This window comes from Psittacula echo (assembly GCF_963264785.1).
Source record: "Psittacula echo genome assembly, chromosome: 5".
Classification (NCBI taxonomy): domain Eukaryota; kingdom Metazoa; phylum Chordata; class Aves; order Psittaciformes; family Psittacidae; genus Psittacula; species Psittacula echo.
In genome coordinates, this window is record NC_137739.1 from 13,605,612 (window position 1) to 13,677,700 (window position 72,089).

The following is a 72,089-nucleotide window of genomic DNA, read 5'->3' on the forward strand; positions in this document are numbered from 1 at the left end:
TAGAAAGCATTAAAAAAAAAAAAATAATTTGGGGGTTCCCCCCCCCTTTTTATTCATTGTTTTGCAGACATATTTTCTTACTTTCACAAATAAATGTCTTGCTTGGGAAAGATTTCCCAGGCCATTTCTGTCAGGGAATTAAGTTCTTTTGTCAGCAGAAGAGGTTCTGTGTGAGACACTGATTCTGTGCTGTAACCAGCACCCAGAAGCTGGTCGTATCTGATAAAAAAAAATGTACTGCCCACTCTGAAGATGTCAGACGGGATTCCACTGCACACTGTAATCTCAGCAAAACACTGGAGCAGGTTACTGAGGTCCAGAGAAGATAAGCTTACATCTCCAAATGGCTATTCTGGAGCCACAGGAGTGAAGTGCTGTGGAGACACTCATGTTGTTTGTCATGCAGCCTTTGCACAGGAGCTGTATTTTTTAGGCTGTCAACTCAAGCATTTTATGCCAACACTAAATTTTAACTGAAAGTCTCCTTCCAGCAATGTATGGCAGATATGCACAGCTGTACAGTCTGGTGTTACTACAAATCCATCTGCAGTGCATGCTGCAGACCAGTTGTTTGTTCAGAGGAGAGCATGAAGGGTAGCTGTAGTTTCTTGCTACTCCCGTGGTGAGGGACGGAAGCACTACTTCCCTCCAAACTAGGGCTGAGACATAGAGCATTCACGGAATGCGGGTCACCGACGATTTATTGCGCAGTTAGAATTCCTTATATTTGCTGCCTAAGCACCTCCCCAGGGTCAGCTGGTTCCTGTCCCTCCTAGTAGCTTTCCGTTACATCGCGTGATCTTCTGTGCGCCAATCCCTACATCTCCCCCGCCTCAAGACTAGAAAACTTTGGGTTTCTAGATAACAACTTATTTTTCTAATTAACCAATTAAGAAAGGTTCGTGTAACTAAGTATTCACACATGGTGCGTAACTCCAACTAAGAAAGGTTCGCGCAACTAGGTATCCACACACAGTGCCTAACTCTAATTAACCAAGTAAGAAAGGTTTGTGCAACTAAGTATCCACACACAGTGCGCATTATATAAACAAGAAGAAACAAACTTAAACAGAAAGCCTCAGCCTAAAGGGGCCTAGACGCGGGTGTTTCTGGCTTGAGTGTTGTCATATTCAACAGCCGGCTACACAGTTCATAAGGCACATTGTGACTGGATCCGTGAGTGAAGTCATCTGGACGCACACGGGTCATGTATGTCATTTCGCACCACAGGTCTGTTGTATCTCTCTCTCCCGGACATAGTCAAGTGTCGATCATCTGTAAAACGGAGCTCAAATACAAACTTAGAGACACAGCTACAAATACGGTAATAGCCATTTTGCCGGTACCCAGCGTAGCCCAGTCTCCCCCTCCACACAGGCATAACCTCGCCCATGAGCACGTAGGGCAAATGGACCTATCTTACCCTTTTCCGGATCTTTCACCCGTACCTGTGGATACGGGGGTTTGTCTAGAGGTGGGGCAAAGTGCGAGCTCATCGGGGATTGTTCACTTGATCCATGCGAGAATTGATTTAAACTAGTCACAGCAGAAAGTAAAAGTCAGCGCACACGGACTGCGGGAGTTTCTCCAGGTACGGACTCCCCCGCCTCAAGACACATGAGGCGAGCTTTCAGAGTCCAGTGTGCGTGTTCGACGATAGCTTGGCCAGTGCTGTTATAAGGACAACTGGTCTTATGTTCAGTGCCCCACTGTCGTAAAAACGAAGCCACCAGTTGACTTGAATATGCTGGACCATTGTCTTGATCTTGATCTGGCTAGGGACTCCCAAAATCGCCATGACCTCGCGCCAATGCAAAATGGCCACCTTAGCGTCTTGCTTGCATTGTGCCGTAGCCAAGATGACACTGCTACAGGTATCAACCGTGACATGTAAATAGTGCATAAAAACTGGAGCGCAACAGTCAGGGACTGGCAGACCTTGTGCAACACGGTCTGCCCTATTGTTACCTTCACTTAGGAGTCCAGGATGTGTGAATGACTGTTACAGTGATTTGGGCAAATTTCAGCAGCTCGCTCAAACAAAGCCTGAAAAAGGACTTGCGCACACTCCATCGTAGCCTCAATGGCCAATGGGGTCCGCAGATCACTGTCATAGCACAGTAGCTACAGTATATGCTTCCAGAAATTGAACTGCTATTGGCTAGACGTAACCAATATAGATTCTGATTGGCTTAGAAGTGCAGTCCACACATTTTGAAGCAGGTAACAAGCTAGCTAAAATTATCCATTCGTTACCTTTCTCACATAACTTGCAGTTTCACCATCCCGCTCCCACATCTTGTTAGCCTTGAGCAAATGCCAAGTTCCTTATTCTACTGCACAGAACTGTCCTTTAGTAACCTAAGGCTAGGCCTTGCAGCCTGGGTAACTTGAGTTCAGACCTTGCAACTTAACTCAGAATTTGGCTAAGACCAAACAGCTGGGATTGCTCACATGTCGATTGTTCAGCTGTATTCTTCATAACCACCATCTCCTAAGGCTAAGACCTCTGGGTTGGTCACGAAACGTCCACCGTCCCTCAGCCACTCCACAATTCCATCTTTTTGTTTTTGAGCAAACCAGATGGATGTTACATTTTTCTTAACCATAGGTATCACACACCGCAACATAAAACTTGCTACTAATACAAATAAAACTAACACACATAATACAGTTACTCCATCCATCATCTTTCGTTAGCCATTTAACCCCCTCTTTCAATTGTTGTATACTCTTATAAATTGATTCCAAATGATCTGACAAATTCATGCAGCACATCCCCTCAAATTCAGCACAACCATGCCCCTGTGCCAACAATAAAAAGTTGGTTGCTGCCCTATTTGTAAGGTGGCATGACGAACACTATCAACATCAGTCAAGAGCCCACGTATGCAAGCATAGTAGCATTTGTCAGTTCCTTCTTATCTTGCTGGGATTCCTTCAGCTTTTGTTGTCCCTTGGTTCATGTCCGACTCCACGTAGGCACTTGCTGATCTGGGTACATGGCCGTTCTTTGCCAGAAAGTCATCCACATCTCCGCCTTTTTCCTTTTATACAAGCCAAACATGCTTTGTAGCACTCATAATCATTCGTTGGATACATTAAAAATACACAGCAACAAAATCAAAATCGTTAAAATGACAATAAACACCATTAGTCCACCTTTTACTAAAGCAACCAGCCAACCTGTCAGTCCCCATTCACCTAACAAATTGTCCAGCCAAAAGGCTTGCCCATCCTCACACACCATGTGTAAGATCTTAGCGTGTTTCCATATTTCTTCAACATAGGTCAATCACAGGCTGCTGGGTCTGCCCTTTTTCTCCTGGATGTCTCTCTGATAACAGGGGAGGCCATCCCCTCACATCAAGGTCTGGCATGGCATGTGTCCCCACCACTCCACGCCTGCTGGGTTGCAGCCAACAGCAGAGCTAAAGGTTCTTCTTGGTGGCAAACACAGAGGCCAACCCAGTCTTGCCCTTGACTGTGGTAGCAGGCATTTGGCCAACCTCAGTTCTTGTACCTCATTGTCAATGCAGAGTTTCACCTGCTTCATCCAGTAACAAGTTGGTACTGTGGCAAAGCATACACAGATTGACATTACCAGAGTAACTATTACAGGTTACAACAGCATGTTGAAAATGCTGATGGCAGTGAGAAATCAGCCAAAGAACTTTCTTACCAGTGGAGTTCTCCCACCCTCTTAATTTGTTCCATTACCTGCTTTATAACACTACCATTGTATTAGAATCTTTCTAGCTTTTGCCTTAGCATTTTCTAGCAGCTGCTGCAAATTTGCATGGACAAGTAACAAGTCCACACAATACAAGGTACAGTTTCTCATTAGCAACTGGCTAGTAAATACAAGTGGTTTTATACACGAAATCACAGCCTCTAATAATAGCTACATTACAAGCACACATATTCAAGTTGTTACTTTTCAGTTGCCCCCAAGTGATGTCCTGTAATCATTTATATTTCCCTTCCTCTATCTCATTCTGCTCAGGGTATTCACTGTCAGCTCCTGTAGCTGAGGCATCTGTTTCCTCCACTTGTCTGTCCAGCTCATGGCAAGGCTTTGCAAACTTTGCAGGCAGCTGCCATGGACCTGTAGGTAGGAGGACACAAACATACCCCCTCTCCCACGTTATCAGCTCTTGAGAAGGAGCTGTGTTAAAGTGATTCAAAGGCATTCTGATGGGAAAGGAATGTGAAGCTACATCTGCCTGCCTGCTTATCAGCAGCCGTAAATACCTGCCAGCAACAGCACTTTGCATTAACCCTTTCTTGTCCAAAATGTTAATCTGCTACCCATTAAAACTTTTACACAAACCCAACAACAAGAAATATACAGAACACTGTCCGCTCTCAACACACACACACACACACATGCATGGGATCCCACAAGCACACTCCATACAATTACAATATTTGAAACAAAAACCCTAGACAATCATTCCCACTACATGGTCCCTCATACGGAACGTGGAGTAAGGACCCTGTGAAGACAATCAAAAAATCAGCTCCAAGCAGCATCATCGCAGTGTGAGGCTGCAGGCTCAACTTTAGCAGGCATCCCCGCAGAGGCTCTGCCTCCCCCACATCGCATGAGCCTTGGGCTTTCACACTGACCAAAATACACACTCATTCCGATGCAGGTGGCCAGCCTACATCGGGAGAAGTGGTCAGCAATATCCATAAAAAGTCTCCAAGGGCTAATAGAAACATGGATATACATAGATATGTATTTCACAACTTCTAGTACATGTGGATCACAGAGAGACTATCAAATGAGTTGTATATGGGGTCCCAAGTCCACAGTCCACCACACTACTCATATAACGTGTTCAAAAGGCTATAAGGGTACATTAAATTGCTGTGGTGTTTTTTGTTGTTTTGTTTTTTTTTTTTTTCCCCTAGAAAATCAAAAACAAACTGAACACTCCAGCCTGCTAGCCAAGGATAAAGACAATGTTGTTAGTAGGGAGGATTCCCCCAGGGTAGGCTTTGAGGGTTGCTGTAGCTCGTTGTGGGGAACCCCCCTGTCCCCTGCCCTTTCGCACAAAGGGGAGTGTTGTCAGGGCTCACAACGCTCCACTTCGCATTTTCCTGTGGCTGCCGTTGTTGCTGTTGCCGCGGTTTCTGGCAGTCGCGCTGCAGCTCCAGTGCTGCCCGCTCGGCCGCGCGGCCCGGGAGCTCCGGCCGCGCCTCCCGGGGCACCTTCCTCCACAGCTCCCACACAAAGGTCTGCACCCGTGGCTCCTCCACTCGCAGTGCCTCGGTGTCCCGCAGCCGCTCCAGCAGCTCCTCTCCTGGAGACAACTTTCTCAATGGCACCCCATGTCTCCCCTAGATCTCCTGCTTTTTTTTCCCCAGCCAAGACCGCTTCCAAAAGCTCTTGGCGGATCCGTCCCCATCGGGAGGTATCTAATACGTCCACGGGGGCCTCCACCGCCCCCCGGCCTCGCAACCATTGGATGCAGTGGCCCGCTGGCCCCGAGTATATCACCTTCGGCAACCTAGCTTGCTGCATGAGGGCATCCAGTACCTGTACCACGTGGCTCACATCCATCGCTATCACATCAGGGTCACCACTTGTAGTTTCTCGCTACTCGTGTGGTGAGGGATGGAAGCACTACTTCCCTCCAAACTAGGGCTGAGACATAGAGCATTCACGGAATGCGGGTCATCAACGGTTTATTGCGCAGTTAGAATTCCTTATATTTGCCGCCTAAGCACCTCCCCAGGGTCAGCTGGTTCCTGTCCCTCCTAGTAGCTTTCCGTTACATTGCGTGATCTTCCGTGTGCCAGTCCCTACAGGTAGCCTTTGAGAGAGTTCACAGCTTGGGATTTGGGGAACGGGAAGAGGAGGAACCTCCTTGTTGCCTTTTCTGAACTGCTTGTCAGCAAAGGCTACATGTGCTCTCAGGCAAACCCCTCTGGTGGGTAGGGGAAGGAGGCAGAGCCAAAAGTAAACCAGTATTTGTCAGGTATTTTACAATTTACTATAAGTTTCTGGTTTTTCTGCCTTCAAGAAGATGGTACAAGAACTGAATACCTACCTTTTTCCCGTGTTTCTGCTTTATCAGTCACTGTGCCAAAGCATGAAAATTCCTGTGACGATGTTACCATTTTGCTAATGGTTCATGCCCTAGTGGATATCCTCCATTGCCCTAAAATATGCAATCATTTAATTGTCATTGCAATCCTATTATATTGCCATTATGGAACGTCTGGTGGGGAAAGCTATGAACATGTTATTAGTGCTGAAAGGGACAATTTACTGAATCTCGCTAAATGCCATCACTTCTCAAAAATGAATCAAAATTACTTTATTATGCATGTCTTAATTTAATATTCTGCTCAGATAATGATTGGGAGCCATTGATCATTTTCTGAGTTGAGATTCTTTGCACAATTTTTAGTTTGTTGCAGCAGTAGGAATGCTAAAAACTTCTTGACCATGCTTCCTCCTGCACCCTCAATTTAAAAATAAAGGAAAGGGGAGAAAAGTGCCATCTCTTGTTGAACTAGAATTGTGAGTCTGGATTTTGAAGTCTTTTGCGTTAAGAGACCTGAGTAGCAAGCGTCATGTTCCTGTCCCAGTCTCAGCTTCCTCCTGATGCTCTGTCACCAAGATCTTGTATTTTTTTTCAGTTCCTCTTTCCTTGCTTTATTTTGTGTTAGCTGTTTTGTAAGCTCTTCAGAGCATAGGATACATCTCTGCGAGTATTTGAAATAACACTATATTATGCTCTGTACAATCTCACTTGAGTTCTACAATTACAATCAGTGTACAAATAATTTACTTCCTGTGTGTGACTCTTGGACTCGATTGGGGTTGGTTGCAGTTGAAGCACACGCAGCACATTCTGACTGTGGAAGAATGTGCTTATCAAGTGAGCTTAAAATCATAGGCTATTCCCAGAGATGGTTTGGAGCACTGGTGAAGCTGAACTTATTGATTCTAGAAATTGCATTTCATTTCATGGATGGCAAGTAAGGTTGAATGGATTATTCCCTCATCTTTGAAATTACCATGCAAAGAGCTATGGGGAATCCAAAAGAAAATGTCTTTGTGGAACACTATGGAGACCAACAGGGACTTCTCCAATATATTATAAATGCTGGAGAAAAAGCTGTTTTAGCCATAATGGAAAAAGTATCATAGAAGTCCTTTAATACCTTTATAGTTTAATGTCTTTGTAAGTGCACATAAAACAAACTAAAGAGCATTGCATGCAAATTATGATTAATCATTTGCACTTGGGGGGCATTAAAAGTCTAAAGGTGTGATAATTGAGAAATGTATCAGGATTAAGAATGTAGATGTGTGCTTATGGTGAAAGTGTGTCTCCAAGCAAAGCAAGAATAGTTTGTTGTGACTTTTTCCTCTTTTTAATGCATGTGGTATGTTTATGTTAGCTATTTTATAGAGATGCTACAAATTATTTTTTTTTTTAATTTTTTTTTGTTTTATCCTAGATTTCTTCATGGTAATTTCAAAATTGTACTTCTGGGCCAGCTGACACAACACAAATAGAATTATTACTATACAACTTAGCTTGGAAAAGGGGTTTTGCAAAGCAGATTTGAATTGGCTTTTGGCAATTCTCTTGTACATAAACTCATTTTAACTGCATAAAAACTACTATATTGCATCTAGAAACTGCAGTGAATGTGCATTTAAATGTTATAAATAACTGCAGTTAAGTAGAAATGAAACTGAAATAAATCTGAATTTTATTTGCACTTTCCCTTCATTTTAATGCCACTCAAGCTGCTGCTACCCTTTTTTTCTCAGAGCAACATAACTGTTAAGAATAAAAAGCATGTATGTGTGTATCTGTGAAATGCTAAAGTACTGTTGTCCTACATGTAACATGGTTTATAGCACAGAGGCTATGTAATGAAATTTTGACTGCTGAACATTATTTTAAAGCTGTTTGTTCCTTTCATGGAAATGCATTACAACTAGTGTAAGATATGGCAGAGAAACCTGAAGAACCACTTCAAAATTTAAGATTTCTGTGAATGATAAATGCCAAGGCATAAGTATCAATCGAGATGCTGTTAAAAGATAATGGAGATGTGGATGGGCACAAGGACTCGATACTAATTGGTTTCCTGTACTGTGCTTGCAGCATGCCAGAACGCTTGGCTTCATGCTGTGACAATAAATGGTCCACACAGTTAAACCATGTGAATGACCATAATCCCCCTGGTCTGCATCAACAGCTGACAGGGAGGACCAGGATTGTGGGGAACAATTTCAAAAGCCCTTGACAGATTTAGTTGGCTTTTTTGAATGTGACTCACCTGCTTGGGAATGTCCATCCTCAAAAAGTTATTGTGTTTTGTCTGCCCATGCAGTCACAGCTTCTGAAAACTTTACCATTGAAATTGTGGGTTATTGCAGGGTTTCTTGATTTATCAGGCTGTAATGGCTTTTATTGTTTCCTGTGCTATTCTTGTTTTGTGTTGCCAACTCATTCATAGCTGAATTTCTTGGACCATTTCTTTTGTGTAAACTCTCAACCTTTGTCATATACCACCATGCATGATCACCATTAGAGTGTAATTAGAAATGCAAAAAAGATATTATGATCCTGTGCAATGCCTGCCTGGCTTCTGCCAGCAACTAATGAATAACCCCTCTGTCCTGGATGCATTGACATGCTGAAAAAAGGCCCAAATTCTGAACACAAAATCTGTTATTAAAGCTATCATGTAACTGAGCAGTTTGATGGATCATGCTCTTCTCGCACACTGCTAATGCCCATCTGAGGAAGTGTGACAAAGCCCAAGTTGTTGTTCTGTTGTGCAGTGCCACACTAATCCCTGTGTTGAGCCTGGGATCACCCTGAGAGGTTGCATGCTACTCCCCAGGCTGGATGCCATCTGATCAGCCCAACGATTGCCTCTGCTGTCAATAAAATTGGGAAGCAGGCCACCCTGCCTGTGCTGTAGGGCTCCTGAGAAAGCTTCAGATGTGTGGCAGGTGGGAATAGCTTGAGATCTCTCTCAACCAGTGAAACTCAGTGCCTTTGGAAAATGTGTTGGAAGTCCTGTGACCTAAAAGAGGTGGTAGTTGTCCCTGGCATAGTGACTGGGTTAGTTTCATAGAGCTGCTGAGTGTGCTGATCAGGCAAGTTGTTGCAGCTGCAAAGTGGATTTGGTCTTGCTGGCTTTGCTTCAGGGTTCAGAGCTCTGTCAACAGACACAGCAATCTGTGCACCAGTCTCTGGGCTCTGCTTCTCTAAGATCTTATTGAGCTTCTGGGAATCCTCCAAGGGACACGAGGGTGCTTGCTACTGCCAGGGGAGGCTAAGCAGATGAGTAACAGGAGCTCTGGCAGCTTGTAACAGACCCTTGTCATCTGCTTTCCCTGATTAGGTCAAGCAACCTAGACAGCCATTGACTAGAGACTGGCTAGGCATCTATCTGCTTGTGAGAGGTGGTGAGCCATCACCTTTGCATCCTTTTTTTTTTTTTTTTTTTTTTTTTTTTGAGTCTGAGAAGGAAGCAGGGGTTGAGGACCTAATGTGCCTGACTAGATTCAGGAGTTATTCCAAAGTGCAGTGTTCCTCCTTTTCTTTCCTTAACTTCTAACTTTTTTTATCATGTCCACCTCCTTTTTCCATTCTTGAATGAGTTATCTAAATGACTGACAATTAGTACAGCCTGGAAAATTTTTAATTCATGCCCTAATTAATGAACGTAATGAAATGTACACCTGTGGTGATAATACCTTTATTAGCATTGAAACTGAAGACATCAAAGCATTGTATCGGGCTAAGCCATCTATTTCTAATTTCATGGAATCACAATTAAAGTGTATTTTGTTGGAATGAAATTGCATCGTAACTGGAGTTCTGCATGGTGAGCAGGAATCCTTCCATCCTAAATTGAAGATTAATAATATGGTAGGCTTTTATGTTCTGTGTGGTAACTGAAGCATTAGGTTGCGATACAAGTTTAACATCAGTGAGCATTTTATGAATTCACTCTTTTAACATCTGACAAGTGTCTTAAGAGATAAATGCATTAACATTATTTTTGCTTTATAAAAAAGGTTGAAACAGTGTTCTTAACATGAATACCTTCAATAAAGAGAAAATGTTGCAGCTTTCAGAGCAATAATCCTTTTCCTGTGTGGATAAACTGAGGTTGAAGACAAAGTGCTTTATATCTGTCTAGTATTGTGACTACATTACCTTTCACCTCTTAAAACTGAAAATCTTCCTATTAGACCACAAGCAATGCTGAGATTTCTTTCCTGCAGCTTCTTTTGTTTCTTTTTCAAATTCCTCTCCTATTAATCATGTTTTATAATAATTTGTTAAGGGATTTTTGTTTGGATTTCTTTCCTCACCTTTCTAAAGTGGGAAGTTTCTTCTTACTGAAAATAAAATGTTGGAGATTTACTGTATAAGTCTGGATGTGCTTACTTTGGCAAAATTCTCCATCATCTCATTGTTCTCTTTAAGAACCATAAAGAAAACTGGTCTTGTTCAATATCGCCTGTTCAAGCAGTGTCTTGTAGGCATGACAACAAGCATATGTAGTTGGGGAGTCGAATGAAGCTTGTTTTGGAACTCATCCATCTCTTGAGACAGGGGTAGGGGACCAAGGGAAAGGTAATAGTAAATTTGTTATAAGACAAATATAAGATGAACATCCCATAAGAAAGATAGCAGCTAATCAAGGTTGGGGGGAAAAAAAAAGGAAAAGAAATTCCCAATAAATACAACTTGATTTTCATATCCTCTGGATCATACTCATTTTTCTCTTCTGTTAGGAATGATGAAGGGACAAATAATGGTGTTTTCCCACTCTCCAACCTTTTTTTCATTTTTCTAAGTTCTTAGATTCATTTTTATCTTGGAAAAGCTTCAGTTTGCTGGTACAGTAGGTTAGCTTTTATAGTTATAAAATCTAGGAGAGAGTGATATCCTTTCCATACAACTTCCAGAATGCTTTCTGAAACCTTTATTGCTGTAATCTTTCAAATTCAGTAGGAATCCTTGACCTTTGCTTGCTCTGTTATTTTAGAGATGTTACATCATTTTGATTCCCCTGTACTACCCCGTCATTGAGGCAAAATATCTTTCCTTATGGAGATGGTATGGCTACATCAGATAAACAAGTCTCCATTCACTTTCATTCTTCAGTCACCACAGTAAGGGCTGTAGACTGTACTCTAGAGAAGTAACTGCTACTGCACTGCAGAATGGGAGCAATTTAAGTGGACAGAAGATACCTAGAATTGAAATTAACTGAAAATAATTCCTATGCATAGTGATTGCCTATACTCAAACCTCTTAGTCTACATTTAGACTTTTGGTTTACAACCTCCCAAAAAACCCAAAAAACCACCAACCAAAAAAACCCCACACAAGTGGGAAGCATGTATTTCAAAAATGTGAAAATGAAACTGTCCTTTTTCTTCAAATTTTGCAGAGTATTTTCACTCTCTTCCAATTTGGGGCTTGAATTAACAATCCAGAAAAGTCTTGATCTGGCTGCCAGAAATAATGGATTCTTCCCAGTTCTTTTATATCCACAAATATTAATGTTGTCTCTCCATAATATTTAAGTATTTTAGGTAGATACAACCCATAGATACATTTAGATAAATAGATATAAAAATGTTGGCTCACAGAATTTTTGTGAAATTAGAGAAGCCTCTTATTCTAGAGTTATTAACTGAGATCAGATACAGAAAATATGAAGACAGTCGTGAGTGGCAAAAGCATGTTCATGGGACATTTCTCTAACTGTAACCACCTCTAATGTATGGGTGTAGGAGTGATTGTGAAGAGCTGTTGCTTGTTTAAGGTAATGACACTGTGTTCTCACATTTGTGCTGATGCATTAAACAATGTCAGAAGTGCCCAGCACACCACATTAATGTTTTTCAATTACAGATTTATTAAAGTAAGTACGTGTAACACTTCCATTTACATTGCAAGTATTAAGGGACATAATCTCATAGGAATATATTTGAGGAAAAATATTTTAAAAAACACATAAAGGGTGCCATAAGTTCAATCAACATATGAAAGTCCCAGCAGTGGAGTTCCCTGAAGAAAATTAAGAAAAACAGGAGGATTATTTAGAGTTTACAGTTTTACACTGATTAACAGCTCTGTGTTCATTAACTGGCACATCCCTTCTAATTTGTGATCTCATTTGTACCATGTCAACAGCTTAAGCAGTGCCTCTCACATTCTGTTTACTTTAAAACATAGTTTCTGTAATCAAAAATAAAACTGGGAGCAAAAGCAGCATTTCAAAACCTATAATCATAGTTGTCACAACATGTTCCACTGCTACCTGGTTGAGTTTGGTAGATGGGGTCCTGTGAATTGGTGAGGTTTTGTGTGTGTTTCCAAACTCAAGTATAACCGGTTAGTATTTTCTGTGAATCACTACAGATTTTGTGACATTCAAGAGCTGACCTTTGTTTCCATTATGCTGTATTATCAAAATAATCTTTTCTTTCACATTTTGTGATGTGATAAAAACATGACTGCTGTGATTTATACAGGCAGATTTGGCAGTATCTCCCTATTTACTTGAACTGGAAGGTATATATCAAATTTGTGCCTTTCCAAGTGAAGATCTTATCTAAAAGAGTAGATATTGTGTTAGTGGGTCACACATAGATTAAGGTGTTGCTGTTGTAGCGTGTGTGCGCTAGGTATGATTTACAGTTGAAGCTGTTTCCCCTATTTAAGGTAATTTGCTTTTTCATTTTAGTTGTGTTTTAAAGCTCACTACTTTCTGTAATTTTTGGTATACTTTAGCACAAAAGAATCTTACACAATGCCAGAAAATATCTTGCATACAACTCACCAATTTTTCTTTTTATAGTACAAAATATTTTCCTGTTTGTTACATCTTTTGTTTCTTAGACAACTGCTGTTTAAAAATATTTTAGAACATTCCAATACGCCTTGTAACTCTGGATGACTTGAATCCTCCTAAGTCCACTGATACTGAGCACCCAGGCTGACTGAAGACGTTGACCTCCTTCCCCTCCCTGTCCTAACCTCTGCTTCAGTTACATCAGAAACTGTAGTTCTGTGAAACCAGGCTCTGCTGCTGTCTCTTGATCCCACTGTTTCCTCCCAAACCGTGGAGGACCTGCAGGCCACTGTGCAGAGGCCAAAAGCGTCCCACCCAACATACACGGAAAGGAAGGAGGACGTTAATCAAGGGGGTTGGGAACTTGTCGCAAAAAAAACCCAACAGCAAAAGGAGGAGGAAGAGGACAAATAAAAGCAAAGGGCTTCCTCTAAAGCCTGAAGTCCCCACCCAGAACAGCTTCGGAGCTCTGCTGGGGGGAGCGGGGCTAAAAAGGACACACCTACCACAACAGAAGAGCAACCAGTTGCTGCACCAATAAACAGGATAATTACCAGTGTATCCAAGAAAAAGCGGCAGGTAATAGTAGGAGACTCTACTTTGAAAGGCAGGGAGGTACCCATCTGTCAGCCTGACCTGCTCTTGTGGGAGGTGTGTTGCCTATCAGGAGCTTGGATCAGAGATTTTGTTGGGAGGCTAGTAAATTCCACTGACTATTACCCACCCACTCACATGGGTGCCAGTGATACTGACAGCAGCACTCTGGGAAGTATTAAGAAAGACCACAGAGCCCGGGGAAAGGCGGTAAGGGGCTCTGGGGCTCAAGTAGGTTTTTCATTGATCCTCCAAGTCAGTGAAGAGGGCATTGATATGGCTGGTTGAATCTGGCAGGTTAACAAATGGTTAGAGGGCTGATGCCATAGTCAGGGTTTTGGTTATGTAGACCATGGGATTTGCTCTGGGAAGCTGGGTCTACTGGAGGCTGAAGGGGCCACTCTGACAAAGAAGTGGAAGAGCCTTCCAATATCTGAAGGGGGCCTACAAGGATGCCAGAGAAGGACTCTTCATCAGGGACTGTAGCAGTAGGACATGGGTTAATGGGTTCAAACTTAAACAAGGGAGATTCAGGCTAGATATAAGGAAGAAGTTCTTCCCTGTGAAGGTGGTGGGACACTGGCACAGGTTGCCCAGAGAAGCTGTGGCTGTCCCATCCCTGGCAGTGTTCAAAGTCAGGCTTGAACCAACCTAATCTAGTGGAAGTTGTCCCTGCTCATTGCAGGGGGTTGGAACTGGGTGAGCTTTAAGGTAATTTCCAATCTAACCATTCTATGACCCTATTTCTTTCCTGGGTGTATCTGTAACTAGTCAGGGTTCACTTATTATAGAAACTCATAAATATACAGAAGCAGAAATAATGAAATAAATATTCTCTGTTCCTTAAAAGAGGAATGTCCTTAAATTATAAAAAAGTATAAAGAAATTTTGCTATTAGGATTATTTTTTTAAGCTCTCAGTCTCTTGTTCCAGGAGAATAAGAAGCAGGTATCACCTGGAAGGGGGAGTAAACAATCTAAATTAACCTTTGGCCGTTTAATATTTTGTAAGTTTGCAGGAGTTCACAAAATCACAGAACATTAGCAATTGGAAGGGACCTCAAAAGATCATCTAGTCCAATCCCCCTGCTGGAGCAGGAACACCTAGATGTGGTTACACAAGAAGGCGTCCAGGCGAGTTTTGGATGTCTCCAGAGAAGGAGACTCCACAACCCCCCTTGGGCAGCCTGTTCCAGTGTTCCGTCACCCTCACTGAGAAGAAGTTTCTTCTCAAGTTTAAGTGGAACCTCTTGTGTTCTTCTCAGGTTTAAGTGGAACCTCTTGTGTTCCAGTTTGAGCCCATTACCCCTCGTCTTGCCATTGGTTGCCACTGAGAAGAGCCTGTCTCCATCCTCATGACACTCACCCTTTATATATTTATAAACATTAATGAGGTCACCCCTCAGTCTCCTCTTTTCCAAACTAAAGAGACCCAGCTCCCTCAGCCTTTCCTCATAAGGGAGATGCTCCACTCCCTTAATCATCTTAGTTGCCCTGCGTTGGACTCTCTCCAGCAGTTCCCTGTCCTTCTTGAACTGAGGGGCCCAGAACTGGACACAATATTCCAGATGTGGTCTCACCAGGGCAGAGTAGAGGGGAAGGAGAACCTCTCTAGACCTACTGACTACCCCCCTTCTAATACACCCCAGGATGCCATTGGCCTTCCTGGCCACAAGGGCACAATGCTGGCTCATGGTCATCCTCCTATCCACCAGGACCCCCAGGTCCCTTTCCCCTTCACTGCTCTCTAATAGGTTATTCCCCAACCTATACTGGTACCTGGGGTTGTTCCTACTCAGATGTAACACTCTACACTTCCCCTTGTTACATTTCATCGCATTTTTCACAGCCCAACTCTTCAGCCAGTCCAGGTCTCGCTGGATGGCAGCACAGCCTTCTGGCGTGTCAACCACTCCTCTCAGCTTAGTGTCATCAGCAAACTTGCTGACAGTACACTCAATTCCCTCATCCAGGTCATTAATGAAGATATTGAATAATACTGGCCCCAGCACTGACCCCTGAGGCACCCCACTAGATACTGGCCTCCAACTAGACTCCACCCCATTGACCACAACTCTCTGGCTTCTGTCCTTCAGCCAGTTCGCAGTTAATATAAACCTTGTTAAGGCAGCTACTGGTTTGGTGCTATAGTAGAGGAAGAGGAACAAATTACACTGTTTCCCCCTATATGCTTTTGTGTGAAGCATCCTCTAGAAATGGCTTGCAGTGGATTACATGTTGGATCTTGGGGGTGGGGGGGAGGGGCAAGATTAGAAGGAAAAGCATTTGGTTGTGTAGTTGCAGTGCCAGATATAAATGTTTGAGATATTAGTAACCTTCAAAAAGAATAAAATCAATCAGGAGGGACTGAAAGTAGCTGTGTGTATAATGTAGCAGTTCACACAGCTCTGCAGCTATCAGAAGAGTTCCGTATAAACTTGGTTAAAAATTTTGGTTAATCTTCATTACAACCATCCACTATAATGCTCCTTATTCCTTCCTGCCACATCATCAATAAAAAAGGAAGGGAGCCTCCAAGCACTGCTGTAGTGTGCATCTTGGTAGACTTTTACAGTTCCTGATGAAAAGACAAGCTTTTACAGCTATAGACTGAATGAGAAGCTGAGCTGTTTCTCAAAGCACAGCCTCTGTTTAATGGCATTTTTCAGTACAGCACTGTTATTGAAATTTGTGTGGGTGATGTCAGTTTGATAGGCTCAGCACTTTTAGGGGACATTGACAGAAACTAAATTGGAAAAATGCAACAAATGTTAGGTTTTAGCAGAATATCGACTTAATATAGATTGAACAGGGGAGAAAAATATTGCATGGTGTGCAACTCGAACTTCACATTGTCTCATTAAAGACTCTGCAATGGATAACACTGTCTGTCTGTTTTGCCCTCAGCTGTAGATCTAGCAGATCATTCATGTAAGGAGTAATAATATACCACTCCCTGGCACTTCGCTAGAACTGCCACGAGGTATTTTGAAAATCTGGTTTTATTACTTACAAAAATCTACACTCCATTTATTTCTGTATAACTGGTGTTTTGCTCCCTCCCCACTTTTTTTTCCCTGGCCCCACATCTATTTCCAATTCCTTTGTTTGACCTAGATTTATTTCTTATATACAGCAGTTAATCTTGTATCCCTTGAAACCTTGATGTCCCCAAACCTGGGTATATAATTAGATGCATTTGCCTTTCCCCCCCCCCTTTTAATGGCATACTTAAGCAAAATGAGTCAGAAGAAATATTAATTTCTATCAATGAGAAAATTGTGCCTGCTGTCTGGATTAAATTGATTAACTGAAAAATTGAAAACTGGGTCAATCAACTTAGATTTTCAGCAGAAAAAGCATTAAATCTCACAATATAAGCACAATATTAATTTTTTATTTTCAATTTTTACACATTTTTATATTAACTGTATCTGGTTTAGAAATTTAGAGGCCATGGCTTGAGAGAACATTATTTCCATCACCAATGTGAATCCAAAGCAATTTAATCTGATATTAGCCAAAATGTCTTTTAACCAAATAATAGAAATAAAAATGTGGCTTTGCCATGCTTAGGCTCAGTCACTGACAAAGATGACAGACTTCTGCTTGGATGCCACAACTGCATGTGGTGAAGAACTTACCAAAGAGCAACTAGTTGGTGGTTAGTTTGTTGTGGGGTATTTTTTTTGTTTCCCTTGGTCCCCCAACAAGTTGGTTAATATGATCTTATTTTTTACTCGCTAGAGAGTAAAATAGATGGCATTTGTCAACTGTGCAAAGAGTAAGCCTTTGGTAATGATAATTCTATACAACCCGTTGTTTACATTCAGCGTGTGCCAAAAGCTTTTTTTTTTTTCCCTTTTGAAAGCTCACAGATGAGTTTCTTCAGTAGCCTCTGGAATGCTGAGGTTTGCACCTTCAGTGTGAGAGAAGCTGTTTGTCTACTTTTAGAAAGTGTACAGGATTGAGCCTCCACGACAAAATATGATATAAAGAATATTAATAATATCTCTCCAGCTTGTAATCTTTTCATGATTGCCCACAAGCTCTGGATGTGATTTTCCTGTCTTGAAACAAACAGAACAATAAGTCTATCTGGTCTGCCAAGAAGAGATGCAGCATCCAGACAGTTCTTTGTACTGTGAAATGAAATGAGACTATTTTGACTATTGTTTAGGATATACAACATATGGCATACTGCTGATTTTTACTTGAGAAGGATCATACTGGATTCACATACCTGATGATATAATTCAAACTGCATCCTACAAAACATTGAAATGGTAACTCAGCATGTTCTTTGAACAGTGTCAGAATCATAAAAAAGTTATTGTTGGCTCTATTCCAGCACTTCCACTTTTCTATTAAAGCTAATTTCTTGGCTTTTGACTAATCACCGTTGTCTCCAAGGACAATAAAAATACATGTTGAACGGATTGGCTTTTCCTTTTTTAGTAAGCCAAGTGTTTTGTGAGGTACTTTTGCATTTTGTCTTTCTGCTCCCTGCAACGGCCATTGACTGTGGTTTCTTCTGACCATAACTAACCTTCAACCTGAAACCCCATCCAGGACAGCAGTACTCATAATCTGAGTACTCCCTGAGCTGGGAGACAGCTAATTTCATGTTGACCAGGCTGTCATTTGGGGGATGTGAACATTATGATTTAAGATGATTAAAGCTTGGTATGAAGTGTGGTTTCATGGTAAGTAAACTTCAGGCTGCCTTGTATTCTTTTTTTCCCCCTGTATCTGTGGACCTCTACATCTCCTTTCTGTTGGCATCACTAATTATCAAGAGAGCTTGTTCGGCTCTCTGCTGCAGCTTGGAAGAAACTGTTTCATAGGATTCATTTTCAATGGGTTGGGAAACTGAGCTCATTGCCTGCTAGTTTTCTTTAACTTCAGGAAAACAAACAAACAAAAGAGTATTAGCTAAGCTGCTGCGAATATTTTGTTGTTAGACAGCGGGCACCAGATTAATATACACCTTTTGACTTCTGGGTTGATCAAAGTCCCGTAGCTCTGAAATGCATGGCACTGTGGTCTGAAATCGCCCAGCATATTCAAACCCTGTTTGGATAATGCACACTTATAAAACAGATTAATCAATTTATGTGGCTTTTGGGGTTTGGTTTTTTTCTGTATAGCTGTTTTGGGGTACTGGGTACTACACATGGGAACATGTCACCTGTGTTCTGGTATTAATGATTACAAACAATAAGTGTTTTTTTAAGTCACCTGTGTGATCCAATACATGTACTGTCATCCTGCCCATCTCTTTACTTGTCATTTTACATAAATTTAATAATCCTACTACAGTATTTTCCTGCAGTCTAATTTTCTGGTAACTTTCAACTTTTATATGCTAAAAAATACCTCAGGGAAAGAGCTTGTTGATTGGGTTGGGTTTGTTTTGTTTTCTTTTTTTTCTCTTTTTTTTTTAGAAGAACCATTTTTACAACCCCTACAGTTTCTTCTCTTCTTCAGTGCTTGCTTTTTCAAAAAGAATAGCAAATCTACTGAATCTGAGAGATGACAAACCTATTTTGCTCATAACTCTCAGCTGCCATTTCCTTAGGAATTTCCTTATTATACATACAGTGCGTATGAACAAGATGCCTTTTCTGTATTTCTTTTTATTCCTTGTTTCCCGAAAGGCTTCATGTTCCTAAAATTTTAATGTAAAACCATTTTTTTTTGTTTTAAACCTGTCTTATTCTCAGATGATCCATAATTCCATTTTATTCAATCATTAAATTATAAGGTGTCACCTTGTTATTTCTGTCATTTCTTCGCTGATTCACAAATGCACAACCTGAAAGGGAACTTTCAAGTCTTCTGAAAATACTCCTTCCTGGGATCTGTTGCTACAGATTTTGTCTGACATAAACTGCTGCTGTTATTCATTTGCTCTATTTCAAAGTGATTACAGGAGCAGAACCCATTTTGGGTGGGCATTGTCTAGGGGTACACACAACACAGCCCTGCAGCATGCAAGGCTTGGGCAAAGTCCAACCTGCGGCTGCACAAGGGCTGATCTCTATATGGATACTTAGAGGGGAAATAAATTACACCCTTACAACCCCACTGCTATTTTCTTGTGTAACATTGTTTCCCATCCTAAATCATATGGGATTTGAGTAGGTTAAAGACATTATAAGGGAGAACAGACATTTTTACTCACATGAATTTTTCTAAAGCATGTTCTCAAAAAAACCAACAACCAAACAAAAAGCATAATGATTTTTGCAGAAGCTTTCTTAAAAACAGTTCCAAGCAGTGAGAATGTCCAACTTCAAAACATTATGCTGGAATTCTGTGGGGAAAATGATGAGATTTCTAGTCAGACTTTAAGCCCATGCTGCAGTATCAGGAGTCTGTAACTTCAGTTGGCTTATGTGAATTTTCTAATGCAGACTAAGATGACCAATAGCATGAGGCAATCTGGGTAGTTAGTTGCCTCTGCAGCTCAGCCCATGGGAAGACTAAGGATGAAATAGAGAAGGTATTCCAAGTTAAAACACAGGCTGTGCTGTGCTCGCTGCTCTTAATTTAGGTTGATTGACATAATTAAAGGAGAATATTTGTTGTTTGGTTGGGGTTTTTTTCCTGGTAGATATTCTATAGTGTGGTCTCAATATATATTGCCAAAATATTTTTAAAATCATTAAAATGAGTGAGATACACAGAAATTAATCTGAATTAAGAAAAATATAATGAACCAGGCAAAATATTACTGTCAAATTTATCTCTATTGAATATGAAGGTTAGTGACAAAGTAGGCTGACTGTAATGTGTTGTTTTCAGATAATCTGCACTGTCTTTTGACGCTGTACAGCTGTTGTGTCTTTAGAGTTAAGAAAGAAACAAAAGGTTGTTTAGTGGTGACAACTATGACTTGGCTAACAACTCAGGCTATAAAGGCAAGGTCAGTCTGAAAAATAATGCTGATGTCTGTACACTTATGATGATAGTCTTTTGCACCATAAAGCCTTGGAAGCTTGATGATAATGCATAAAATTCATAGACAGTACATTTTGAGGAACTTCCTTAGTCATCTTTAGACAGTATAAAAATTAGTGGTAGACTTTTCTTGTTTATGCTACACCAAGATGATTTGCAGAATTGTTTAATGGATCTTTACGCTTTTACAGCTATAAAACAGCCATTGCAAATCTCCCTCTTTTTTTCACTTCTGCTTCTGATAGTTCCCTTTGGTTTTGATGTTATCTACTTAAAAACAAATCTGATAAGGCATAATGGTTGTATTAGATTAGAAGAGCTGCTTTACTTGATCTGTCCTTCAGTGGCTCTGGTGAGAGGTCTAGGGACTATCCTTTATGATAAACACTGCCAGAGAGGATCTCTGAATTTCTCAATCAATTTACTAATAAGGTGAATATAAGCAGCTTTAGCATTTCCCAGACCAAATGCAAGTCTGAGGATATATGAATTGTGAAAAGAAACATTTGCACAGAAATTAAAGGAGTAAATTAACAGAACTGGTGAGAACAGGCTCTATGGGAGCTGAGTTGCTGCCCTCACTCTGGCTCCACTGGGAGTTTGGAATCCAGTGGAGGGAGAAGCAGCCTTGCAAAAGAGGAGGGGAAGAAGAGGGAGAGCTGCAGCTCAGGAAAGTCTTTTCCTATATAAACTGCAGCAGGAGCTCTCACTGCTATACCAACTTTAAGCAGATGTTCATCAAGCCTGTGTGTCTTAAGTATATTGTCTTCTCTCATCCCTCCACTCAAGATCCTTCATTTACTGGCAAGTAAAGGCATTATTTCTTTATATATTTCATGGATAAGTATATATATATGTAGATAATTATGTTTATACACAAATATACATATATGAAATTCATAATGATATATAGTATAGGAAATCTAGATATATATAAAAGGATAGATGCATATATACATATTTGTAAAAGATAATTCTGACCTCCATTTAGCAAGCTAAGCAAAACAAATGTGTCTGTCCAATATTTATTGATGGGAATAATGACCTAAATTATTTTCTTGTTAGAGTTCAGATATCTTCATTATTATACAGTTTCCTCAGAGCAGGTCTAAAGAATTTTTTGTATAATCTGTACTTATTTCTCAAAGGGGTCGTTATCTGTGGTGCAATTACAGTATGCATAATGTTTTTAGATAGCAATAGAACTAAAGTGTTTAAAAAGGTAAGGATAAGTTTAAAACACCAACAACCAAAACCCAAAACTTCACTAACTCATCACTTATTTCATCAGCTTCCTAACCCAAGTTCCCTTATTTATGAATTGTAACTCATAACCTGTGCACTTCTAAGTAAACTTGCTAGCTAACCCACAGTGAGAGTGCTCATCCTCCATCACAGGCAGGTGTCCCCTCTTATCACGCCAGGAAACATGAAAGTCTTACAGTTCAGTTGCTGTTGGATCTGCTTCAAAAGCTTTTTGGGTAAACTTAAACGTTTACACCTTCCAGCTTGCAAGTTTGGTCTATACCATTTCTATGGTCTAGTGGATTCCGAAGGAATCCTCTTCTTGCAGATAACCCACCATCCTTGCACTTCCATCAGTGCTCAAGGGTGATGGCTGAAGGGGACAGCAAGCTGCAGGTGATAGCGCTTGAATAATGACCACTAGCCCTTTCTGGCCATTGTGTCATGCCTACATGTTGCTCTCACTTTGATCTAATGGTGCTGATCCAAGCATACATCGGGCCTTGGTACGAGTTGTGTGTTAGCCAAATACTGAGCAGGAGTTGACTGAACAGTTACAGCTTGGCCTTTCTCATTCATGTTTCGAAATCAGCATGCAAGTTACTATATTATATCTAAGGGGTTTTCTGTAAGCCTAAAAATTTGTATGGTGCAATTAGATTTTTTTTTGAAACACTGAGGTTCACTTAAAAGTAATTATCTGATGAAGCAAATGTAACTTTGACATTTGATATTGTATAGTTTTGTAACCTATTGAAGAATTTACTCTTTATCTATTCCATAATAACATTAGGTAGAATGTCGTGCCAACAGATCTAATTAAGAGGAAAGCTGGTTTATGCTGTGACATTAGACAGTAGAAATGGTACTGGAATACATGGTAATTAAGGTGTTGATGGCTTTTCCTAAACAAATTTGGGTCTGTGGTGAACTTTGAATATAGTCCAGCCGTACTCTTTGACAGAACTTTAAATATACGCCTGTGGCATGATGGCATTCAGCTCAGATGTGACAGTGTAAAAAATATTGTCTCTACTTATACTAACGCTGTACTGACATCTACTTTGCACAAGAACTGTTTGAAATTAGTTCAGTTTGCTACCCCACTGTAACATATGACATTTTTCTAATTAGGGCAATGTTTAATTTACTGTCTCATGGCTTTTTGAATAAATATAAATTGTCATACTAAAGTGACAGGTGTAAAACCCTGGGTAGCTGTGTTAGAGAGGTTAATTTGCTCTTAATCAAATCAGTTCTGCTTCACTTTCTCATGGGGAGTGAGAGATAATAGGCCTGTTTAACTGGAGATTAGGCAGCCTTTTTCGTGGAATTCCCAGAGGGCTCACCTGAGACTTATTGTGTCGTATTCTCTATAAAGATATTTGAATACATCAACATTTAAAGATGTGCTACATCTACTCACAAAGGTATTTCATTGCCCGTGTTTGGTTCAGCCACACTGAAAGGGGACCTAAGACTAGAAGAACTGCAGGAATGTGATCTTGTGGGAAGTTGTAAAATACCACCCAAGAAGGTATCCATTCCTTTCCCAGGTCTGGAAAAGACAGAAGGATAGATATATTACTTTTTTTTTCTTCCTTCTACTTCTTATTGAGCGGAAAGGGGAGAAAAGGACTTCACCCCATCATTATGTTTTGCAGTGAGAAAGGTGGTAATATGCACTGTTCAGAGAGTTGATAAAAGAGGTAAGAAACATAAATGAAGGCACCTGTCAATTTACAGGAAGTGAAAGCTATGTAGGACTTCATCAAGGGAACATGTAAGCATAAATAAGAAATTTAGTTTGTAGGATCAATAGGTAGAGGCTTTGCGCTGGAAGGGCAATTGCTGCAGCACTTGGAGGGATTTGATGAGAAGTGGCAATCCCTGGTGAGACAGCATGAGTATTCTGCCATGAGGGGTGCAGTAGGAAAGCTGTATAACGTGAAAAAAACTCAGCAAGCAAACTTGGAGGGAAAGAAGAACAGACGGAGGAAATTTTGTGTGCTATGAGCAATTTTGTGTATGTCAAAGAATATCTGAGGCTATGGATGAGAGCAATGGAAGTTTTGTTTGCCTGCTAAATCTGGGATTAGAATTTGGCATGGAATTCAGGGACAAATGGTATCTTACTTTCATCATCTTCAGTGTAAATAACTTCTTTACTTACAAAATGTAACTACTTTAGACTAGCCTACTTTTGAGTTGTAACACTTCCTTGTACATTTGTTTTTAAGCAGTCCCATTTTGTCTTTTGCTAGCAGTGTGAAAAATTAAATCACCCTCCCTGCATGGGAATCTGTATGCAGCGGAGAAGCCACAAGCACAGACCTTGACAACTCCTTGTGCCTGGCAAGTGCAGCACATGACGTTGTCACCAGTTCACCATGTACAGTGTGAAGGGATGCAGCATGAGGAAAGGTCTTTATGTTCATTCTGCCTCAACGCCAGGGAAATCCCCCTAACTAATGTTAACTTCAGCAGGCTGTAAAGGTAAATGTGTGACAGATTTGGGTCTGGAATTGTTACACTGGGAGAGAAAAGTATGTCTTGACCAAATCAGTACATCATGGAGGAAAAGGTGATACACCACACTCAAGAGTTTCAAGTAAATTCCTCCCTAAGTGATCACACATGAAGAGAAGCCATCTTCTGTTGAATAATTTAGGAGATAGGAAATAAACTCTTTGTAGTCTCTGGCCATAGATGAATGCTGCAGTAAACTAGGACTGATTTTTGTTTCTCAGTGTCTTTTATTCCTGACATACGACTAAATTTTTCATTTATTTGAATGAGCTTTGTGCAAGCCAAATACTCAGATAAATGTATCTTTTTTTATTTTTTTACATAACCTATACTGTATGTAAAACAAGCAAATCCTCTGACATGTTTAGAGTCCTATATTCTGGATGTGCTGGGCAAAATAAGAAGGATAGATACTATCGCTCTTGTATTATTTATGGACTATAAAGTCTTTACAGTGGCATTGACAAAGGGTTTATAGTCAGTACACAAGCTGGTTATACCATAAATTGTAATGTTATATGATAAACTGGAAGTTTATAGCAGTAGTAGATATCAAAGAAAAAAATGAATTTTGGTTTGAAATGATCTATCATGGGATGGAGTTGCTACACATTTAAATATTCAACCATTTTTGTCTTCATTTATTTTGAAGTTACTGATAATTCATGTGCTATAGAGCAAGGATTTATAGGTTTATTTAGAGACTGCTGTGGGGGGAGGTAGGAATAGACCCTTTAAACTCAAGAACAACACATTCTGGTGTGGTAGCCGTGAAACACAGATGCAATTAAATTGATTCAAGTCTTTGGTTTCCAGCTCTAGAGATGGCAAACAGACCTGTTGCTAAATATTTGGTCTGTTGCTACAGGGCTCCCAACAACGCAATAAAATAGTTGGATTACTATTTCTAGGAATGTAAATGGAAACCACTTACAGCAAAAATGTCTTAAACATAATTTAATTGCTTTGAGTTTACATAAAAACCAAAAGCAGTAAAATGTCAACAAATGTTAATTCCCCTTCCTTTGTGAGTTTCATTCCCTCCTTTAGCTAATGATTCTGTAAACAAAAACCAAAATATTCTTGTGTTTACTTACAACACTTCTAATTTAATTTAAAAATATCTCATTGTAATTTTCCCTATTGCATGGTATTACTATGTGTTAAATTCTTATTCTTTATTCATAATTCCTCACGGTTTTTGTCTCCTTTCAAAGCATTTTTGGTGTATAAGCGCACTACGGATTGAGTGACACTACAAACTTAACTAATAATTTGCAGGTAAAAGTAATTCTTTTTCAAGCTTTTAGAACTGACTCGAAATATGAAGTGTACCATAGGAATTGTCAAGCTTTGAAAACTGTTCTGCTGTCTTAATTTGTAATATGCTCAATGCTTAGGTACAAACAGGGGTTTGGGAAGCTTAAGATTATACACAAAACTAGAAGAAAAAACCCTTTTCTGTAAATGAGTATTGATGGTTTGTTATTGGTGGTTACTTGTGTGGTGGTAAGACTTAAATTCACCAACTTAAACATCCACAGCTGCAATGCCTCCAAACCAGCCCCTGAGCCTCCGCAATCCACCTCCAGTTGTTTTAATGTCACCCAGAGTGGAGTTCAGCTTGAGGGGATTAGGGACAGTTAGTGGTGACTCCTATCATGTTCTCACTGCTGCCTCTCAGTTACTACAAATAAGTCCTTCCTTTCACTCTGCTTTGAATTTCTTCCGAGGGTCCCTGTTCCTCTCTGTAGCTGACATATTCTTCAGAGATGAGAGTATATATGTTATGTTATGAAGGGAAAGAAGCTTTAAAATCTCTTCAAAAGTCCGCAGAAAGGCATGAGAAATTATGTTCAGGGAGCAAAATATGAGCAATATTTCAGTCTCTCCCTGTTGCCAGGGGCCCAGGTAATGTCTGAGTGTATGCACAGTTATGGCTTGCTTCCAAGCTCTATTCCAGTGTGACTAGATAATGAATATGTATGAAAGGGGAAATAGGGTGAGGTGGTGAGATGATTTGCTGGTTTTGGTTCTTTTTTTTTTTTGGGTTGTTTTCTTTTTGGGGGGAGGTGGGGTATATTTTTTTCTTCCTAAAGAAAGATTTTTTGTTTCGGGGCGGGGGGGGATGTAACTGCTGTTTTCCCTTGAAGTACAATTCTTGCATTGTGTACATTGTTAAAGTACACTGCTAAGGATGAAAAAAAATCTATTTCCCCAAGCCATTTCTTGAGTTGTTTTTCATGCAATGTAACAGTTTCCAATTGTACCATGTAGCGGTTAAGTAGTCTTGTTTGTTTTAGTTATGCCAGAGGAATTCTTTGAAGAAATCTAAAAAAAAAAAAACCAAACAAGCAAAAACAAATAAACAAACAAACAAACAAAAAAACCCCAAACCAACCAAAACTCCAAAACACCAAATCAAAACAAGAAGGAAAAAAAAATAAAAAAACCACCAAAACATTCTGGAGTTAGACGCTCTGCTCTTTTTCAGCCTTCTGTGATCTTTGACACCCCTGCAAAGGGACTGAAAAATTTGGATTGGTAGCATTTCCCCGTTTGCAGTGCTCCAAGCAAACACATATCCTAAGACCCTGTCTGATTTTTGACATCTGCTTCCTCTGTGTCGCTGCTGTTTTGAATATGAAATAGTTCCTCAGGAGTTTCAAATAGCAGAGCTTTATGGGTGCTTTGGCCACTGTTCCACCCCATAAACTCTAATAAAGCTGACATTAGTGTCTACAGGATAGGTTCTTTCAAGATGGACATGAATTTTAGTCTTCACAGTTGCCACTGCCACTGCAAATCAGTGTTGAATATTCACATGGGGACAAATTCATCACGTAGCCAGGATAATTGCAGTGAATTGTAGGCAGCTTTACATGGAGGGGGATAACAATGGGAGAACAGTTCTTTTGCAGTAAGGATTTGCTCTTCCCTAGAAGGATAAAAGGGCTGATGTATCAGAGACTTTCTGTGATCCTATTCAAGCTTTGTTCGTAACTTTCAAGACCCAGAGAACTCTAATGAGCCTTAATTGCTCTGAGCAGCCTCACCTGGCTCTCTTCCCGGCCCAGGAGCCCTTTAAGCTCAGGTCAGCCCATGACAGTTTGCTTCCTCCTGGCTTCTGCTCAGTGTTGGACTGTTGTCTGGCCTTGCTGTATCACCCTTGCTCTGGCATGGCCAGTGGTGCAGGGTCAGCCTGTGAGAGCACTCCTGCTCACACTGCAGAAGAATTGCATAGCTCTTGTGTAGCTTTCCAGATTTGTCTTATCCCATGTTTACTGTCACCAGTAGGGTAGGTTTCAAGTAGTTTATGGGGTACTCTGGTTTTGTTCTTTCTACTGAAGTTGCTACCTGCTTTGTCTATGAAGTTGCATAATTTATCTGCAGATTAAAACTGCTTCCTGTGTACAGCACAATGAATGACATTTTAAGTTTCCCACAATAAAACAAGGGGAGACAGAAGGGAGCCAGGGACATGTTTTCATGTCAGTGGCTTTTGTTTGTGGCTGCAGATTAAGTAACTGAATGGTTAAATTACTGTTGTGCTCTTATATGAAGTCATCATTGAGTTCTATGAAATACTTTAAAGTTGTTCCTACCTCATAAAACCTATAATGAATACTCATTGGACCATGTGTATTTTTTGGGGATTCATGAGCTGTTCATGATGCATTCAATCATGTATATGATATATACCATTTTAATATGAAACAGGTCTTTGAGTTGTAATTGCTCTTTTTTAATTTCCTGAGCAGAATACACTCTTGTAAGCACAATACCTGTATTAAACTATTGCTATCTAGAGTGAATCACTAAAAATGCAGTTTTCAGTTGCTGTGATAAGCACTATTGTAGTTGTCAGTGAAGCCAAGCTGTGAAATTTCAATTTGAATTCTGTGCACCTATGCTGTCCCTTCCTGCTGGAAGAAGCTCGTTTCAGTTGGTGCAAGGAGCAATCTCATTACAGGCCTATAAAAACAGGTGCATAGCTTGTGTCTCACATGCAACCTGAGTGGTGTTTCTGCTCTGGAGGTAGAGTTCCCATGGGGAGGTGGGATATTCCTGGATGCCTGTGTAGAGTAAGCTGTTACTCTAGCCAGTCACACTGCCTGAATATCTTGAGAGATATGGGTATTTCTGCTGCGGAAGAGAACTGCCTATTATGCAAAGCAGGATAACCCAAATCTTTGGTATCCTCCCAGTATATACTTGGTAAAATGCCAGGTTTAAGACAAATATTTTTAGCTCTCTACAAGGCATTGGTATCTGGTATTTGCTCAAGCAATTGCACTCTTATTTTGTGGATAGCTGGAGGATCCTCTGAGTCTGGACTATTAAAAGCTAGCTTGTGTCTTGTCCTAGTCATGAGTATTTTTCATAATAAATGCAGCAGAATTCATCTAAACTAGCTTCTTTTTTGGGAGTGCCAAAAGGCGAGGCTGTATTAAATCTTAAAGTGAGATGGAGAGATATTGTGTACTCTCATTGTATGTGAAGCTTGTCTTCAGTATGGTCTCTTTGGAAAGAAGAGAAAAGGTTGATGGCCTGTTTGTGCAAGCCTTGAGCTCACACATGACTTTACTCTCTGCAGTGCATCATCCCACGACATGTTGCAATGACACCTTTCAGCTGTGCATAGCAAGAAGGATAAGCCTTTGCAGTTCCATGGAGGGCACTGCTGAGATAGAATCATAGAATAGTTAGGGTTGGGAAGGACCTTAAGATCATCTAGTTCCAACCCCCCTGCCATCAGCAGGGACACCTCACACTAAACCATGTCACCCAAGGCCTCATCCAACCTGGCCTTGAACACCGCCAAGGATGGAGCATTCACAACCTCCCTGGGCAACCCATTCCAGTGCCTCAACACCCTCTCAGTAAAGAACTTGTTCCTCATATCCAATCTAAACTTCCCCTGTTTAAGTTTGAACCCATTACCCCTTGTCCTGTCACTACAGTCCCTAATGAACAGTCCCTCCCCAGCATCCCTATAGCCCCCCTTCAGATCCTGGAAGGCTGCTATGAGGTCTCCACGCAGCCTTCTCTTCTCCAGGCTGAACAGCCCCAACTTTCTCAGCCTGTCTTCATACGGGAGGTGCTCCAGTCCTCTCATCATCCTCGTGGCCCTCCTCTGGACTTGTTCCAACAGTTCCATGTCCTTTTTATGTTGAGGACATCAGAACTGCACACAATACTCCAAGTGAGGTCTCACAAGAGCAGAGTAGAGGGGCAGGATCACCTCCTTCGACCTGCTGGTCATGTTCCTTTTGATGCAGCCCAGGATACGGTTGGCTTTCTGAGCTGTGAGCGCACACTGAAGCCGGCTCATGTTCATTTTCTCATCGACCAACATCCCCAAGTCCTTCTCTGCCGGGCTGCTCTGAATCTCTTCTCTGCCCAACCTGTAGCTGTGCCTGGGATTGCTCCAGCCCAGGTGTACAACCTTGCACTTGTCATGGTTAAACTTTTAATCTAGAAAAGCAGGATAATCTCCTGCTTTTCATACCTCCTCTCCAAGAGCTGTCTTGACACTCTACTTGAGCTGGGATTTTTAACTCTGTGGTTATACTGTCAAAAAGAAATATGGATTGTGATCCATGTCTGAGCTGTTTATATTTTGTTTACTAAATATTGTATTTTTTTATTCAAGTCTAGACCCACACGCAGTTAGAGTATAAGCAGAACATAGCACTGAAAAGATAACATCACTTTACCTTGCATTTTAAAAGTAATGCTTACTAAAGATATGTGCATATACCTTAAACGCATGCAGTCCCTCTTAAGTCTTCTAGTGGAAATCGTGGCTTACACAGCTCAAAACTAATTTTGCAACAAAATCTTCCAGGTATGACATTCAAAAAAACAAATAATGCTTCTGCTTACAGGCAGAAATTAATCCTGGCTGTGGAAGGTCCTACATACAACTTAACTTTTCCAATTAACATCTCAAGTAATCCTCCTGAGTTAGACCTAATTTCACACCAATAGAGTAGTAATACAGTGAGAGCAGCCTAACCCCTACAAAAAAAAGGCAAAAGCCTGAGCAGCCAATTGGTTTGGATCACTGAAGAGCACTGTGGCAAGCTTAGAGACTGCAGGACTTTCTAGCAGGTTTGTCAACACACAGTTCTTGCTCAGACTCTGTAAACGAATAAATGACATATCTTGATGAATTGTAATTGCTCACGGTATGGATAAAGAGGTTATGAGTAAAGATATAGGTGGGTTCTGGACTTCTGACTATGTAATGCAATACTGAAGAGATCCAGCCTTATCTGTAGGAAGGAATGGCAACACACTGTGAAGCTCTGCAATGGCTCTGAGTAGAAGAGTAGGAAAGTTAGTACATCACAGGGGCTGGGTGGTCTCTGGATCTGAAGTCATCTAACTGAATCAGGTTGCTGAATTCTTTATAGTTCTGCATTATATATCTCATGCTGTTGATCTGCCATCTTGGTTTTATAGTATATTCTTTATGAGTTATTTCTCTGAACAATGGACAGTTAAGGAATACTTGTAGCACAGATGTGTGATGGTCAGCCTATCGCAGTAATCCTTTGAGTAGTATTTTATATTTGATCTTCAGTTATCTTTCCAGCATCATATTTGGTACGAAGCACCATATTTGGTAAGAAGTAGCTGAAAGCATGAGATTACAGATGTGTATGCTGCTGACATTATCATATTCAAGACATACTGGCTTGCTTAAAGAAATTTTAGTAAATGTGCTGAAGCTTTCAACTGGCATAACACAAACACTTTGTGTTTACTTAAAATGTCTGCATTTGCATCTTATGTAACCTACAGTCTTCATGGTTTTGGATTTTTACTTGAAATGTTCTTCTTCATCTATGCGAATTTGCTGCCTGAGGCAGAAAGCGAATTTTGATTCTGTCAGATTTTCCTCATTAGTAGAGGAAGCACGATCGAAGTCCCTCTCAAGCTAATACCTGAATACTTGTCTGGGCTTAAACATTGATGAATACATCCTCAGTCCTGTGAAGCATGAGGCAGCAAAGCAAGCATGAGGAAGATAACCAGGGTCCCATTTGCCCCTCAAGTGAGCATGGAGCAGTGCTGAGGTCTGTGTGTTACTCTGTGTGACGCTGGCTGTCCAGGGCTGTAGGAAAGCATCAGCAGTTGTAGATGCTGTAGCCAAGAACAGGGTTCACCCGGCTGCATTGCAACAACTGACTTTCAGCCTATTCTCTAGGAAAAGAGGTTTGTACAATTCTGTTGCTGTTTATCTGCCTGTTTGTGTCTAACAGCATTTTAACCACATCTAAAATTGGAGATATTTTAAAGACAAATGGAACCCTATGATTTGAGGGTAAGCAGCTGGTAGAGGAGATCCAGGGAAAAAGTAGCCATGCAAGCTTTTTCCTGGCAAGTACCAGCAAAATCGCGTGCAAGAGAATTGCTAGAAACGGCTGAATAACAGGATGCTGTTCAATCAGAAATCACAATGAGCTTCCAACACATGCCAGTCAGGCTTCATTTTTCATGTGGTTTTTTTCTGTCTCTTTCTATCTCAGTATCTTCAATACCATGGTGTACAATCTAGAAATCCAGCCCAAAATCTTGCACTTTATGGATTTGGTCTCTTAGACAATAGCTTTCTAGTACTTTGGGATTTCTCAGTCTGTCTCACTACTTAGAAGTAGTAAGCTTTGCACTGCTTGGCCACTTCCCAACTATCACTCTCCTTCTGCTTTCTCCAACAGTGTTAGCAAATGGTTTTATCATAGAATCAGAGCACAAAGCAGCAAAATAAAATGATATGTTTGACAGCCTATATGAATGCAGAACTTGCTATAGGAAGGGTAAAATGAAGGAAGAGAGAAAATACCTCAATGATAAGTAAGCAAGTTTAATTATCTATTTTGTAATTATTCACTACTCAGCATGTCTGCAAATTACCTGGAGAATAAAGTAAAGCTTACAAATAAATAGAGAATATTTTCTCTATTCATCTGTGCAACTCCCTGTAAGGCAGAGGAACACGTATGTGCATATCTTACAATACCACTGAGCCCACATTTTTCAATCTTTTTAAGTCTCTGTAGGTTTATCTGGCTGTGACCGTTGGGCCTTTGATCAGCCTCACTGTTTGAAATCTCAGAGTGGCTAATAGCTCCCTGTTAGCGAGGGGGAGGAGATGAGCACTGAGGCTTACAATCACAGTTAGTCACTTGGTGAACTCTTGAACCAAAGTGTTTTGGAGTGATTTTTAAAGCGGGAGTTTGAATTCACAGTTTGAAGTTCATAGTAATATTAGTGTCTCAGCACGGAGATGACAAATGTCTTTATGAAAGAGTGGGTAATGAAAGGAACTGTAGAAGTGCACAGGATGTAGCTTTTTCAGGTCCACCAGAAAGTATCCCACACAGACATCTTGATCTTTGTAAGGAAGATCATTATTTGTCCTTATTTGAAGTCATCTGCTACTAAGAATTGGAAGAACCTCCTATAACTCCCTCTAACCGATAGGCCAGCCCGTTGTCTTCTGAAAGCTAAGGTTAAAGGCTGCACTCAGCCTTAAGAAGAGGGTCAGTAACATGCTTAGCACTGTTCTACCCCATGGAATAACTTACAGGTACAAATTTGAATGCTGGAAGGAAGGAGAGATCAAAGTAGTGTTTTTAACTATTTTTTCTTTATGATAACGAAGATGAAACATCAAAAGTTTTTAATGTAAAACTCTGGGTGCAGCAGCAGTGTGTTATGTGTCCTGCTGGTTTTGAGAGCTAGTGGTAGTCTTCTGTCAGGAAAAAGAAACAAACGTATACACTGAATGGCCTCTAGATAATGAAGAAGAGTAGTGAAAACTAGTAACAAAGGGGGGAAAGTAATGATAAATTACTGCTTATTTCAAGTAAAAACATTGGCAATGAAAAAAAATGCAGGACTTAAAAGTTATGTAATCTAACTTCTATATCCCACTATTAGGAGCCTGGTTAACAAAGAGGCATAACATCCGCTACTGAAATAGGTGACATGATTTACATGATTGAAATGTTAGAAATCAATAATTATGACTTATTTAGGAGGGATCTGGTAGACATAAACAAGTCTCTTGTTCAAAAAAACCATGTTCCTAAGAGACAATGAAACAAAATTATCCTGAATGGTTACGGATTGACTTCTGACCAAATGAGATGCTCCCTCACTGAGTTCCAAAAGAGAACTGGATTATTCCTTTCCTATATTTACTTGTGATACTTAAAGTGAAAGAACTATGGCTAGTCTGCCAAATTTCAGTTTGAGACAGAGATGTTGGAAGTTGAATACCACAGGCAGTAAAATACGCCAGGAATTTTCAACTACCACATGCCCCAATTTTACTGTATTCAGTATGGGAAAGATTTTTGTTAGTCTTATTAATTAAAGGCAATGGAACTGACTACAGACCTAAATGTTAATGGACATTTAGCTATACAGTGAATTTTGAGGTATATTTGGTGCAAGTAATCAATATTTACTTTCGCAAGACTAAGTGACTAAGTAAGAAAAGTTATACATTGAGCAACAGGGAGCTTGGACCATGCTTTCAGGCTTGGGGTGCTTGCATACCTGACAAGAATCATGTTAAAAATACTTGAGGATCTGAAGAATGTGACCATGATGGGATGCTAACTGAAACTGAAGTACAGTTGTCGGTACAAATCCTGTTTGAGGCAGGTTTTCTTTTTGTAGTTTTTGTTTTGGTTTTTGTCTTGGCTTGGTCTTTAAGAAGTTTCTGAGGAGCACTGGAAAACAGTGCTGAAAATGGATATTGCTACTTATCCTTGATTATGCCTACCCTGCGTTTGAATTTGAATTATCCTGCACAAGCTCACAGTATGAAGTTGTCAGGGAAGTCCAGCTTGCCTTCCTGGGCAAACTTGAATTTCCAGCTTTTCATGAAGGATGCAGAATCAAAGGAGGAAAGGACTATTATTTTCTGCTTTTCTCAGAAAATTTTTCTGTGTTCTTCCCCAAGGCCTGTAAGGTGTTTTGCTCTTGGTCTGAAGAGAAGTTTTCATTTAATTTTTTTATTACTATTGAGACAAGGGGAGCACAAAATCACAAAATGGAACATATAAACCTTTAGAATTAATTTTAAGTAATGTTAAGTTTGATGGCTTTGTAACAGTAGCAGTGGAAAATTACTGAGGTGCATGATACATACAGAAAAAAATAAGAGTACAGCTAGAGAACATACTGAGAATTCTTGTACAAGATAAATCATTATATTTGACATAGTTTTAAGAAAAACAGTCTAGAAGAACAGGACATAGGGATAAGGAGTGTCTGGGAATGGCAGGTGTCCAGGATGGGCTACAGTTAAACTAACTGATAAGTAGGAGGATAGGAGGATTATTATGTCTCTGGTGCTAACGAACCAATTAAGGTGGTATGAGCATCTGCTGCATGTACTTCAAAGGCTGCCAGAAGTGATGAAGATTGTTGGAAGAAGTAAACGACCCTCAGAGACCACCACCACAATTTTGTACACATGTGGGGAACTTTCTGGAAAATTATGTAATCCATACGTAACCTCATGAATATGTATGTATGCCCAATGGCTATATAAGGGCAGCTTGTGTAGCAATACAGAGACACACATTAGGAGGAGCTATCCCCCGTGTCTCCTGGCGCCGCAATAAAGCATATCTGCTTGTCAACTTGAAAACTTTGTTGGCAAGTTTGTTCCTGGAGTTTCCTCCGAATCACTATGAAATCTTTAATAAAAGCCCCAGAATGTTCAATATCAGTAAAACTGTTTTGCCAATGAGCTTTTCGGAGATCTGTCTCGTTTAAGACCATAATTTGATCCTAAGATACAGGAAAACAGTAAATAGATGCAAAAAGAGCTTTAGAGGACAGTTTGTTCTGCAAATCTACAATTCTCATTATCTCCCCTCAGCAGTGCATCCAATCCATGACTGTCAGATGAATTAGATCTTGCATTGCAAAAGGCATTATCTTCCATTGGGAAAAAATGTTCAGGAGGCATCAAGGAGTACTCTGAGAAAAAGAACATCATTTAAGCAATGAGTAGCTGCTGACTCACCGGAAAGAATTCTGCAGAGGCAGCTAATTTACATATAATGGTACTTAGCACTTGTAAACACTGCTTCGCATCTACAGAAAACTGTGCAAACATCTAATCATACATCACTTACACAAACAGATTAGTTCTGTTAGCCACTTTGGACTCCTCTGTTCCTGAGAAATATAATCCAATCTGTAGTCTCAATTTAACTTGTTTATCTTTCACTGCAGTAGTTTTTCAATACAGGAACTGGGAAGTAAAGGTCCTAGGATTTTACAAGTTCCTTTGGGGAGTAAGTTATCCAAATTCTACTGAACAGCAGGGGTAAATGAGTACTTCAAAAGCCTTCAAAAGTCACTACTTTTAAATTACATTTTAATCTCACCTACAAGAGATATGCTAATATGAATTTTTGTGTTGCTTCCATGGGAAACATTTATTTGCCACTATGAGATACACTGTGGCATTTACAAATGCCTCAAATCATTGGTGGGGGCAACAGCCTGAGTTGGTAGCTGGGAGAAACTGAGACATTTGCTCTAGATTTACACTGATGGTCTGTAAATTCAATACTTGGCTTTTCAACCCTGTTGCTAAATGATTCTGCTCTATAGTTAAAGCAAGTAGTTTCAGAACTCTAGACTTTCTTTACATTTAACATCATCTTAGATCAATGAGTCTGGAAAGGTGTAAAATAACAGCAATAATTTACTACGTTTTAAGTAGTTAGCTTAAAGAAGTATATCATTTTAATGAAAATCTGCTCCAAATTATTATCTTTTATACAGTTAAAATAAAACAGAAGGTGAGAAATTTGTATTCTTGTGTGTGCCTATAGATATTTATTCATAATGTATGTTGATCAATATTATGTTCGACTGCTGTTTCTTTTCTTCTTTCTGTAAAACTTAAACTGCCAATAAAGTGCATGAAACACTGACATGACGGCTTCTAGTGCTTCTCAGCAAGCTCTGTCTTTCAACTTGAGGATGTACCTTTTGAGGAGCTCTGATGGACAGAGCATTGGACAAGCATCATGCATTTGGGCTGAATTTTTGCCTCAGCCAGCCATGAGCTTTCATATGTTATTTTTGTTATTAAATGATGATTTAATACAATGCCATGTATTTCTGAAAATGAAAACAACAATTTCATACCCTATGAGACTATTTATATCTGTGTGTATATATAAAAATACAAAATCCGTAACGAACAGTGGAAGTAGAAGGGTCACAACAAGGAAACAGCTTCACAGAAAAGTAGAGTGCATTGTAGCATCTAATAGGTATCAAAATTATGCACGTCTTGACTTTATTCCATTTATTTCTTCATGAGCAGAAGTTGGTGATAGGCTATTTTAATATTCTTTCAAAAGCTGCCCAGGAAACCTAGCTACTAAGCCATAAAGGGAATGGGTAAGTCCCCAGAAGGCTTCCCTTCCTTTTTTTCTTATAAATATGCAGGGGGAAAAGCAAGATTAAAAAACCCCAAACAAACAAAAAAAAAAACAACTTCAAAGATAGATGTAAAATAATTTTCCTTTATCTATTGTCTTGCCTACTGCAATGCACTAAAGCAGTTTGCCAAATTTTACGGAATTTAATGTTAAATAAAAATAAGCAGAAACAAAATTCTGTTCTAATTTCCTTCTAATTACTTGCTCAGAGCCAATCAAGCTGCTAGTCAGGGGAATTCAACACTGTGCACAGATAAAGGACGCTCTCCAGATTTCTAATAGAAGCAGGGTTTAGAAAGAACAGGGAAGAGGGAAGTGAACATCACACTAGTAAGCCACAACCATAGATTAGCATGCATTGTCTTAAATAAAAAGCTTTGAGTGATGGAGGTATATGACATCTGGAAAAGCTCACATTGATTTCTACACTAGGGAAGACAGTTACAGTATTTTGCTGATAATTTCTGGTTCAGAGACTCCACAGTTTTGTCTTGATGAGCACAGCCTGGACCAAACATCAGTCACGGCAATTCCAGGTTAAGCTTTTTAATACTGTACTTGATCACCACTTGTAAGACAAACAAATGGAGCAATTGGTTGTTAGTAAATACTAGAAGAGATTAGTAATGTATTGTACAAATCACAATTAATATATTCACTTTAGTTTGTATGGGTAATTCTAAAACAGCATTTTATTAGTAAGGAGCAAAATACCTCTTTGCTTGAACAGATCTCTTTTTTTGGCAATGTAACAGAAGGAACAGACTTTCTTACATGCATTATTATTACAGCAAAAGCAACTACTTAAGATTCTTTTAAAATAACCATAACACCTTGAAAGTAAAGAAGTATGCTGAGAGATTGTAGCTACTAATGGATGTATTTTAGATTTTTTAATTTTATTGAACATTTGATGAATGTTCTTAGCTGAGGTAGTTCACAGTATAACCTAATATTGTCAAAGCTGCAGCATCCACTGTCCATACATGCCCAGTTAAGCCTCACACCATGATCATTTTGGAAGAGGAGAGACAGGAAAAGAAATCTCAAACCTCCATGCTGTAGCTAGTTAAGAAAATGAGCAAAGTAATATTGGGAGCCCTCGGTTTAAATCACAGCCCTTTTGAACCACACATGACTTTGATATGTCAAGCAAAACCAGAAACCCACAGACTTGCGTTTCATACACTATTCCATATTTGGAAATAAAAAAGTGAAGTTTCTATACATCAAAGTACTATAAAAATCACTTATTTTAAAAAACTGACACCTTCAAAAAATTCCAAGCCAAATATTCTGTAATCGCCTAAACCATGATGGCAGCATCTTTGACCAAAAGATCTCAAAGGACTTCACAAAACAAAAAAGGAAAAAAACCCACATAAAACCATAAACCAAGCCTAAACCAAAACAACAAAATGAAGCACTCCTCAAAACCAAACCAAAACAACAGAAGCAGCTGAAAATGGTCCAAACCTGCCCCAAACCCAGGGAAAAGTATAAATACCTCATTTTCTTAGGTACTGGTTAAGAAAAACCCATATTCTAGAACTGCTTATGCTACTTTCATAAAAATGGAGTCAAACACCTTTCAAACACATTTCTAGATTACCATCAGGCAGACTGTTGTAGAGCATAATTTGAAAAGATCAGGGGTTTAGAATACATGTGGTACTTTGGATGTAAATGCAGAAATGTGGAGCTCTGCACACAAGCAGTGCTGCCATTCTGGGTGCAGCCAGCCCTGTGACTAGGAGCCCAAGGTGCCCAGTGCTTCTCTTGGGACTAACCAATAGCCAGTGGTATGATTGCTTGCCAGGTTAGTTTCATTTAGGGAAACAAATTAAAAAAATATATATCACTCTAGGAGTCAGGGGGTTTTGGGGTGGTGTTGTTTTGCTGTTTCTTTTCTCCATTTTTTTTTTTTTTTTTAGGGAAACTGAGTATTTTTCAAAGATTAGCAGCATGAGGACTGGAGAATGAGCAGCTAACTATGGCTTTTCTCCCAGGAAGGAGCTAGCCAGTGGTTAGCTGAGTTCTCAAACACTTTTGTATGCAAACCTGTTGATGTGCAGCCTTAGAACACAATTCTGGCTAACGGACCAATAGGCCCCATTTCATTAGACTAAGCTATGATAAAAGAAGTTTGAGGCACTGTTCTATAGGTACTGTAAAGAAGAGACAACATGCTAGACCTGGTCTCAGGACAGCTGTTCTGCAGAGAAAGAAATGAATGATTCTAGCTTGATCTACTGTGAAATACAGCTAGGAAAACAAGAAAGGGAGCTGAAATGCTTCTACCACTACAAATGACAAAAATCTTATCCGTCTAAAGACTCTGGAATAGGAATACAAAGTTTTAAAGCAGAAAAGAATAAGAAGTAAAATGCTTGATCCACAGCTCAAGGCCAGACTGGAAACAGTTCTCCTACCTTATGCAGACATAAAATTGCTAGAAGGATGTTCTCATAAACAAAGTGCTGGAGGCTCTGCCATAGTCCACCTCCTCCCATTCCTCCCTACATCTAAGGCAAGCAAGTACATCTCATAAAACAGAAGATGCACACGTTTTGGGAATATCCCAGAGGCAAAAAGAAAGAATAGTGAAACAGTAACAGCTTTCAGAGCTACAGATACAGCTTCTTCTATTTAGGTTAAAAATCCTCTAGGGCCTGTTCCTAGTTCTGACTTCCAAGTACTTGCTGGATTTTCCACAGCTCCATTATTCAAAGAAAATAGCTAGGTTTTATTGAGTTTGGCCATTGGGGGCAAAATCCAGCCGCAGCAGAAAGTCAGATGGAAGTATTTGCACCCTGTAAGTTCCAATCACACTCTCTGGGGCACCACTTAAGTACCTATTAAACCCTCTGGGCTTGAACAGGATTTAAATGAGGGAACAGAGACCTAATCTTTTCTTCCCCCGTTCTTTTATGCCCTGCAAAGTGTTTCACATTACAATTTATTCATTGTTAGCTAATCATTGTAAACATTTTCACACTTTGTTTTGAAAAAGTCTAAATGCAGCTTGCTAATGTTTTAAACAAATAATGAAGCTTCCATTCCTATATATCAGTAGAACAAAGGGCACGAAGGGAAAGTGGAAAAATAACAGGACAACCTCAGAAGAGCTAACTCAAGATTTATAAGTCAAGAATGGGAAACTAATAGAAAAGCTGAAGGTCTCCACACAAAGCCACTCTCCTGCCTTCCCACTGGTATGATTATGTAAAATAATAATAATAATATCTGTAATAGCTCCCCTGCACTGAAGTAGAGGTGTGCTGTTCTTTACTCACACACAAAACTTATGAAATAAAAAAGGTTAGTTTCCTCTGTTAATTTATTCACACAATTGCCCAAGATTTAGCTGACAAAAGAAGCCAAGTAGACCTTGATGTTTTTTTAATATCCATATGAAATGGCACTCAGACAGATTTAGTACTTGATTTAAAGCAAACTGATGGCTAAGTTATACATTTAGATAGGGATGCTGGGGTAAGGTCAAACCACTATCATTAACATCCCAAGGAGGAGGGCTGATAATTACTAGTGCTTAAAAGCACCAGCAGTCTACCAGCTGCATGGGTTTTCTCAGACTTTTGTTCAGCCAGTTTCTCAAGTAAAAAATAGCATTCAAAGACTTTTAGCTCATACAATGTAAGCCTCCTCATTAGTAATCCTTGGAGCTTGACTTCATTTGAGCCTGTTCTGGGTCTGGATAGCAATTAGTATTGCCCTCCAGGTAAGGGAGTGTAGATTTATTCCCCAGAGGTGGTTTAACTTCCTCAACCTACTTTAAAATTAGATTTACTCTGTTACAAATCGTAAGTGTTAAATGAGTAAAACTATTAAACAAGGAATACTGCTGGGCTAAAGCATTTAATGGTTTACCACAGTATTACCATTTTTATGGTCTATTAAAACAATTGGAAGAATATCAGCAGTATGAAGAATCAAGTAATTTATATACAAGTTTGATAAAGTACCGTATGTCTGAGCAAAAAGTGAGCTCATTTTCTTACACTTAAGAAAATTAGAGGAAGGGATATTTTAAAAGACAGGATTCCTTTAGAGCTGAAGTACATTTATTTTAAATTAAATTAATAAAAGGATGTACACTATACATCTTGTTGCCAAGATTTTGTTTTATGTAGCTTGTTACAACCAAAATGCAGATGGTCTAAACCAATACCACAGAGCAGAACTGCTCAAATAAGATACTAAACCCATGACTCAAATCTAACTAATTTCTGTGTTGCAGGCTCACTTCTCCTCCTTTGCTTTCGTAGTTAATATTGGCACCAAGGTCATCAATATATTAAATTCTGAAATATATTAAATTCTACAGCATTCTGAACCATTGTGTAATTGAAACCTGGAAATACCGAAATCCTTGGTACAACGGCTTCCAAGAGCTCTTCCAAGAAACTTAGAGTTCAAGAAATTAGACAGCAAGCTATTACCAAAACTTCTTTTTATAATGAACTCAGATGTTTTATTTAGCCAGTTTATCACTTGCCTCTGACCAAACTTTCAAATAAAACAGCCTTGTTCATCTTGAAAATATCCCCTTGTCAAATACAGCTTTACCACTGTTGGAGTTAAAAATTGAAAATAAAAAATGACAAGGTATCTTAGTTATTTACTTTCCAGACTGTAAGTCCTTTGGAGAGTAGAACTCTCCTTACTCCACTCATAGTGAGCAAAAACTAGTTTAGCTCTAATTCTTTCCATGCTGTCATAAAATAATCACTAGTTAGTACTTGAAATGCAATTAATATTTGTTGAGCTAGATTATCTTTAGCTTGTAAAAATCAAAACACTGGGCCAGGAACTCATGGTCTAGGCTAATATAATAACTGCTGCTCTTACAAATTAATATGGGGGGAAGGTTCTTTTCATTGCCACCACTACAAGTCAATTTTTAGTAGTAATACTGACAACTGTGGGTTGTTTCTTGAATAGCATTTATGCATTAATGTAACTGAGTTCACCAAGTGACACAGTCATATAGCCATAATAACATATTTCATTTTTTTGCTGGAGATGGAGTCAAAAGCAGGTTGGGGTTTTTTAGAGGGTGGGAGGATGGGGGGATGTGTATTGGGTTTTTGTTTTTCAAAAATTGAGTGTTATAGAATGAGTCTTATTTTCAAAAAACAAACTTAACCTCATCTATTAGTGAAATTTAGGAGCTTAGCTTACATTTTGCTTAGCTTCCAACAAAACACTAACATCTTTGTCCCTGTGCTCAACAAAAAAAAAAAAAAGCCTAGAAGTTGCTAAAGTAGCAGCAGCAGCAAGCTACAGGGGCAAGTCTGAAGAATAAAATTATGGTAATAACAGAAATTGCAAGGGAAAGAACCAAATTCAAAAAAAGACAAAAAGGCAACAAAATGTGACTTCACATATATACAGACCAGTTTCAAACAGCACATAAGCTAAAAATCAGGAATATTTGCAATAGGAATCAAATCCCAAAAAGTTTAAATATTTTTCCAGATTTCAAGGAAAATGTCTTACAGTTAATTTAATCAGGTTAAATTTTTATTTTTTCCAAGTTCTGAATGCTTTGAAAGCAGGCAGTCAATTTTTAAAATTTCATTTTCAAAGGAAAAGCACTGATGAATACAATTTAAATACTTCAATACTTATAGGGATGTGAAAATAGCACAGCGATAGCATGGATGCTGACTTTTACCAGCATCCATGGTTATCATCTAGTCCATCCGCCTGCTTTTGGCTAGCTACTTCTTTCACTGACTTTTAATCCTAGTAGTTCTGCAGTTCTGTTGAGCAGCAATGCTCCAGTAGTCTACAGAGACTCTTCCTTTACCTGTCTCTGAAAATACATAGAGCCCAGTACATAAATTTGGTTGATGGCTACATAAAAAAAACAGTATTGTGGTAAAATGTGTGTATTTTCAGACAGCTTGTGTTAGACAGAGCTGGTCAATATTGGAGACAAACTCAGCGCTGGAAAAGGAACATTAGCTGACATGCTTTTGGCAAATCTAATCACTGCTGGTTCTCAAGACATGGTCTTAACAGGGGTACCTTTTTTTTTTTCTGTATCACATGTGGTATGTTATTTATTCCTTTCTCTCCAAGCATTTATCACAGTTGTGTATTTCTGTGAGAATTCTTAGGTTCATTTTTTAAATTTCTTAGGGGCCTACAAGAAATCTGGAGAGGGGCTTTTTACAAGGGCATGCAGTGATAGGACAAGGGGGAATGGCTTTAAACTGACAGATGGTTAGGTTTAGTTAAAGTATTAGGAAGAAAATGCTTGCTGTGAGGGCGATGAGGTGCTGGCACAGGTTGCCCAGAGGAGCTATGTCTGTCCCATGCCTGGCAGTTTCCAAGGCCAGGTTGGACAGGGCTTGAAGCAGCCTGATTTAGTGGAAGGTTGATGGCAGGGGGTTTGGAACTAGATGGTCTTTAAGGTCCCTTGCAATCCAAACCAGTCTGTGATTCTGCGATTTATTAACATCATATTTTCTAGTTTGTTTGTGACAGGAAAATAAAACAAAGACCGCTTGCACTGCAAAAGCAAAAAGTGGCAAGGCACGAATGTCCTTAATGCCTCTCAGACTGCTCAAACAAACATTGCAAAACTTCCAGATTCATAAAACAAAGCCCTCAGTATGTGTCTCATTAATGTCAGTATATGTGAGTAGCTGACAATTTGAAATTTGAAATATGGCAAGTCCATAGCCCATGGATGCTAACTACTTGTGTCTTCACATAGCAAGCAACCTTCAGAATCACATGGATGATACTACTTCAGTGCAATCAGTAAGATGAGTTTTCAGACTCTGCTTTATACTTCTTTGTTTTGTGGTTTTAAGACAAGTGTTTGATGTCACTGAAGATAGATTTTTGTGGTGTAATACAGATAAGGGATAGGCTGAGCTTCTGTTCTCTCTCACAAAGGAAATCCTTCAGACACATTCATAAAACAGCAGGAAGGACACCTACCGTCCTTACACATTCATATCATAGTGTCTTTGCTTCTTTCTAGAGGGTTTTTTCCTAGCAAAGCATAGAGATAAGATCAGTATCATCATCAGTACCATCACAGGGAAGCTGCTGGCAGCATACCAACTGTTAATTAACCCAGCACTGTCATACCTGATCACTTTGAAAAGTACTTTAGAACTGCTGAATTAAAATAATATAAATAAGGATAAAACATTTAACTAATATTGAAAAGACTATTTCCACTACAGGTGTGAAGAGAACTCCTTTTACCAAGGACAAGTGAATTCATTTAGAGACAGCTCAGAATTTAGACCTCCACTTCACTGAGCTTAAGATAAACCTCCTCTTGAGAGCTTGGTAAAACCAAAGGTATGTGTGGAGGGGATAAAACTGTAGTACAGTAAGGCTCAAACACATGGGAGGCTGCACATGCCTAAAAGGATTTGTGTTGCTCCTGTAGCAGCACCTACATTGTGCACAGTAGATAAAAAGAAAGGACACACAAAAATACACAGCCTGCTCGGATGAATGGGTAGAAGCAGGATTAGATGTATCACAGTATCACAGTATCACAGTATGTTAGAGATTGGAAGGGACCTCAAAAGATCATCTAGTCCAATCCCCCTGCCAGAGCAGGAACACCTAGATAAGGTTACACAGGAATGTGTCCAGGCGGGTTTTGAATGTCTCCAGAGAAGGAGACTCCACAACCTCCCTGGGCAGCCTGTTCCAGTGTTCTGTCACCCTCACTGGGAAGAAGTTTCTTCTCAAGTTTAAGTGGAACCTCTTGTGTTCCAGTTTATACCCATTACCCCTTGTCTTATCATTGTTAGCCATTGAGAAGAGCCTGGCTCCATCCTCATGACACTCCTCCTTTATATATTTATATACACTAATAAGGTCCCCCCGCAGTCTCCTCTTCTCCAAACTATAGAGACCCAGCTCCCTCAGCCTTTCCTCATAAGGGAGATGCTCCACTCCCTTAATCATCTTTGTCGCCCTGCGCTGGACTCTCTCCAGCAGGTCCCTGTCCTTCTTGAACTGAGGGGCCCAGAACTGGACACAATATTCCAGATGCGGTCTCACCAGGGCAGAGTAGAGGGGAAGGAGGACCTCTCTCGACCTACTGACCACCCCCCTTCTAATACACCCCAGGATGCCATTGGCCTTCTTGGCCACAAGGGCACAATGCTGGCTCATGGTCATCCTGCCATCCACTAGGACCCCCAGGTCCCTCTCCCCTACACTGCTCTCTAACAGGTCGTTCCCCAACCTATACTGGAACCTCGGGTTGTTCCTGCCCAGATGCAGGACTCTGCACTTTCCCTTGTTATATTTCATCAAGTTTCTCCCTGCCCAACTCTCCAGCCTGTCCAGGTCCCGCTGGATGGCAGCACAGCCTTCTGGCGTGTCAGCCACTCCTCCCAGCTTAGTGTCATCAGCAAACTTGCTGACAGTACACTCAATTCCCTCATCTAAATCATTGATGAATATATTAAATAATACTGGTCCCAGTACTGACCCTTGAGGCACTCCACTAGATACAGGCCTCCAACTGGACTCCGCCCCATAGACTACAACTCTCTGGCTTCTGTCCTTCAGCCAGTTTGCAGTCCATCTCACTACCTGATCATCCAGGCCACACTTCCTCAATTTAGCTATGAGGATGCTGTGGGAGACTGTGTCAAATGCTTTGCAGAAGTCAAGGTAGACCACATCCACCGCTCTGCCATCATCCATCCACAATGTTATTTCCTCATAAAAGGCTAGGAGGTTGGTCAAGCATGACTTCCCCTTGGTAAAGCCATGTTGACTGCCCCTCATAACCCTCTTATCCTTGACATGCCTTAAGATGGCATCAAGGATAAGGTGTTCCATCACTTTCCCAGGGATGGAGGTGAGGCTGACCGGTCTATAGTTACCCGGGTCCTCCTTCTTGCCCTTTTTGAAGACTGGAGTGACATTTGCTTTCCTCCAGTCCTCAGGCACCTCTCCCGTTTCCCAAGACTTGGTAAAGATGATGGAGAGTGGTCTAGCAATGACTTCCGCCAGTTCCCTCAGCACCCGCGGGTGCATCCCATCTGGACCCATGGATTTATGGATGTCCAGATTGCTCAACTGGTCCCTAACCCATTCCTCATGGACTAAGGCAAACTGCTCCAGTGACCTGACTTCATCTGAGGTCTCAGGAGTACAGTGCTCTTCAGGACTGCCTCCGGCAGAGTAGACTGAGACAAAGGCGGCATTCAATAACTCTGCCATCTCAGTATCTTCTGTCACCAGGGCACCCATCCCATTCACCAGTGGGCCAACCTTGCCTCTGGTGTTAGTTTTATCTGCCATGTATTTGAAAAAGCTCTTTCTGTTGTCCTTGACTCCTCTGGCCAGATTTAATTCTAAGGAGGCCTTAGCCATCCTAGCTGCCTTCCTACATCCTCTAGCAGCAGCCTTATATTCCTCCCGAGTGGCCAGCCCCTCCTTCCATGACCTATAAACTCTGCTCTGTGTATGAAATGATGCCTTCGCTTCACCTTAAACTAATTGCATCTTGTTAGCATATGGGAAAACATATGCAGAACTGAATAATAACTCATCTTTTTTTTTCATCATCATTTTTAGGATAGTATTTTCCATTTAAATCAGTGGAGCAGAATTAGAGAGCACAGAGCAATACTTCTAACTATGCAACATCATAATGTTTCACTCCAATGTTACGTATCATCAGATTCAGATCTTTCAAGCAAATAACTTTCCTGACCTACTGAGAATGCAAGATTCTGAAACACAAATCTCTCATTCTGGATTTACTAATAAGCAAATGAATGAGATAGTCAAAACTCAGTATACAAGCCAAAAGACAGACATGTAAAGATTTTCATTCTATAGAAAAATATTTGCCATAAAGAAAAGAAAATTTAAAAGTATTTTTTCCAAAACTCTGTGTAGTGGAAAAGGTTTGTTCAGTTTCTTTGTCAGAAACAGAAATGGAACAGTTTGAATAGCTCAGAGTTGTGAGCAGGCTGAGAGCACAAGCACAACCCAAACTGAGGTAGAAATTCTCAGCTAAGATGCTGGAAATCTAGCTCCCAAGAGCCTTCCTTGAAGGTGGGACTCATGTAATCTGACCCCAGGATTTAGGATGCTGAAGCCTGGGTAGGAAAATCCAGCAAGAGAACTGGCCGGAGTACAGGGATGCTTCCCCTAGCTCCCCAGACATACTGTGACTGATCATATTTTATAATTAAATAATATTAAACAAAAATTTCACAAAAATCTCTGCTATTTGTATCCTCAATTTTAGTCACAGGTGTCGGGGAATGGACTCAGTCGGAGATCAGTATGATCAGATAAAAGCCATTTATTATAGAAAACTAACTTCTTATATACTATTGCTTAAAGTTGCTTACAATAACTTGTCACATTGTGATTGGATACATATCTTTAAGGCCCTTAACAACTAACACATAATTGGTTAAGCAGAGGTGTGAGAACCTGACCTTCAAAGCTTGCCCACAGTCCACAATTTAGCAACTCAGTAAATTCCAGCTCCTTCTTATCTTGCTGGGATTGTTACTCCCAGTGCCTCACTCCCATCCTCCTTCACCTTTAGTTGTCCCTTGGTTCATGTCGAACTCCACGTAGGCACTTGCTGATCTGGGTATGTGGCCGCTCTTTGCCAGAAAATCATCCACACACATGTGTATTTTGATACATGATGCCCTGGATCCTGAATGTCCTAAGCCATATAAGACATCAATACCCCTTGAATTTCTTTTAATTGTAAGATAATTTCATTGACTGGGCTACTGTTCTTTGATTACAGACAAGGTAAATAGCACTGATTGAACTGTTTCCATTCTTGCCATATATTAGAAACATAATAGTCTTGTTATATAGCAGTCAAGATTTCCTATGTATATTTGATTTTTTTTCCCAAGAACTTTTGTATGCTAGGTTTTCTTCAGCTATTTTTGTTCCTCTGAGCCTGTGAGGTGCAGTATGAAACAGCAGCCAGGTCCAGCAGCAATCACCATTGTTAAAAATTTGATGTGGTGAAAAAAGCATGAAGGAAGTAGTTGTATAAAGCTTTCTCTAATCACTGCATCACCTCTGAATCCAAGGAGAGAATTTGCTTAAATTAAGAATTGATCAAATAACCCAGAGATTAGATTCGTTACAGGCAAGTCCAAATTAGCTGTGATGTTGGAGAGGAAAGCAAAATACATCCACGCTTACATTCTTAGCTTACCCTTCATCTTTTGCCTATAATTTCAGTCTTCTGGGTAGCAAGCACGTTTTTGTTCTCAGGTTTTGTCCTTATTGATTAGAAGCATGAGAAAATAGGGGAAGAATTATTTCAGAAAAACAAAGTAGATACATTTGTACAATACTGTGTCAAAAAATTTATCCTTACTCTTGATAAGATAGGGAGCTTTACAAAGCAGTGTAATGAGCTTTCTGACTAGACAAGGTTTGGCAATAAGGGGGTTGACCCAGGAGTGGGAAATGGATGCAGAGCGGAGTTGGAAGGCTGAAAGGAGACATCACTTAGGAGACAGTAACTAACCTGACTATATGAACTGTATTTATCATACATTTGAGGGCTAATGGGAAAACAGCTTTGAACAGTTTGCACACCACGGAAAAGTGCATCTGAGAGAAGTAAAAGGAAGCCAAATCAGGTGATTTCCCAAATAAAGGTTGACAGGGAACCGTTAATAATTTGGAGAACCTAAGGACCACAAGCTTCAGAGCTTCACAGCAGCATTATAGGATAAATAAGGCTGGTGCACAACTGAGCATGGAATAAAGCCACTGCCTGACAAAAACCTTTCACAGGATATAATTAGAAAACAATGTCTCAAAATAAAAGTAGTAAAGGAGTAGTATTTGATAGCTATTACAGTATTAGCAGAGCTCTTGTAATCACGATACTGCTGCCCAGATATAATGGGGTGCATGTGCAAATAAAAGTTTCCAAGTAAATTAGTAAAAATTATAAAAAATCCCCATGCACATATTAAAGGAGGTGAAAGAGCACCTGAAATCCTCACCCTAAATAAAAATAAGTTGAAAATATTAGGTTCACTAGTCAAGTTAATTTTTATTTCTTCAAAGTTGTCTCTATAAAGACATAATCTCTCCAAAGATAGATTCCAATAGCCCAGAGTGATTAATATCCGAATTAGAAACTGGACAGGAGAAATCCAAATGTTATGCAAAAAACCCAGCAGTAATACAAAGCACTAATGACATATTACTGTATTTCCCAAAGGGTAAAGAGCCTATGTGTTCTATTTTCACTGGAATAGTCAAAGTTTCCAGTTAAGTTTTCCTGTCCTGAACTTGCCTTGTGAACAGCAACATGTGCAGTAGTGTTTAAGTTTCCATTTTATCAAAAGAAATATTTTATTTTGGAGTAATTACCAGGTGTTTGGAATCCCTGCAGGCTCTAACAAATCTCTGGATTTTACACAAGACAGAATGACTTAAGACCTAAAAACATATATTGAAGATGGTGAATATTATCTGGATTGAAAATAATAGCTGGGTGCATACTACCTGAAATTTGTGGCTTTTCTCAGAACAGAGACTGTTAATATGTGGTGCATGATAAGGGAGTTTAAGACATCAGTCTCCTGTGAAAAAAATCTGAGCAACATACTTGATTTGAGGTCTGGCAACAGTGACAACCATGGGCACATTATTTTCAAAGTTTACTTTTATAGGATTACCAGATGCTAATACAAACAAAAGCTTTGTCGCAAACATGCATCTCTTGGTCATATTGAAAACATGGTCACCTTCAGTTTGGGAATCTTTCACTGAATAGCCTACACTGAAAGCCAATTAAATTGCTTTCAATTCAGCTGAGAAAAAGAATGTGGTATTTCGTTCAAATGCCCTATTTGGAGAAACTTCAGGATTGATCCTTTCTTCCATTATACCAGCTTTCCATCAATGCAACTCTGATAGTGTCAATGTAGCTACACTGGCAAAACACTGGTTTAACTGAGAAGAGAATCAAACCCTTTACTTGTAACAACTTCTGTCAAAAGACTAGACTAAGTCACTTTAATTGAGTTCCTCTCACTTTCATTGTGCAGAAACAAAGGAGGAATAAAAAGAAATCAAAGAGCCCTTATTTGGAACTAACATAATTGTGTTCCTTGGAGAGAATGGTGAGCCTAAGATTACTGACAGGAGACAGACTCTGAATATATAAGCTTGACAACAATGAAATTGGAATTTTTATTTTTTTTTTTTTTAAAGAGCTATACAGAGAGATTTATTGTAACCTTTCATCAGTTTGTAATCAGAGTGTGTTCTAGTGTCTCTTTCACTATTATATATCAGCTAAATTTCTCTTACATTTCAGCTTGTGGGAATACATCTCATCAATATATTACTTTAAATGACATTTCTAACAGACTGCAGTAGGCTGGAAAATTTTCATTTCCTAATGAAATTTTAAGAATGGTTTTCTAGTCTTGTAAATTCTGTTGTTAGGGTTGTGTAAAATGGGTGAATAACACTTTCTAGATCTGAATAGATGGTGTGCAAGGGTAAATTGCCATACAAAGTGTCAGTGGAGGGGGAAAAAAAAGACATGTGTCTTTGAAAAATCAGCTAGCTCATGCCCTTGCCTTTGACTTCAAACACTTCACCATGCAAAGGTGAAAAAAGTCACAATAGATCTGAAACGTGCACAATAATGAAAGTCCTATGAACTAATAAAAGTAAGCATGTACACAAACTGTAAGCAAAGCTTAGGGTTTAGAACTCAAAAATAAAATTGGGGCTTTCAAAGGCATCTTAGGAAGTTAAATACCCAAATCCTGTTTTGGAGATTTGGGAATGTAACATCATTAAACAATCTTCAAAACCCTGGCATCTTAAAACAGCATTCATAAGACAGTGGAAGGATTCAGGAAAAAAAATATGGGGGGAGTTTGGAAAATTTAGCGAATATAGAATTGGTTCAAATATATAAAAGCCATGAAGCAGTACCAGCAATACACACGGATACCTACAGCTCTAGCCAAATACATACTAAAATTAGTTGTGTAGGTGCATGTAGTATTGCCAGTTAAAAATTTAACCCAAATGTGGTTTCGTAGACACCCCTGTATCACTAATATAGTAAAGCAGAAGTTTACCATTATTAGGGTTTAGGACATCATTATTGACTGAAAACAATGACGGAAAAGTCTGAAGGAAGGAGTGCTTAGTAACCAACTAGTCTGATCTAGATTTCCAGGCAGCAATGTCCAGGCAGCCCGTGCATACCCTAACGAAGTACTGGCAGCGATCATTAGACTCTGCTCTGCTCAGAAAATGCTGATGGCTGTCTCTCCTTTCTCCTGTTTCCAGAGGCAGCTGAACACCACCTTATGAATGAGAATCTAAACTTGTTTCTGTAGAGCTCGTCTCGCTGTGGAGAAATCGAACCAGAGAAACACAAACAAAAAGCTCAAGTGATACACTGAACGACAGAAACAAAATAGAGTCCGTGAGTCATTTATGGGTACAATCAATTACAAACATAGCACAAGCTTTTTCATCAGGTCAGAACTGTCAAAACACACTGAATCTGCCAGTGTAGCCTAAGTGGAGCTACAGAGGCATGATAAAGGATTATCTAGTAGAAGAAAAGACTTTTTAATGTTTTGAAGACTGATAAGGAAACCATTGCTTGGAGCTATAGTAAAACTATTGCTTGCTGACACCCCTTCCAATTGTGAAGCCAGACTGCCTGGTACCATTCCTTTGCAGATGCGGTTCGCATGAATTATAGCTCCATTACAGGGTTAGATCTCTAAAGCAGCTATGTGAGAGAGGTAGCTGGCCTCAGTACAAACTGCTGCTCAAAACATAGGAAAAACCCCAAACAATACAGAAACCCACCCAGACACAGAAAGTAATGGAAAGAAGGCTTCAGAGGAATGTAGTGAAAGGCACTTTACTACTGTATGAAGAGAAAAAGGCGAGGAGTTGGTGGCCTGAAATCTTATCAGACAGTTCATGTCATTAACTGAATAACTCACTCAGGTTTACTTTTAACACCCCTCTCTCGAGACTGAAGATGCTTCTTCCAAACTGCAGTAGTTTACTTGGTCTGCACACAGGTTAAATGAAGGTATAGCTTAAATTTTGACTAGAACCTGTCTCTTTGGCAGCAAGACTGAAGGCAAAAATCAGTAACATGCTGAAAGCCCTGCAATAGCCTTCCCATGGTTATGAGAGGGACAGCAAGCAGGAGGAAAGAGCATCCCAGAGCACAACAGCTACAGGGTATGCTTTCGGGAGCACATGTGCTGGTAGAGACAGAGGTACTATAACAGAAATAAGGCTTAACTGCAGGAATTCTTGCACACAAGCAAGGATGGTTAGACCTGACAGGCTAATCTTGGAACAAGACCTACCCAGAAATATTCACTGTATTTGAATCCTCATTGAAGGCAGCAGTCTGAATTACCTTCTCTCACACAGAAAAAGTCAGTGCCGGCTCAATAATCTGGCCCTTTAGAGAATGAAAATGAAAAAAATAAAACAATTTTTCTTTTTGCCTTCCTATTCACAGTGGTAAAGATAATTGAATTTGATACAGATCTCTTCCCAGTGTTAACTGTTAACTCTTGCATCATGTTGCTAGGGGCTGTTCAACTTACAGACATGCCATTCCAGAACTGAATATAGCAAAACCTCTATGCACAAAGGCAGTGCCAAGGCAAGCTGCTCAGCAAAGATGCAAGAGGAAAATGGACAATGAGGAGGGAGCAGCTCCCCATTCAAACTTCTGCCTGGCTGGATAAGAATTGGTACAGAAACCTGTTTACGTGGAAGAGAAACAGCTATAAGGCTTACTTTCTCAGAGAAAACAAGCCCACTTAATCAGGACTGCTGTTGTATCTGAAAAGGTATAACAACAGGAAAGGATCTTTCAGAAACTAGCTCCTGACAAGAGAAGATTCTGTGTTTTCTCTCAAAGGCAGGAACAATTCATCTCATTATTTTAATATAGCCAATTGTATAAAGGTTTTCCTTTAGACTACTCAGTGAGAGACTTGTCATAAATTCACAACACCAGAAGAAAATATCACAGTACATTTATACATTTGCAAATGAGAAGACAGACCAAGGAGAGAGATTTAGCACTGGAATTCATTAAGGAGGACAGGTTACTGATACTGGTATGTGATCACTCACAAATATTTAAGAATACTGGTTTGATTTTAGCTAATATATGAAGATTAAAACTGTGAATTAAAAGCTTGCCAAACACATGCTACACACATACAGATCCAGAGGATTTTTATTAAGATGTTTGAAAAGTAAAAAACCAGCAAACTAGAAAATAAAAAATAAAAACTATAAATGAACAAATTGTCTATCAGATTTCCCTCCTCACCCCTCCCCAAAGTTACAGAATTACTTTGCAGTAGCTTTACTGCACTGAATTACCCAATTATCTTCTAAATTATAAAAGGCAAATCTTCACCACCAACTGTTCCTAGGATTGCCAGAATGTGCAGTGTTGCAAAACCGTAGCAAAAATGTAAACAAAAGAGCCCCACTGAACAGAGAGGCAGGCTGTCCACATATGCCAATCCCAGCGGCTTCAATCAAAGCAGAGATTGTTTCACAAATAAACTAAGCCAGTGCAACTAATAAACTCCTGCTCTAATTACTGGCTGCAGATGTATCAACTGAAGCAAATGAGACACAGGCAGCCATTAATTATCTAATGAGGCCAGCAGTGTTTCTGATGAGGTGGGGCTGATTAAATATTAAACAGTAGCATATGGTGAGTGCCAAGAACAAAAGAGTTGAATCTGACTCTCTCTCTCTATATATATATATATAAAAATATAACACTGCATTAAAAAAAAAAAAATCCCCCTCTGCTACGACAGAAGAGCAATCTCACTCTGAGAAAGGTAATTAGGACAGAAATGGAAGCACAAAACTCAAAGGGAGTCTAGCAATATCTGACTTCTGAAGGTATAACTCAGATGAAAAGGCTTCACATTAAAGGGATGCCAAAAACATTTAGGCATTGCAGCAGTCATTTCTTTGTTTAACCCTTCTTAGTTATTAAGACATGCAATTGTTTCCTTTTTTCCCCTGTTCCTTTCTTCCCTTATCTTTCACTGGAAGAGTCCCAGGGCTCGCTCAAATAGCATAAGCAATATCTAACAAATCCGTCTTTATAACACAGCTCACAATACTCAACCAAGAAATGGTAAGTATAAGAAGGGGAATGCAATCATTGAAATGTTATTAGGGCCAGGTAGGTATGACAGACTCTAAACTGAAGGAAAAGTCTAACCTTACACAGATGTCAAACCCACTGAAGCCAGCTAATCCCATCAGACTTAAATGGGCCACCTACAGCCAGCACACCAGAAAGCTTGAGATGAGCCACATTTGATATTTTTTTTCCTCCTGTCAGCTGCTCTATCCTTCATCACAGACATCCAGTGAACACAACAACCCCTTGCAATCCAAGAACGTTCCCTTGCCAAAGGCTAGAGGATACAGGACTGGGTATGCTGGGCTATTGAAAGCCTGTCCAGCTTCTAAGAAGCAATAAGCTACTGCTTTACTCTTCAATGCTTCTGGACAGTTGGTTGCAGTCTTGCCCTTGTGCATTGCCATTTCTCAATTTATTAACTCTGTGAACTGCCAAGTAACTTGTAGGTGTGCTTTCCTCCACATGAATATGGCAAGTAAGTCTTTTTCATCCCAAACTTGTAACACATATATGGAGCTACCCACAGTAGGCAAGAACATATTATTGTGTTTGAAGTAGAAATTCTGATCTGGCTGCTGGAAAGCTCTTTCTGGATTCCAAGGGAACCAGAAATTTTCAAGAAATTTGAGAATCCCTTTACGTCTGTCAGGACAAATTTGCAACAATAGGGAAAAAAAGTTTAGATATAAAGTAGACTTACAGCAAGGGAAATTGTGTCTAGAATTGGTAATGGCTGCACATTCTCAGAAACTTCTGAAGGCTGCTTTTTTGAAACTCTTAGTAAGCCAAAAAGCATTTGCTGTTTATTTCAAAATATGCTCAGATGGCAGCCACTCATCACATTTTACAGTGATACAGTGACAACAATACAAGTGTCCCAGATCCATCCAATTTTTTAGCTGCCATTTGTACCAGTTTATTATGGAAGGAGCCCATTTTTATATCAGGACTTCATGTAGAGACATAAAGAATCAACAAGTTGTTATTGATTACCTAGGAAGAGATCAGATTTTTGGAATATCTTTGTTATTACAAATGGTTTCCCTAAATATGAAAGAATGGTTCTCCCCCATCTGCCTTTTTTTTTCCACCTTTTTTTTTTTGATTATACCCTTCTTTATTATAATCTCCTTAATATCCATCTGCTACCCTTTAGGCTAAAGCTTCTTAAATTCAAATATAGGGCTATTTTTATCACAGAAGAATATGTAAAGCAATAGAAACATTTTAATGGATTTTTGTGCCTGTGGCCCTTTTTAGCTGAATTTCCATAATGAAATCCAGTTACAGACATTGGTGCTGCTACAGTTGGCTGTTCACACAAATAAAGAATGAACATTTTTGTCTTGTAAGCCAAACCAGTAAAATAGAGTGCAATAGCTACCTACAAAAGGCACAGGATTTTTTCTCTGTTCCTGCTTTAATGTAGCTGTACATAACTGTATTTTTACTCCAATAGGGCATAACAGTTAAGATGTAGTCACAACTCTATACTGAGGTTATAAGTAAGATGTATAAAGTCATTTTCATAAGTAGCAACTAACAAAATGAGGATGCTTTCTGTTGTGCATAGTATTCAGGAACATCAAAACAGCTTCATAAAAACAGCTACATGCAAAAACATTCACAGTAAATGTCTAAGGTGACTATTTGTATTATAGGTCTGGAAAAATATTTTCCTAATAGTACTTTAAGGGTACCAACTGTTCTCCAAAATATTTTATCATTTCCCTTTAGCTGTAAATGGAGCTGAGCACAAAACGGTTTCTTTTATCAGAAGGATTCCTAGAATGCAAAATGTTTTCCCACTTCTCAGCAAGAAAACAAGACTTTTAAAGAGGGAAAACTAAATTTCGAGGAACAGTCCATATGCCCCAAGCAAGCAGCCTTTCTCATCTAGGAATTCAAGCCAGAGGTCACCAGCCCAGGTCCAGAGGCCAGGTTGTGTTGAAATAGCCCATTTCTAACAAAGCTGGACAAACAGCACTCAGATAGAAAAGCTTTAGTAGCCACAAAAAGTTTTTTAATTATTATTTATCTATGAAAATACCACCTGGCAAAATGATCACTGACAATCTTGGCTCTGAAAATAACACAACACAGCCTGGTATCAGCTTGACTCAATTCTGTGGCTATCCCAGCTGCTCAGCATTATTATTATTTTTTAATCAGGACTAAAGTATCTCAAAATGGGCACTTAAACACTGAAATACTGCAGAGATAAAACAAACAGCAACATTCTCAGGAGCACCTGACACATTTAGAAGCCTTTCCCACTTCTAAAATCAGGACCTCAGCATTTCTGTAATGTTTATCTTAGCAATCACTTTATTAAATCTCATTTCTCTTTCCAGAAGCCTTCACCATTAATTGTCTCAGCCTACACAAGGTGTGATGAGCCTCTGCATTTTCATACAAGCCCTTTCACAGAATGGAGTTCACAGAATGAATTTTTTAGTAACTTATAATTGTTCTGTGTGTAGGAGCTTACCATTTAACACCTATGATACCATACTTTTCCTATTTTAACAGTAATATTATCTGATATACTAAATTCAGATAAGGCTTTTGATTCTGATTTTTATATATTTAATTAATAGAAGTATTTTGATTCTAATTTGTATATATTTAATTGCAAAGATTTAATTGTCCTAAGCCCAGTGCCTAGTTTATAGTGATTTTTCCTCTTATCACTCTTTTTCCTTGGTCTTGGTGTGGTATGTGTCTGTGGAAATTAAATGTCGTAACGTTTCCTTTGACTTACTGTTAGCTCTTTAAAATTTTTCTACTTAAGTTTTACTCTACAGTGCCCTCATTTATATAAAAGTTGTCTTCTTAACATAGCAAGCTGTTTTGTAGTTGCAGTGATTATTCAACCACGGAAACAAAAGCGCATATGAGGAAATAACTGTAAACTTTCAACGATGTTAAGCACCGACCAGCATCTGACACCGCCTTCACGCAGCCTTAGGCTGCTGAGGCTGCAGGAGACTGGCCGGGACAGGGTGCTGTCCCCGTCACGGGGCCTGACTGGGTCGGGGCCTGGTTGGCCTGGGCCGGGCTGCAGATCGAAGCGCTATCTGGCAGGCCTGCCTCAGGCCTCGCCATGCTGAAGGCGATTCTTGGCGCTGCCCACGTATCGTGACAGCTCTTCCCCATGCTCGGCCCTTGCAAAGCCTTAGGCAGCTGAGGGGAGCAGCCTTCCTCCCGGCACCAGCGTCAAATTCAGCCATCATCGGCCCAGGCCGGGCTGGGCCTGACCCCGGCACGGGGCCTAGCACGCCGAGAGCAAGATGGAACCTGGTGCACAGCAGAGCTGCCAGAATCACGTTTGCTGGGCCATAGAGCAGCTCTCTGCTTTCAGCTAGCTGGGACCAGTGGTTGCAAATGACACCTGTGGTCATCACTGAAGACCAATTAGGAGAAATGGGCTGTGGAGCAGAGTGCCTATGTCTTCACGTGTCTGAGTACAGCTGTAGATAAGAAAAGGACTCTAAACCCTCAGTGTTTGGGATTCCAGGCCAAAGCATTTGCAGAATGAGAAGGAAAGGCTCTGCTGTAGGCATTATAAAAGACAGTAATGAAGGAAAAGTTAAAATCTGTTTTAATTCTGTTTTTCTTTTATGCCTGTGTGGTGGACTGACCCTGACTGGACATCAGATGCCCACCAGAGCTGCTCTGTCGCTGTCCTCAGTTGTGCAATGGAGAGAAAACACAATGAAAGGCTTGTTGGTTGGGGTAAGGAGAGGAGATCACTCAGCAATTAGCATCACAGGTGAAACAGGCTTAATTTGGGGAAAAATTAATTTAATTTTAATTTCTTACCAATCAAATCACCATGGTCTGTACCAGAGGCTGTAGGGGGATCTACTCCAGCACCTGGAGTACCTTGTCCAACTGACCTTGGTGTCTGCCCAGAGCTATTGCTCTCACATGTTCTCACTTTTCCCTCTGGCTGCAATTCCACAGTTCATTTACTCCCCTTCTGAAATATATTACCCCAGAGGTGCTGCCACTCTTGGTGATTGGCTTGGCTTTGGGCAGCAGTGAGTCTGTCTTGGACCCAGCTGCATGGGTTCTGTTGGACATGGGGGAAGCTTCTAGCAGTTTTTCACAGAAGCCACCCCTGTAGCCCCCCTGCTTCCAAAGCCTTGCCATGCAAACCTGATACATCTTTCTAAGTGTTTTCTGTATTCCTGTGTGGAAGAAGAGATGTAATGTATTTTCAGAGGGACTCAGCTCCTGCAGGATCCTAAATTGGCTCATTTAATCTCCGTGGGTGCTTGCATCCTCACTTAAAACATTAGTTAATTAAACCACATTAAACCACACAGGCAACAAAAAAACAAAAAAACAAAACAAAAAAAAAAAGATAAATTTAAGGGTCTGATTTTCTGATTTAAAACCACAAAGCAAAAACTTGCAGAGAGCTCATCCTGGTTCTCCTTCATTAGCTCAGCATATTGTGACATTTTTAGTTCTCACTGAGGACTAGGAAACCAAGTAGGGTTTTACTGTGGTGAAACAAAACTAGACAATGCTGCAGGAAAAAAATTTTGTGTCCATGCTTTGATCCTGCACAAGTCGTCTTTGCTTTGGGGGCATTCATGTATCTCACGCTCACACAAATGTTTGCATGTTCACAAGGAGAATTTTTGTGCTGTCATTGGAAAGTGTTTTCTGTAGAGCTTCCAGTAATTCTGACAGTAAGCAGAACTCACCACTGAGTGAGATAAATACCCATATCTAAAGAGAAGGTAGGCAACGAAAATGGCTTTTTCATGATAAAAGCATAAGCTGATTTTTTTAGTGTTCAACTAAGTTCAACTTAATAACTAATACTAGCTAAGAAAAGCTATGCTCTAGCTGTTGTTTGACTGGCCAGTTGACGGTGGGTTTAATTCATATAACAAGACAAAAAACTACCCTCAAATAACAGTGTGTTGTCATTTGTTTATCATGTTGCTAATTTAGAGAAAACAATTTCTTTATCTGTTGAGCATTGAGACACATGTGCAATTCACTAGTTGTAACTTGTGTTATTAGCTCTTATCCCTTCCACAACAATTTGCCAAAATAATTGCCTCAGCCATAATGACATTGTTATGTGATGTTTGTAAGATGTGCAACAATTTACTTCTTACTGTAGCTTTATTGTTTAAAATTAGCATAATTTTTTCTTAAAACCAAACAGATCTGATTTCTCCAGAAGTAGTGCAGACAAATTGTATATGCTGTTTTTACTTTGTTACGTTGGGATGAGTTTTTACTTTCTCTTGGAAAATAATTAATGATAGATTAGTAGATAAACAGCTGCTTTCATGGAGTGATGTGTGAGCATGTAGGTTGATTCTATAAGAATTGCTTTTAAATACCAGTGTCAGAGTGAAATTTATGAGGATCACTTTACTGTAGAGTTTGCTTTTATAAAGCCTATCTGAAAATCTGTGTAGATAACCATGTACATACAAGGGTATTTCCTAGCGTTTGTTTCCTGTTTTTTTTTTACCAGTTTTTAATTTACAAGAGAACCTTCCTACTCCATGACAGTCTTCAGCAGAAGACTATGTCACAATTTTGGGTGGAGGGAACAGAATTGAACAGAATTCAATTGGTTGAATCACTCTGTTTTCATTGCTTTTACTGAGAGACCTGGGAGGGCCAGTTTCCCTCCAGGATGGTCACTCTTTCAGAATTCTTCGATGTTTAATCGATGATGTCAACATTTTAGTCTTTCATCATAATTTTTAACAATATACCCATTCCAGAAGTCAGATTTCCTGGTTTCCTGGAACTGTGCTTATTATCTTTTATGCTACTGGTGATAACATTCATGTAAATTGTAGATTACAAACCACAGTTAGATAATCACTGATTTTATATCTGAGTTCCTTTGGAACCACTGGGTGTATACCATGTGTTTTTATTAATTTTATCAATTTATTCTAAAAGCTTTCTATTTTGAAAGTTTGAGGTCAGTTCAAGGAGGCATTTTGTGCTCACCCTACATGGAGAATGTCTGCAGTCCAGAAATAGCACTAAACTTCTGTATGGCAAACATGGATGTGTAGGATTCATTCAGTTTGCCTTCCTTGTATGTGCTTTGTACACATTCATCAGCTCCATGGGCTCAAACAGGTCTGCTGCTTCTTGTGGGTATTAGAAAAAACTGGGTATTTTTCATTTCTCTGTCTTTAGCAAGTTCTTGAAATCTTCCTTTTTTTTTTTTTTTTTTAATTTTTATTTCTAATCGCCTGTGCTTCTGGTTTTATGTTAATTTTATCAGAGTTTGTTATTTTCATTTTTCTCAGGTGGATGCACATTCTGCTTTTGAAGGATGTCTTTTTATATCTAATAGCCTCTTTTACTCTGCTGTTTGAGCACACTGACTGTTTTCGGAAGCCCATTTAAAATTATTTTTGATAGGTAATATCCATGTACTCTGAACATTTACAGTGGTGCCTTTAAAGAGTCGCTATGCCAGTTTATATAAAAAGAAAGCTTTAAAATATTTATAGGACTATTTTAAAATTTTAGCTGATTCTTTTTTAATTTATTTTTAACTAGCTTCTTCATTTTTGTATCATTCTTCTTTTTCAAGTTAAGCAAGCTAACCTTTCAAGTTAAACCTCTTGTGGGTTTCATTTGGCTTTCTTTTTGACTTTTTTCCCCTCATACAAGCATTTTTGTATCTCAGCATGGAGTAGTGTCTGTTCTAGAGTTTTTCTAGGATAACTTAATCTTAAATCTTAAGCTGATTCAAAAATTGCTTCTCATCTTGTGAGTTTTTCTTAAGCTGCTCCGAAAAGCAGTTCTTTGTGGTTTAGCATGTCCAGCAAACATGATATGTAGCCCTAGTATACTATATGGAGACTATATAAAATCTGTCATTATTATTGTACTTCATGTCTTTACAGCTCTTTCACTTTCCCTGGCAATTTGTAGTCATTGTCATTCTAGTGTATTTTAGATATATTTTACATTTCTATTTTATTATATTTTGCTCAGGACTCCAAAGCTTTGTTAGTGAAATAGGAGACATTTTTCTAATACTTGCACTAATAGTTAGTTCCCTTAGTCATTCTTTCTGAAGCTTAAAGGGCAGGTGCACATGAGATAATGTGTCCTGTTCCTCTTATTCCAATGACAACATCTTTTCTTCACTTACAGCTTTGAACTGCTGTGTCTCTTAAGTGATTCTGATGATTTACTGTTGTGTTTTCGTGGAATCGTAGAATAGACCTTCAAAGTCATCTAGTCCAATGTATACAACATTGGTACCTTTTAATCCCATGTTATACCAATTGTACTCCTGCTTGACTATCCTGCATGTTTGTTCCACCTTTTAGATCTTCTGTAATAAATTGCTTGTAAACCAACTATTCTGTTGTTTGCCTTAAAACCGGGTCAGTGTTGATTTTCAGGACTGTTTCTCAAGGTAGAATACGGTATTAGTTTCTTCTAATGATGACAGGAATTCTTCCTTTTAGATGTTTCCTGTCATCACTCTTAATCAATCAGACTCTTTTGGGTTTTCCCATACAAAACTCTTGATACATGTAGTGATTTCTTTTGCCAGCTGTCTCTTACTTTCTGGACTATTTTAAATATCTTTTTCCAGTAATTGTTTGTTTTCTGTCCTTAGTCTGTCAAGTCATTTTTCTCAAACCTACTCCCAAATTCATTCTTTGCTTTCAGTCCTTATGTTCAACTTCATCAAATTCTTCCTAACTGTACTTACTCTTCCTGAACTTCTCAATTTCAGCTCTCACTCTAATACACTGACTCCATCACCTATTGTGTAAATGACTCTTGACTAATTTGAGTTAATTGCAAGTTAATTACTATTTAACAGATTTGATTTTCTTCATTATTTGCTGAGCTACATGTTAAATTTTGCTGTCTTTTTGAGGAAATGCCTTTCTACAATTACAGATATATGCCCTGTTCAAACCATTTGGCACTTAGATGTGGTCATAACACTTTTGCTTATGTTGTTGTTTTGTTTATTTGAAAACACAATTCTAGAATATAAATTACTTTTTTACTCTTTTGACATTGCTGCTGCTATCTCCAGGAGTACAAAAAGCTTTCCTGCATGTTAAAGGCAAAGTTTCTAGAAACTTTATTACAGCTGGGCAAGTTTGGGAGAAGTGTAATGTGTTGGTTTTCTTCTTTCTTATACATTCACCTTGTGGCATTATTTGCACTGTGACTAAATAAAATTTGTAGCAAAATTATGCAAGATTTGAAAAAAAACCCAACCCCAACAAATAAGCTGCTCAGCATGTGTAGCAAAGTTGAGCAGAATAATATTTTTCTTGAGCTTTTATAGGACATTTATTTGACAGTATGGTTCCTGCAAAATTTGGGGTCACAGTAAACATAGATTAAAAATAGAGGCATCTTTTCGGAATACATTTTTTAACTGAAAGTGATTCAGTCTCTAAGTACAGAGTGAGTATTGGGTTAGTGCTTTTAGTTCTTTGTGTTATGCAGGGAATTTTAGATGGAAAATGATTTAAATTGCTTGCATAGGTGACCCATATCTCTAGATCACTGAAAATAAAAAATGAAATATGATGTGATCACTCCATATTTTTTTTTGTTAAAACCTGTGCCTCCTAAAAGAAAACATTATTTATTTATTTATTTAAGCTCATGTGCTTGCTCTTGCATAACTCTTGGTTATAACTCACTATTTTGCAGTTTCTGCTGATCCAAATCATGAAGTCCTCCTTCAGACTTCTCTTAGGCAATTATACATTTAACTTTCCAGTCTAAATTCTTGGGAGCTTATCAGAGTTTCAGTTGGAGCATTTTGAAACATATGAACACCACCCCTTTTAGCATGATCAAACCCTAGTTCTGCAATGTTACAATTTTATCAAATTTAACATGCATATACAACTTCCTACAGGACTTTCTCTAGATGCAATCTTATTTGGTAAAGCTGTTATGTATCTACTAATTGCAGACAGCTACAGTTCATATAGTACATGCAAGATTATTTTGTTTAATGTAAATAGGTTACAGTACCATGTGGTTCCTTGTTAACTTCTAATAAAACAGCATAGCCAAAGATTATATTTTTGGCTGTTGTTATGTAGGGCTTTTAGCAGTGTTTCTGCTGAAGGCAACAGTGAATTGCCAAGGTAGTGTTCAGCTGCTTTGGAGTAGAGGCACAAGGTGTGTTACCGAAACTGTCATTAAAGATTAGCAGGGCTTTTTTCTGAACATTCTGTATCAACATCAGGTATTATTTGAATATTCCACAAGCAATCTGAATAAATATTTGAGATAAAGTATAGGCAGGAAGTAGGGGCAGAGTCATATCTGGATTACAGTGCACTGTAATCTCAAAAACTAGTGCAGTGGGTTTTCCTCTTTTATCTCTCTTTCTTTTTTTTCTGGAAACAAAACATGCCCATTAACCTGATCTACTTTCTGGTTTTCATTTAACATGGTTAAGTGTGGTGGTGTTAACTGTTCCACTAGAATTTGGTGGAGTTGCAGTGATTTTGTTAAAGAAATAGGTTTATAACCAAGGAAATGCAAGGATTTTCAGTTAACTGCTTTTCTCCCACAAACCTCTATATTCGTTACTGGAAAGAGAAATTCAAGTCCCTTGCATCATCTCCTCCATTGCACCCTGCCTCCTGTTATATGAGATTTTTAACCATTAAATATGAAATAGTTTTAAAAAGTTAAAGAAGTTTAAAAGTTATTGGATGTATCAGTTTTGCTTTTATCACAAAGGGGTTACCCCATAAGCTCTCATTTAGCGTCTGACATCTGTAATTTATAAGCAGCCAAGACCTGTAGTCTGTATTTAATTGCAGAATTAACTTTATTATGTCATTTTGAATCTTTGTATGAAGAGATGCTGAAACACTTGTGATTCTGAAGGAACACTGGTTTCTAAGACTTGCACATTTTTACTGAGCCCCCTCCTGCTACGTTTAAGGCCTGAATGAAAAGTAAGTAGGGAGACTTTCCTAATTGTATGGTGATATTCTGTGGTACTGAAATTTAAAAGATGTCACTTTGAAAGAAGAAAATTTGCCTGTGGTAGCATGTGTATGTTAATTCCTTCTGATTTTCTCTTGCCTCCTGAAAAAGAAAAAGTAGATATTTTTTTTTTGCGTGCTGTGAGCTCAGATTCTAACTTGATCTCTGCATGAGAGGTGAATGTTTGTGGTAAATGTGGCTTCCTTAATAAGGACCTGCTGTTCTGCATGAAACACTGTCACAAATAATAATAAACAGCACCCAGTTTCTGCTTTGCAGTAGGAATAAAAATTTTGCTAGTGAATCTTCCCTCCACAGTTGTGTCAACAGCAGGTCCTCATTACCTGTCCATGGCAGCTGAAAGCTGATTTATCCCCTGATGGTCAGAGTGTTGCCTAAGCTCGTTGTCTTTGTTGAATTTTTCTCAAAGGCAAAAATAAATATTTTCTTCTTTTTCAAAATGATTTTGTTGGCGCTCCCTGAAGCTGACTGTGCTACTTTCAATCATGAGATTGCTAATGGACTTTCTGGACTTTGAGCCTGTGAGCTGTAAGAATAGCAAACACATGAGATTCCAGCCAAGCTCCTGAACTGATAGGTAATCATCTGATTAGGTGGTGGAGGATTTTGTTTTTCCTGCTTCTTGTGACAAACGCACAAAAGCCTACTTTCCATGTGGAGAATATGAGAAGCTCTGTAATGTCATTATGAATAATATCATATCCCTCAGTTTTTTAATTTCCTGTGTGCCATTTTCTTCTGGAGCGATCTACAGTTAGTCTGGGCTGCAGGAAGGAAGCATAGCAAAAACAGTAGAAGAGCAGTTGGCTTGAAAGAGGGAATCAAGATCTGAAGAGGGTAATCACTTCAGGAAGATTATAATGGTAAAAGGAATAGAGGTCTTTGTTATTGAATGTTTGGCTTTAATGACATCAAAAGGAATGAAAACTGGTGTGAGGAGACTTTTTAATTTATTTTGCCATCTACATAAGGACACGCAGGTCTTGCCACAGGTGCAAGGAGAGACAACTTGAAACAAAGTGATGGGGCCTGTTCTTGTTGACTTGGGGAGTCTTACTGCTGACTGTTGGAGCAGGTAAGCAGTAAAGACAGACCTGCGTGGAAGAGGTGATTCCATGTCACTTAGCTGCAGGTGTTTATTGCACTTAGAATCATAGAATAGTTAGGGTTGGAAAGGACCTTAAGATCATCTAGTTCCAACCCCCCTGCAATGGGCAGCAACACCTCACACTAAACCATGTCACCCAAGGCCTCATCCAATCTGGCCTTGAACACTGCCAAGCATGGAACATTCGCAACTCCCCTGGGCAACCCATTCCAGTGCCTCACCACCCTTACAGTAAAGAACTTGTTCCTCATATCCAATCTAAACTTCCCCTGTTTAAGTTTGAACCCATTACCCCTTGTCCTGTCACTACAGTCCCTAATGAACAGTCCCTCCCCAGCATCCCTATAGCCCCCCTTCAGATACTGGAAGGCTGCTATGAGGTCTCCATGCAGCCTTCTCTTCTCCAGGCTGAACAGCCCCAACTTTCTCAGCCTGTCTTCATACGGGAGGTGCTCCAGTCCCCTGATCATCCTCGTGGCCCTCCTCTGGACTTGTTCCAACAGTTCCATGTCCTTTTTATGTTGAGGACATCAGAACTGCACACAATACTCCAAGTGAGGTCTCACGAGAGCAGAGTAGAGGGGCAGGATCACCTCCTTCAACCTGCTGGTCACGCTCCTTTTGATGCAGCCCAGGATATGGTTGGCTTTCTGGGCTGCGAGCGCACACTGAAGCCGGCTCATGTTCATTTTCTCATCAACCAACACCCCCAAGTCCTTCTCTGCCGGGCTGCTCTGAATCTCTTCTCTGCCCAACCTGTAGCTGTGTCTGGGATTGCTCCAACCCAGGTGTAGGACCTTGCACTTGGCATGGTTAAACTTCATAAGGTTGGCATCAGCCCACCTCACAAGTGTGTCGAGGTCCCTCTGGATGGCATTCCTTCCCCCCGGCGTATCAACCGAACCACACAGCTTGGTGTCATCGACAAACTTGCTGAGGGCGCATTCAATGCCACTGTCCATGTCACTGACAAAGATGTTGAACAAGACCGGTCCCAACACCGATCACTTTGTTTAGAGATCATGATCACACTAGAGAAGAGTGGAGTTAGAGTTGCTACTAAGGCCCTGGAGGCTCTTACATCCAAGGCTTCATCTTAAGGTTAAAAGATTAAGGTTAAAAGCCCTTTATCTGACTGATGGCTGCTGCAGTCTTCATGATATACTCAAAATCAAAAAACACTTCAAAAGTCCAAACTTCATAAGTCTTAAATTCTGTAAACATCCTAGTTCTTGGAGTACCAGTTCCAGGAACATTCAGGAAGTACTATTTCCAGCAATAAAATTGACTTAAAAGAGGGGAGAATTGGATGAGAAACCTCTGTTGGGACTAATTAGAAATATTTCTGAATGAGGTGATTTAGATGAGCAATCCACTAAAACTATGCAAAGCCACAGCTTCCAGCAAACTGAGTGAGGAAGAAAATGAGAGACTATCCCCAGAGGCAGCTTCTTTCGGAAGAGGAGGGAAAGCTTCATGGCTGACGGAGTCTGTTTTGTGCTGTTCCTTCTGTGAAAGGAGTTTGTACCAGTCTATGGTTAAAAATAATGCTTTTCTGCAACAAATCAGCAAATCACTGAAGCGACAGACACTAACAGGGCAGGGGGGAGGAGGGAGAAGATCTAATTTTGTGCTGGTTGCCATAAGATTTGAGGTTAGCCTTTTCTACTGGCAAAACCGAACTGAGGCAGTACCATATGCTGGAGTGAACACAGACTCTCAAGGTGAAGATAAACATAGATGTTCTTAGATTCTGTTGGGAGGATTTGGGGTGGGGGTGATTTTTTCTTCTCTTCCAAGAGGAGCAAAGAACATTTTGTGAAGTTACGTCCATCTTTCCCCTTCACCTTCTCAGTACATCCAGAAAGAAAATTTTCTAGAAATGAAGCTTAGGATGAGAGCCTTTTTAGGACTTCAAGAAATGTCAGTTCAAATGAATTTAAGCTTATGACATCTGCATGCTTTTCTTCTGGGGTCACTGTTCTGGTCTGACACTTGTGGCTTTTATCTATCTTTTTTTTATGCTGCACGTGAGATGATTTTGTGAGTAGTTAATGTTATAAGCACGTCTTGCAAATGTTTCCCTTTAGGGAAGTTAGAGTGAGGGCCAGTAGCTCCATGGAAAGTTGCAGCCATGGGGTTTCCCTCTGGGGACCCCCTAGGGTGAGGGGGCAGGCCCATCCCCCTGCCCCTCAGCTGCCAACTAAGGCCATCAGGCACCTAAAGATGACCAAAGCCAGGCTTAAAGCTTATGTTTGAACAACCGGCACATGTTACATGACCAGCATCAGAACCTGGTCTGGAGTCTTTCGTGTTGTTGCTCTTAGAGCAGGTTAAAATAAGTATTTATAGGGTGTTTATCTTCCTAAACATTTCAACATTGTCCACATGTTATTAAAACACGTTGACTTTTGCCAATTTTTAATCAGTCTCATTATGATAACGTTGAAACAAGATATTTCTAAACAAGAGGTTTTTGGTTTAGAATTATCATTCAGTGTTCATTTCACAGTGATATATTGATTTCATTAATCAGCAATATTTAATATGAACTGAGTATCTTCAGTGCAAGTATTAAGCTATCTTACAAAGTTATCTTACCAAAGGCACAAACAAAAATGACCACCAGGCTTAGGAGATTTTCCCTCTTTTGAAAACAGCGAATCTGAGATGTTAGAAACTTAACTGGAAAAAAGTAGGTGTCTCTATTATCAGAAACAGTGATATGTGTGCCTATTTACAAAAAATCTAGTAGTCAGTGGAGAATCTGTGGAATTGTGCTTTAGCTTGGGAAATGCAGGGACATAGGAGAGTTTGTGTTTTATATGAAAAGGTTGGATAAGCAGTGCATAAGTTTGTCTGATGCATGAATCAGACAAAGATTTATCTCTGCAGTGTATTTTTCAATGAAAGTGCTGGATTTTTATCCTGATGTTTTACTTCTGTGATTTGGAAAAGAAGATGAAAGTGTTGTTCTGGATGTATCTGTTCTGTGGCCAGAAATCTGAGTTTGGTGCTGGAAACATATTTCTAACAACAATCTCCAAAGGTAAGTGTAATTTTTCACAAGGCGGTTTTCACATTGTTTGGAAATGTTATCAGCACTGCATTTCCACTCCCTTCCATTTGACTCACCATCCCCAGAAAAGCACAAGTGTACCTCCCCAATTCTTTGACAGTGTTGTTTAGTACAGGGCATTTTACACAGTGTGTCAGATGGTACTAAAGTTCTTCACTTGTTCATCTCTAATGGCATCTTAATTTCTTAAAAGCATCTCAGCTGAAAACTTAAGCAGTTTTTATTTTTATATATTTCATGATGAAAAAATTATCTGATAGTAACTCAGACTTGCTGTGATCCCTACTGGCTATATTCATAGAGTCTTTAATATGATTATCTTAATCTTCAGGGGGATTTGTGTAACCATGAAGTATTCAAATGAACTGAAATTCAGAAGAGCTTTTCATAATTCTTTGTTACTGAATTTTTCAGGGAACTGAACTTCTATCACTTATCATTTCTACTTCAAACAAATGTACAAGAGGTCTTGGTTCTCCATAAGGAGCACTTAAATGGAACAGGCAAGAGTTTTTAGGACTCCTGTCCAGGGCTTACAAATCTGACCAGAGGTGCCGTCATCCCTTAGCTCAAGATTTTCACAAGCAGACGACCCAAACTTTCTGAAGTACTATATACCTTTTGCTGAAGTCAGGTGCAAGTGTACAAATATTCTTAGTTTTCTCTGTGTCATGCTTTCCAGTTTGGGTTTCTCATTGTCCTGGAAAGCTGTTTTCCACAAAAGTTCCATTATATTTATGCCATCATTTTTTAATAGTTTTATATATATATATACACACACGTAAGTATAAAGTATATGTACATGAAGTATATGTGCATGTATATATACATATAAAAATATATGCATAAAATATTTTAGTGTGGGTTTTTTTCTTTTCAGAAGCTTGAATTCTTTGGAGAATTCTTTCAGTTATGGGTGATTGCTTGAGTGTTAAATTCCAGGAGTTGGAACAGCTATCCAAGATGACCAGGTTTTATCTGACATTTTGCATATATAGTAACTTAACTCACCTGTCAGTTTTCCTGTGGAAATTAGAAACCTGTAAAATTTGTAAATGCAGAGTTATGCCTTTTTAATTTTTACAGAAAATGGAGAAGTATCATTTTTACAATAGCATAAACGACAAAACAACCAGCCTGGAAAACTCTGCCATTTTGAGAGGCCTGAAAGTTTTCCAAATGCTATTGAAGGAAGTCTTTTTTTTTTTTAATATCCCAATTACCCATCCTATCTTTTCAATATTAGGTACAAAGGACAGTATTTCCTCTGTAAAGACTGATAGGGATTGCTTTATAAAACAGTTACTGTACTTTAAACATCTGTAGAGGAGTTCTTCAGAAGGTGGAGAATATGATTCCCTTTGTGAGGCACCAGAGAGACCTTGAACTGTGGAGTCTGCTTTTCTAATACTGCACAGCTTTGACCATCACCTTAATTTCTGTGTACTTTAGTGTGCTTCATTACATTTTAGGCACTGTGCTTGTGTAACTGGGGGCAGTTTAGAGAGAGGAAATTTTTATTAAATATGTTAATCACCTAACAACATTTGGCTTGCAGTCTCAACTGAACTGTTTCTCAGAGAAACAGATAAGAGGAAAGAAGGTTGCATGCATAAAATAAATGTAACGTGAAGTAAATTAAAAATACAAAGGTGGAAGATGAGCTGTTTTCTCAAATCCTTTCAGTTCTAATAATGTGGATTTAATACGTCAGAAAAAGAAATGGAGTCTTTATGTGATTTTTACCTTGCCTCTGATCTTTTATTACCACTAAAACTCCTGTGGTGTTTGTTTGAAAAACAAGTTCTTTAATGTATTTATTAAAATGACAATATGTTTCTATACTTTATGATTAAAGTCCTGTTGGCTGGACTGTTCTTGTACGGCATCAAGTGTTTTTTTGTTTCTGCATTGGTGGTGTATGGGATTTGCAATAATGGATGTCATAACCCTCCACTGAAGCTTTGGAAAGAATTTGCCACCAATCACAATGTATAGTCTTTTCTATTGTAGCTCCAAGTAAATGTGTTTTCTTCGTTTATTTGGAAGCTATTATGCTGTCATTTAAAATCACAAGGGAAAAGGGAAAAAGCTCTTTTAATGAGACTTTGTGCACTCTGGTTTTTAATAACAATGGATAGATCCATGTTAAATTTAAAGCATGTATTTCCTTACCAAATAGGTTTTTAGTTGGTTCATATAATCAAAAGCAGTACAACTGGAATATGAGCATCTGCTCTGATCCCAGTTTTCAAACAACAGAAAGAACAAACATATGTACTTTCCCTGTTTTATACTTTGAAAAGTCAAAACTTTCTTCCTTGTGTAATTGCCCTTGCAGATCTCATCAGTGATGGTTCACATGCTGTGTTTCACAGATCACAGAGATTTCAAAGCTTGCTTTTTGATGAGTAAGAGGTTCTTTAGCCATCATCGCCAAGCCTTGCTTCCTGCTTCTCTCTAGCTCTTGCTATATTGCTTTATTTTCTTTACTGATGCTTAACTCACCAGTCTAGGTTTTTGTTCTGCCACATAGCACAGTAGGACCTGGGCACAAGCCTTGCTTCAGAGCAGAAGAGCTGTTTTTTGCCTTTGACATGTATTATTCTCCCTTTTAATGATGAATGTGCAAGTCTTTAGGGTTATGTGGGATTGCGGTGTAACAGCTCAAAATTATTTAAAAAAATACTTTTTTTTAGATTATTTTAGTGAATTGAGGTAGCTAGTATTCTGATAAAGGAGTCAAGCTGGCATTCTGTGAGATAACTCAGTCTTTAAGAGTCTTCTAGTTATTTTAGTCTGTTCACAGATTTATACTTGGCACGAGAATTTAAGACGTTAAAAAAAGAACCTTTGTAAATATGACCACATTCCTGTCAAGTGTGTGGCTTTCATGACTTTAAATGTTAGCATCTGACAATGTTTCCAGAATTTTCACTTCTTGAATCAGGTCTGTTGTATTGATAGAATTTTATAGTATTCAAGTTCAAAAAGCTCATAGTATTAGCTTGTGAATGAAGCTGCTAAGCCACTGGCCATCATATTTGAAAAATCATGGCAGTCCGGTGAAGTTCCTGACAACTGGGAAAAGGGAAATATAACCCCCATTTTCAAGAAGGGGAAATTGGATGACCCAGGGAACTACAGCCCAGTCAGTCTTACCTCCGTGCCTGACAAAATCTTGGAGCAGATTCTCCTGGAAGGCATGCTAAGGCACATGAAAAACAAGGAGGTGGTTGGTGACAGCCAGCATGGCTTCACTAAGGGGAAATGGTACCTGACCAATTTAGTGGCCTTCTATGATGGGGCTATGGAAATGATGGACAGGGGCAGAGTAGCTGAGATCTATCTGGACTTGTGCAAAGTGTTCGACACTGTCCCACACGACATCCTTGTCTCTAAACTGGAGAGACATCAATTTGATGGGTGGACCACTCGGTGGATAAAGAACTGGCTGGATGCCCACATGCAAAGAGTTGTGGTCAGCGGCTCGATGTCCGGCTGGAGACCAGTAACGAGTGGTGTTCCTCAGGGATCGGTGTTGGGACCGGTCTTGTTCAACATCTTTGTCAGTGACATGGACAGTGGGATTCAGAGTGCCCTCAGCAAGTTTGCCGATAACACCAAGCTGTGTGGTTTGGTTGATACGCCGGGGGGAAGGGATGCCATTCAGACGGACCTTGACACGCTTGTGAGGTGGGCTGATGCCAACCTTAGGAAGTCTAACCAAGCCAAGTGCAAGGTCTTACAATCTGTGTCAAAGCAATCCCAGGCACAGCTACAGGTTGGGCAGAGAAGAGATTCAGAGCAGCCCTGCAGAGAAGGACTTGGGGGTGTTGGTTGATGAGAAACTGAACATGAGCTGGCAGTATACACTTGCAGCCCAGAAAGCCAATCATATCCTGGGCTGCATCAAGAGGAG